The sequence below is a fragment of the Vombatus ursinus genome, unplaced genomic scaffold (genome assembly GCF_900497805.2).
Source record: "Vombatus ursinus unplaced genomic scaffold, bare-nosed wombat genome assembly UNPS02014786.1, whole genome shotgun sequence".
In the NCBI taxonomy this organism is placed as follows: Eukaryota; Metazoa; Chordata; class Mammalia; order Diprotodontia; family Vombatidae; genus Vombatus; species Vombatus ursinus.
Genome location: NW_020954564.1, coordinates 2255970 through 2328058, shown reverse-complemented (window position 1 = coordinate 2328058; position 72089 = coordinate 2255970). Strand labels below are relative to the sequence as shown.

Sequence of the window (72089 nt, the reverse complement as noted above, 5' to 3'; positions counted from 1 at the left end):
ACCTGCCCACCCATTTCCATTTCCCCCTATGTATTGCTCCCTGCACTTTGATCCCTGTCCTCTGGCTAGTGACTCAATCTTCCTTATCTGTCTCCTCCTTGTCTTTGTCTCTCTCCCGTCTTGGTTTTTCCCCTCTCTATCTAACCAGCCACAACTTAGCATCAAAATTTCTATGCCTGTGCTGCAGGGATGAAAGAAATGGAGGCATCACCAAGAACTCTTCGGGAACAACCACTAAAGCACCCTCAAGGAGTAGGTGGAAAAGCAAGCAAGTAAAGGCATTGCCTCCCACTCCCTGTGCTAGCTTGGCTAAGTCCCTAAGCCCCACTAGACCACTGCTTCCCCACCTGTAAAAAGTAAGCGGCTCCACTGGATGGTCTCCCAAGTCCCTTCTAAGTCGATCATTGTATAACTTGGTGAGACAGTTCTTGCCTATCTGTCTTCCCACTCCATCTCCACCTTTCTTGGTCTCAAGCTTCTGTCTTCTTCCTTCCTGCTCCCCACTCTCTCTAGAACACCTCAGCCTTTTTTTAAAGTTACTCTGTCCATGCTGCAACAATTCAGAAGACTCTGACATCTCCATCAACAGATCTCTCCCAGAAATGAAAACACCACAAACGGGTAGGTGGAAAAAACAATCAGTACTATTCATTCTCCATGGCATGTTAGGACAAGTCCCCAAGACTCTTTGGACTTCTATTTCCCTACTTCTTAAATGGCAACACTAATTTTTTGTTGTTGTTCAGTTGTTTCAGTTATATCTGACTCTCTGTGCCCCCATTTGGGGTTTTCTTGGCAGACATACTGGAGTGGTTTGCTATTTCCTTCTCCAGCTCATTTTACAGATCAGGAAATTGAGGCAAACAGGGTTAAGTGACTTGCCCAGGTTCACATAGCTAGTAAACGTCGGAGGCCAGATTTGAACTCAAGAAGATGAGTCTTCCTGACTCTAGGCCTGGCACTTTATTCACTATACCACCTAGCTGCCCTGGAACTGAATTAGGAGGTCTCTAATTAGATGGTTAGATTAATTAATTTGGGTGCTACAATAGAGAGTCAGGAAGACCTGGGTTCAGATCCTACATCTAACACTTATTAGCTATGTAACCCTGAGAAAATCACTCTCTCTTAATCTCAGTTTCCTTATCTGTAAAGTGAGGCTAATAATAGCACCAATCTCACAGTGCTGTAGTAAGGATCTAGTGAGATACCATATGTAAAGTGCTTTGCAAATCTTAAAGTACTATATAAACTATCATCATTAGTTTTATTATCTCTAAGGCCTCTTCCAGTTCTGACATTCTAGGGCTTACTGTGTGACCCAAGGCTAGTCACTGAGCAGCTTTTGTCAGTTTCCCCACTTGTAAAATGAGGGCATTATATTAGATGATCTCTAAATTTTCTCCTCACTTTTACAGTCTATGATTTTATGATTTCCCAACTCATTGTGTGACCTTGAGAAAGTCACTGATTTTTTTCCTGGGCCTAAGTTTCCCCATCTACAAAATTAAAGGCTGGACTAAATGACCTCTGAAGGTCCTTCCAGCTTTCATGATGCTTCTGAAAACAAGCCCTTCAGGTATCATTCCAAGGGTCCTCTTCTCTGTTTCTGGAACTTGTTTTTCTCATGTTCTTAGAGCCTCAGATAAAACCCTGAACCAAAATGCAGCATTAATGATTAGTGAAAGTTCATGTCTACTTAGGCTTTAAGGTTTACAAAACCCTTCCCTTAAAAGAACCCTGTGCAGCTGGACTTATCATTATGCCCATTTTATAGATGAGAAAATTGTGGCTCAGAGAGATGATAATGGTATATGATGGAAGAGGGAAAGCACCACCTTCAGGAATCAGTAGATGGATGTTCTTATCCTGGTTCTGCAACTTATTACCTGTGTGTGACCTTGGGAGGAGAAATGTCAAGGCCTAAGCTTCCTCCTCATAGGATCATGGATCTAGAAAGTTGGTAGAGACCTCAGGAGCTTTCTGATTCAACTGCCCTATGAGTGGATAGTAAACTCAAACTACAGATAAGGAAACATAAGCCGAAATAGAGATTAAGGGATCTTCCCAAGGTCACACTTAAAGTGGGGCTTGAATCCAGTCTCTCTGACTATACAATCAGCACCCTTTCCACTGAACAATGCTGCTGAGATTTCTAAGATCTCTTCTGATTCCCTTACTCTATGAGACTAGAGACTAGGGGAGATTCTCTAAGATTTTTGCTGTCACACAAATATTAAGACATCAATCATAGACCCATTGCTGGAAAGGAGCTGGGAGAACATCTAGTCCAACTCCTCCCCCACCCAACCCTATCTTACAGATGAGGAATCTGAGAGCCAGGACAATTCAGCTGTTAGTAAATGTCTGAGGCCAGATTTGAACTCAGTAAGATGAGTCTTCCTGAGTCTAGGCCTGGAACTCTATCCCACTGCGCCACCTAGTGGCTCCTAATGAAATCATAGGTCTTGTCTAAAAGAAAAATTAACAAACAAATTATAAGGAAGGAAAAGGGAGTGTCCCATTTAAGTGAATTCCTCAGCATGAACAAAAGATATTGAGTGACAGCACCTGACCTGGGCTTGAGAAGCAGAGAGGTCCAATGAGAAAATTGTTGGACTTAGGAGTCAAGAAAACAGGGTTTGGGTTCTAGCCCTGACACTGAGGAGGTGGCATGGTAGAAGTTGAAGGCACCCTGGCTCAGGTGTCAGAGAACTTGCATCTGATGCTATTTGCCCCTGTGATCTTGGGCAAGGTTACAGCTGCAACCAATCTCTACCCACTAAACCACACTGACTCTTGTCTGTTATTTTATTTATGCTTTATAGCCCCATTTACTTTTCTGTAAGATTCAAATTAGACTGTCTCTTCTTACCCCATTCTGAATGGTAAGCAATGCAATATAGTAGAAAAGGGACTTACGTTCAAATTCTAGAAAACTTGTGTAAGCCTGTGGAATCATTAGATTGTAAGCTTGTGTAAGCTTGTGTAAGTCTGTGGAAGCATTAGATTGTAAGCTTGTGTAATTCTGTGGAATCATTAGATTGTAAACTTGTGGAAGTCTGTGGAATCATTAGATTATAAACTTGTGTAAGTCTGTGGAGTCATTAGATTGTCCCCCTTGAGGGTAGGAACTGTCTTTCTTTATATTAATTGTATCCCCAAGCACTTAGCACAGTCCCTGGCACACAGCAGGTACTTAATAAATGTTTATTGGATTATTGGAAGAGCCCTGTGCTTATGGATGAGAGATATATAAAAATTTAAATATGGCAAGGTCCCTGCCCTTATGGAGCTTAAACTAGAATAGAGAGATAAGACATATACATATCCAACAATAATAAACAATATTATACAAGCATTTATTAAATATTTACTATGTGCAAAACAAGAGGCATTTTGGTATAACCAAATAGAGAGCTAGCCTTAGAATCAGTTAAGACTTGAGTTCAAATCCTGTTTCTAACAGATACCAGGGGCAAAACATTTAATGACTCAGGCAGCCCTTAGTTACAGGCTAGTTGGTCCTTTGCATCTGTGATAGCTGTTTCCAATGCTAGTGAAGATAACTGTCTCCCCTCCCCCCCAAAAAATGTGAAAGACTCTGTGCTAAATACTGGGGGGGCAGAGAAGTGCAAAGAAAAAAAATGAAATAGTACCCTCAAGAAGCTTATATTTTCCTGGGAGGCAAAATAGGGTCCAGGAAGACAACTAAAACACATACACTAACAAATATATTATTAATAAAAAACACATACACTAATAAATACATTATTAATAAGTAATAAGCTTCTAGCCAAGCTCTCCAAGAATATTAAGGAAGGAGAGAAAAAAAGAAAGAAAGATTCTATATAACTTCATTTCACTGTCAGTCAAGCAGTCAATAAATATTTGTTAATCATAGGGGCAGCTAGGTGGTGCAGTGGATAGAACTCTGGCCTTAGAGTCAGGAAGACCTGAGTTCAAATCCAGCCTCAGACACATGATACTCACTAGCTTTGTGACCCTGGGCAAGTCACTTAATTCCATTGCTTAACAAAAACAAAACTATATATATATATTTGTTAATCATCTACTATGTGCTAGGCACTATGCTAAACACTAAGGATGCAAAAAGAGGCAAAAGACAGACCCTGCCCTCAAGGAGCTCACAATCCAATGGTGGAGACAACAAACAAACAAATATGTACAAACAAACTCTATACAAGATAAAAATGTGTGCAGTATAGGAGAAGGAGGTTATTCCAGGCTACACTCAGTTGCCTTCACCCCCGTGGCCCTTTCCCAACACAGCAACTGTGACTGAACAGAGCAATGGCCCCAACAGAACCACAGCCTCTCTCTTCCTAACTTCCCTGTGTCTCTTTATATGGAATGCTCTCCTGGGGCAAGGATACCTAACCTGTCAACTTGGATAGGGGAAAAAATTACATCTTTATTTCAATGTAATTGTTTCTCTTGCAATCCAATTTATTTCATATATTTAAAAACATTTTTCTGAGAAGGGATCCAAAAGCTTTGCTAGACTGCCAAAGAGGGCTATCACATACAACCACACACACACATACACAACCATTGAGAACCCCTGGCCTAGAAGGAAAGTGCCAGAGCAGAAAGAACTGGAATTGTTTCATTTTTCTCTTTGTTATCTCTATCTTTCTGCCATGTAGTAATTTAACAGATGCTTATCAATGTTCAGTTGGTCTCGCATAACCTTCCTGCCAGTCACCCAGGATCATAACCTCAGATTCACACTCACTGGTCCATCTCCCTCACCTCCTATATACAATTCTGCCAAGTCTAGTCAATTGTACTTCTACAACAGCTCTTATTTACATCTGTCTCCTCCCACATAGCTATTGTCCTATTTCAGGTCTTTCTCCTAAACTAAAAAAATAGCTTTTTTTTTTTAACTCTCTGAGCCTCAGTTTTCTGCTCTGTAAAATGGAGATAATTACATCTGCAGTATTTACTTTACAATATTATTCATAGGATCAAAGATTTAGAATTGGACCTTAGAGGCGAATTAGTTCACCTTCCTATTTTACAGTTGAGAAAACTGAGGCTTAAGGAGGTTAAATGACTTAGATCATAGATTTAGAACTAAAAGGGATTTTGGAGGCCATGATGAGGGTCACACAGCTGGTGTCTGAGGTCAAATTTGAACTCAGGTCCTCCTGATTCCAGAATCAACTGTGCCACCTAGCTGTCCCTTAAAATAATAGCTTTCTAATTGATCTCCCTGCAACCAATCTCTCCCCTCTTCAATCCATCTTCCGCCCAGCTGCCAAATTGATATTCCTAAAGCATAAATTGGGCCATGTTACTTCTCTGCTCAAGAAACTTTTGTGGCTCCTCATGGCCTCTAGAATAAAATATAGACTCCTTTGTTTGTTATTTAAATTCCTTTACTATCTGACTCCAAACATTTTTTTTTTTTTTGGTGAGGCAATTGGGGTTAAGTGACTTGCCCAGGGTCATATAGCTAGTGAGTATCATGTGTCTGAAGCCAGATTTGAACTCAGGTCCTCCTGACTCCAGGGCCGGTGCTCTATCCACTGCACTACCTAGTTGCCCCCAAACATTTTTTCCAGGTATATTTCAGATCTTTTCTCAATACCACTCATCCAAGATTACAACCAAACTGATCTACTCAGTGTCGATCACATCCAGAACAATCCACATCCCATCTCCACACCTTGCACAAGCTGTTGCCCATGTTTGGAATGCTCTCTGTTCCTGCCTCCACCTCATGGAATCCTTACCTTTAACCAAGGCTTAACTCAAGTGCCACCTCACACACAAAGGCAATCCCCCTGAATGTTATATTCCCCCCGACATCATTACTTTGTACATAGAGCCTAAAACTGTACTAAGACTTTTGGGATGCCAGGTATTTTGTATTTTCTTATCTTTGTGCATATTTTTGCCCCTCACACCTATATACCACCCCCAGGAGATGTGTAAGCTCTTTGAGGGCAAAGACTGTTTTCATATTCTTCTTTACACCCCCAGCACCTAGCACAGCACTAACACATTGTAAATGTTCAACAAATACTTGCTGAATCCAATAGAATTACCAGATGTGCACCTGCTCTGTGGCTTTGCTCCTTCTGGCCCCACAATGAATAAAATAAGTATCTCCAACTTCCTATGACCTCCTTCCCTGTGGCCCTTAAACTGGTAAGTCTGTCGAAAGGCTTCCTGACAAGATACCAGATGGGAATTTGAACCAAATAACCCTGCCTCTCCCAGTGAAGAGTGTGCTCCATTCAGTCACCCACCCTTGAGAAGTCTGCGTAGGACCAAGATGCTTCGGTGGAAAACAAAGAGTTAGTGAACTGCTGCCCTGCCAGCTTGAATTATTTAGTTGCTGGGATGTGGATGAGTGTTACATGATAACGAAAGCCAGGTCTCTCCAGGTAACTTTCAGAGCCTAGACTCAGCTTTGCTTAATCCTCCATTGTGTTCTTATTCACTCTGTGCTTGGAAGCCCAGAGTCTATACCAGAACTGGTATTTCTATCACACTTTAAAGTTTCCAAATTTCTTTACAAATATCATCCCATCTGATCCTCCCAATAGCCCTTGAAGATAAGTGTTGTTACTATTACTCCCATTTTACAGCTGAGAAAACTGAGACAAACAAATTAAGCAACTTGCCCAGAGTCACACAGCATATAAGTGTCTGAAACACGATTTGAACTCTAGTTTTTCTGCCTCCAAATCTAATGCTCTTACCCACCACACCACCTAGCTGTCTGTGTTTATAGAAGTGGTGAATTCTAATGTTATGATGGAAATTCAGAATTCCTATTTTGATCCTGTTTTATGGCTCACAAGAGACCTTCTGGACAATCACTCCATGGGACAGTGAGGTAGTGTTAGTATTATCATTTCCATTTTACCAATGAGAAAAATGAGTCCCAGAGAGTTGCTTACCTGGATCATATCATATCGTTCAAGAATATAAATGCAAGGAGGGGCAGCTAGGTGGCACAGTGGATAAAGCACCGACCCTGAAGTCAGGAGGACCTGAGTTCAAATCTGGCCTCAGACACTTGACACTTACTAGCAGTGTGACCTTGGGCAAGTCACTTAACCCCAATTGCCTCACCCAAAAAAAATATATATAAAAATGCAGGAGTCTCCTGTTAGCCTCCATAACTTCTCTCCGCAGTTTGTGAGCAGCAAGTAGGCTAGGGGATAGGAACTGAACGTGTGATTTCATGGATATAATGAACTCTCTGATGAGGGAATTCCCTTTACCAGCCCACAGCAGAACCTTCTCATCTTAGAGAGCTACCTGAAGCTCAACAAGGCTGAGTGACTAGCCCAGGATCACACAGCTGTTAGAAGTCAGAGGCAAGGCTTAAAGCCAGGTGGACTTGACCCCAAGGTTTACCCCCGCCTCTGGAGCTCTTAGTAGTACAGGGACAAAAAACTTGGTCCATCTCAAAACCCCCTGAGGAATTACATCATTTTATTATAGCATGGGACATGAACTAATGTTTAGGATAAGAATCCTGAGTCAACAAGCTGAGGCAGCTAAGTGATACAATGCATAGAAAGCCGATCCTGGTGTCAGGAAGACCTAAATTCAAATCCAGCCTCAGACATTTACTAACTCTGTGACTTTGGGAAAGCCACATAACCTCAGCCTGCCTCAGTTTTCTCAATTGTAAAATGGGGTAATAATAGCACATCTCACAGGGTTGTTGTGAAAACCAAGTGAGATGTTTGTAAGGTACCTAGCACAACATCTGGCATATAGTAAACACCAAATGCTTATTATTCCCTTCCCCATCGGTCAAAGGTTGCTCAATGTAGTGTATTTAAAAGGCAAAGGATATGGGTAATATATTTCAGAAAGATCACTATCAAAAATTGGTTTGTTTGTGTTTTCTTTTAATACTTAATCATCTAAAGGACTGTGGTTCAGTGCAGGTAGCTGGGAAATGTACTTCTCTTAGAACTACTTGAGATGCTTTCGTGCATATGTGTGTATGTGTGAGTGTGTGCATATGTTATTTATTTATATCTTGTATATATCTTTTTTCCTCTGGACCTGTGATTTCGTTGGTAATTTCCAGTAATTTTGCCATACAAAGTATGGCAGAAACTTGGTGGATCATTCTCCTGACCCCCATCCTAAACACAACTTTAAAAGACATATATGATTTCCTTGTGCTTATGGGGCTTCTGGCCAAAGGGTAGAGATGGGGCTTGGAAGTAGGAAAGAAAAATAGATTAGAGGAAGAGAGAAGGAAAGATATAAGAGGGGAGGAGTCAATAGACAGTAACCATGTCAATCATGTCACCCAGAGGATCTAAAATAGGCAATTCCCCTCAAACCCTCAGTCCAAACTAAAATCTATTTCTCAACTTCCCTGATAGTCCCCCAAATTTTACACTGAGCCTTCCTTTGTGTGCAATGGAAATGATTATTTCTGGACAGTGTTTTACATGCATACCATTGTAAATAATCTAAAACATTTGAGCGACATATATCACTAGTGTCACTATATTAATGATTATTATCACTATTATTTTTTAAGTGCTGCATAAATTAGAAGCAGTGTTATAAGAAAGAGCCAGTCTCAGAGTCAGGAAGACCTGTTCAAGTTCCTCCTCAATATTACATAAATGATTTTCAACTGACTGACTGGTTGACTTACATATCCTGGACATGTGACCTCAGGCAAGTCACCTTAACCTTTTCATGCCTCTAAGCAACTCTGTGACTTGAAGTTCCAGAGATATTGTCAATTTGCATTAGAAAATAGGTTTCCTTACCTGGAATTCTGATACCAATGAAATTACAGGTCCAAGGCGAGGTAAGATACATATAGGGTGTCTCAAAAGTCTTTTTTTGGTTTGTTTGTTGCTAGGCAATGGGATTAAGTGACTTGGCCAGAGTCACACAGTTAGTAAGCTCAAGTATCTGAGGACGGATTTGAACTCTCATCCTCCTGAATCCAGTCCAGTACTCTACCCACTGTGCCACATAGCTGCCTCCTTAAAAGTCTTAACATAGTCTCAAGGCTGCACTAAGACTTTTGGGACACACTTGCATATATATATATATATATATATATATGTGTGTGTATGTGTGTCTGTGTGTGTGTGTGTGTGTCTGTGTGTCTGTGTGTGACTGTGTGTGTGACTGATATTCCCATAGTACTTTTTAAGTTTATAGTACTTTTTAGTGTATAAAGTACTTTGTATACATTTTTCTCACTCAGCCTTCATAGCATTATGGCCTGGTGGAAAGATCGCTGCCCTAGGAATCAGAGGACCAGGGTTCAAATTGTGCCCCTGCCACTTCCTACCAGTATGCCCAGCATAACAGTGGAAATAGAATGGACTTTCAAGTTAGAAGTCTACCTGTGACACTAACTACGTGATGACCTCAAGCAAATCATTTAACTTCTCTGGCCTTCAGTTTCCTCATCATGGCCTCCAAAATCCCTTTCAGCTCTAAATCTATGATCTAAGTCATTTAACTTCCTTGAGCCTCAGTTTTCTCAGCTGTAAAATAGGGAGATGAACTAGTTCATCTCTTAAGGACCAATTCCAAATCTATGATCCTATGAAAAATATTGTAAAGTAAATGCTGCAGATGTTATTATCTCCATTTTACAGAGCAGAAAACTGAGGCTTGGAGAGTTTAAGTAAATCGTCCCTGGTCACATAACTAAGTGATCAAAGCAGGATTTGAACCTTCCTATTTCCCAGTCTGTACTTTGTCAATTTCATTTACATCAATTGTGACTCCTAGGTTATATGTATTAGCATTACCAGGCATTTAATTAATGTTTTTTTTTATAAATACAAGGGAAAACAAACCACAAAGGAAAAGGAGGAAGGAAAACCAACTACCTAGTAATTTTTGTTGTATCTTTTTTGATTCAGATGCAGAAGTTCATGAGGGTAGGGGACTACCCATATGGCAACTCCCTCAAACAATGCAGCCCAGCAACTATTCCGAAATTTAGTCTCAGAGAGCTGCACAGAGAAATCACATGATCTGTCCATGCTCACAGGGCTAATATGCGTCAGACATGGGGCTTGATTTCAGGTGTTCCTGACTCCCAAACCAGCCTTCATTTGCTAGATTATTGCTACTTCTGAATAATCATCAAAGTTTTGTTATATGGGTTTTCAAGATGTTGCCTGATGCTGGACCATATTCAAAAGTACATACTTGGTCAACAAGCATTTATTTAGAATTTATTATGTGCCAAGCACTGGGCAAAGCCCTGGGGATGCAAAGAAAGGCAGAAACAGTCCCAGCCCTTAGGGAGTTTAAATAAAAAGATTAGAGAGAGAGAGAGAGAGAGTGAGAGAGAGAGAGAGAGAGAGAGAGAGAGAGAGAGAGGTAGGTAGGTAGGTAGATAGATATGCATATTTAAAAGATTTTTATTAAAATATATATAAAGATATATGTATACACATAGATATAGACATTATATATATGATATATACAAAGTAAGTAGAAGATAAATTTAATTGGAAAGGATTCCAGCAGAAGGTGGTATTTAAGTTGAATCTTGAAGGAAGCCAGGGGATTCCAAGAGATGGAAGAGAGAAAGGAGTCTCTCAGACATGGGGGACAACCAGTGCAAAAAGCAGAAATGGGAGAGAACAGAAATAGAAGGAAGCAGGTCAGCGTAGCTAGGTCATAGCATGCATGAAAGAGAGTTAAGTATACAATAACTGGAAAGGTAAAAAGGGCCACTTTGTGAAGAGTTTGAAATACTACATGGAGAACTTTACATCCTAGAGGTGAAAGGAGACCACTGGAGTTTACTGAGTAAGGAAGTAACATATGTGGTGAGGCCCATACTTCAGGGAAATCACTTTAGCAACCAAATGGAAGGGGGGTGGAAGTGGGGTGAGACTCCAGATGAGGAGAACAATTATGAAGTGATTTCAATAATCCAGGTGAGAGGTGATAAAGGCCTGAACTTGGGTGGTGACTGTGAGAGGAAAGAAGGAGACACAAACAAGAGATGTTGTGAAAGTAGAAACAATATTTGGCAATGGAGAGGATGTGTGGGGTGAATGAAGTCAAGGATGATGCCATAGTTGTAAACCTGGGTGGCTGAGAGCAGGATGTCAGCACCCTCAACAGTAATAGGGAAATTCAGAAGAGGGGGAGGCTTAGGAGTAAAGAGAAAGAATCTTGTTTTGGACATGGTGGGTATGAGATATTTATGGGTTATCCATTGAACGTGGGTATGTTAACTGGATAGCTAAAGGTGAGGCATGGAAGTTAGGAAGGACATGCATGGAAATCAGGGACAGGAGACCCATTCTAATCCAGAACACTACCACTTATTTGCTGTATGACCTTAGACAAGTCACTACTTCTCTCTGTTCTGTTTCCTCCTATGCAAAAAGGAGTTGGACTAGCTGATCCCAAAGGATTTTTCCAGTGTTGACAATCTATGATTCTATGACTCATTAACATTGTATGACTTTTTTAAAAAAATCACTTCATCTCTCTAGAACTGTTTTCCCATATATAAAATAAAGGCCTTGAAGTAGGTGGTTTCTAAGGTCACTTCCAAACAAAACATTACAGTCCAGGGACCCTCTGGAAACAGTATCTTTCCACCAAGTGGTGACTCTCATAGGGAGAGGGGGAGGAACAAGATTTCAAGTACTATAGCAGGTTGGTTGAGGCAGGCGTAGTATTTTGTGATCTGAGGGATAAAGGCTTAGAACACTCCTTTAAAGCCCTCACACAGAAAATGGCTAATTACTCACTTGGCACAGTTTCCTCATCTGTAAAATGAGGGGAATAAACTAAATGATCTCAATCTCCCCCAAATATACACTCCAATAAAGCCTCAACTCCCATAGGGCCATCCCTGAATACTGATAGCAGAAGCAGGAAATTCAGTTACTCTAAGAGACTGGTTTTCTTTGGTGACTAACTAGAAAGTGCCAAGTTAGGAGGCATTCCTTCCTTTCTGAGTAATCTCAGAGGTGGAGTGTTAGCCAAATCCTCCATTAATGGATTACAAGGTAGAAAGACCTAAATATAATAGCACTACACCTATCTAACTCATTTGATCCTCACAACAATCCTGGCAGATAAATGCTATTATTACATCCATTTTATAGATGAGGAAACCAAGGCTGAGAAATGTTAAGTGACTTGCCCAAGGTCACACAGATAATAAGTGTCCAAGGTGGCATTTAAACTCAGATCTTGACTCTAAGTTTATCTCTCTTACTCACTGTGCCATCAACGGTGAGTGCTTATCACTGGTCACTCAATTTAGAGAGATTTTAGACTATAGGTCTCTAGAGGAACAAAAGGCATACAAACAATAATAAGTCAAGGGGATGGGATGAGGGCTTAGAGAGCACAGGACCAAAAAGAAAGTCAAGACACTAGCAATCAAGAGAGAAGAATATAATACTGAAGCAAGCAAGAACTTCCTATAGTCTTCCTATGCGGGGCAGCTAGGTGGCGCAGTGAATAGAATGCTGGCCCTGAAGTCAGGAGGACCTGAGTTCAAATCTGACCTCAGACCAAACACTTGACACTTACTAGCTGTATGACCGTGGGCAAGTCACTTAACCCCAATTGCCTAAAAAAAAAAAAATTAAAATTAAAAAAATAAATAAAAATAAAAATATAGTCTTCTGTGGTGGCAGAAAGGAAATAATACCAAGCCATAAGTAACCCTGACCTTAAGTCCATGGTGGGGAAAGAAAAGATAAAAATGCTTATATTCTATCTGATTGGAGAAGAGAGTGAGAAAGAGGTAGTTTAAAGGCAGATCCTCCCAATTCCTTGACTATATGCAGTTTCCACTTAAAAGTTGTCAAATGCTAATGTTTAATCTGTTGGCATCTCCAGGTCAGATCCGCATAAATAACAACACAAGAAAACTCTTCATTTAGCAAAAGATTTCCAACCCCAGTAGCTACCCAACTTACTCAAGCAACAGAAAATATACGCATTTGAAATTTCCAAGACAGTGAGCTCCATGAGGAAAGTTATCACATCTTCAAACTTTGCATTTCTCCCCCACTGCCGATTCTCATAGCTGAGCAAGGGAGGAATCTGTTATTAAAAACAGAACAGAAAGTTACTTCAGAACACAGACAGAACATCAGAACTGGAAGGGACCTTAAAACAAACAAAACAAAAAATCTGACCTGGAAAGGAATTTAGAATGTAGAATTTTTTTAAATAAATTTATTATTTATTTTTAACATTCATGTTTTCAAAAATTGAATTTCAAATTTTCTCCTTCCCTCCCACCCCTCCCCCACCCATTGAGAAGGCAAGCAATATGATAGCAATTATATATGTGAAGTCTTATACAAAACACATTCATATTGCCGTTGCAAAAAAAAAAGAAAAAAGGCCAAAAAATAAAGGGAAAAAAATTATAATTCAATCTGCATTCTGAATTCTTCAGATCTCTCTCTGGCAGTGGATAGCATTTTTCATTATGGGTCCTTTGGAATTGTCCTGGATCATTGTCTTGATCAGAGTAGCTAAATCTTTCACAGTAGATCATCATTATAGTATTGCTGTTACTGTGTGCAATGTTCTCCTGGTTCTGCTCACTTCACTTTGCATCAGTTCATGTAAATCTTCCTGGGTTTTTCTGAAACCATCCAGCTCATCATTTCTCATAGCACAATAGTATTCCATCACACAGAACACAGAATATCAAGGCTGGATGAGACTATGTTTAGAACACAGGCTCTGAGAACTGAAAGGGGATTAATCATGGTGTGTCCAACTCCCTCATTTTAAAAGTGAAAAACTGAGACCTAGTGAAGGGAAGTGATTTGCGCTAGGTAAGAGTCAAAGCTAGCACTGGACTTAGGTCCCTTGATTTGTCCAGCACTTTTTCCATGGTCTTTTCACTAATCATGGCACTTATTTCTTTGTTCTTTCAGAGGTAAACACGAAAAAGCCTTTGGAAGATTATTACAAGAAACACATGGGTGTTTACACCGGGTATAAGGGTTCCCAAACCTGCTACATGAGGAGGCCCTGATGGTTCTAGTTAGCACCATTATTTGCAGCTATCTAAGATCGCAGTACCTTTAGGTCAGCTGATGGTGATTTAGAAAATATATCTGCTAAGGGGAAAAAAAATGTGTTGTGTTCTAAAGCAGGATTAATGAAGACCAATTCAGAAACTTCCTTAGGGGAGAAGAAATGGTCTGATCCTTCCCTGTGGTACACAAACCCCAAAAAAAAAATAAAAAACAAAAAACAAAAACTTCAGAAAACCTACATCTGGGGCATCTGAGGAACAGCCACCAATTAAAGCTGTCACACAATATAAACGTATTTGTGTACTCTCATTTCTATAGAAAAATGTTACTCATTCAAACCATTGGGAGAGGCAGCTCTTTAAAAAAAAAAAAGTAAAATAATTCAGGCTTGTTACTGATTGTTTTATTACTCTAAAATCTTTTCAGTAATTCCAAGTAGGCCATTAGAATCCTGCCTAAGTAAAAGTCCTTAAAGCATCTACTTAATGACCAAGCAAGTGTTTTATAATTAGCATAACACATTAGTTGGGTATATTAGAGTTGCCCAAATACTTGAGGAAGTTTGGTGCTTTGAAATTGGTAAATATTGCCACTTCTAATCCAATTTTGAAATGTTTATTTGCTTGATAATAACTACAGAGTGAAAGGAAAACCTTTATAAAAATCTCTACTTTAATGCCTGAAAAGTCCTAATCAGTGGACTTTAATGAAGTTTAATCAAAGCCTGGGGGAGGTGGGTGGGAAGTGAGATAGTGAACTCTTAACAGGTGGTTGGTGTTTCAAGCACTGGGTGCCAGGCTGGATCACAAAGTCACTTTTGACTCCAAGTATGATTCTATGCATTTTATTGCAATCTCTTTTTTTTACATAATGTATGTAGATTGTGTTTCCATTTGGAGTTTATTGTGGCATTTGGTAAATGATGAGAAGCAACAGCAGTATAACAGAAAGCTAGCCTCATTTGGGAATAAGATTCACATCCTGCCTCTAGTCCACACTGGCTTGTCCTGGGCAAGTCACTTCACCTCTGTGCTGGGCAACTCTCTAAAACCATGTTTGCTTCTGGATCGAGCTTGTCTCCCCTTAGAATGCACTCTTTTCTCCCTCCCAACTTTTATCATTCTAGAGAGAATCCTTTCCTGATATTCTGTTGTCAATACCTTGCCACCAACACTGTGTATGTATCTTGTGTATGCCCTGAATTTATTCATCTGTGACCACGTCATATTCCCCACCACTCGTAAAACATAAAGTCTTTGAGGGGAAGGACAATCCAGTGTCCAGCACAGTTGCTGGCACATTCTAAGCAGTCAGTGCTTATTAAATGCTTTTTTGATTGAAGAATCCAGAGTCAAGGAAAAAATGAATTTTGTCCTTGCTAATGGTGAGCATCACTAAATCAAACTTTTTGGGAGGATAGGAGGAGAAGGTTCCTTGGGAAACTAGGCCTCAGGAGTTCGATCTTGTCAGATCTTCTTGGCTTTCAGATAGGAAGGAAAAGAAAGTATTTGCTAGACCTTAGGGCATTACTTATAATCTTCAGCAATGGTTTCGTGTGCTGGGGGTTCCTGAGAACAGGCTTGAAAGCTGGAAAGGTCCTTACAGATCATATTCCACAGATTTAGAACTGGAAGGGACCTTAAAAGGTCATTGAGTCCAACACTCACATTTGAGATGACTTGCCTAAGATTATACAGGTAGGAAGTATTAGAGACAGGATTTGAATCCAGGCTCAAATCTATCTATTACAACAAGTCCTTTATTTTGGGGGTGTGGGGAAGCAATCAGGGTTAAGTAACTTGCCTGCGGTCATGTAGCTAGTAAATGTCTGAGGCTGGGTTTGAACTCAGGTCCTCCTGACTCTAGGGCCAGTGTTCTAATCTAGTGCACCACCCAACTGCTCCCAACTCCCTTTATCTTCTAAAGTCCCAGAAAGGTGAAGTGATAAATTCATGTCTTCTCACTCCAAATCCAGATGGCCAGGTCTAATTGGATATGAGATGAAGATAGAAAGTAAATTCAATTAATTTTACAGAACATCACCAGAAAGGAGATTAAGAAATCATTTAATCTCATTTCCTGTCCTTCATTAATTCTTTTCAAAAGAATTCTTCTAAACTTTAAAGTGGCATACTTACTGTTCCCCACATACAACACTCCATCTTCCACTTCTAGTCTTTGTCCAGGTTATCCACTAATCCTCTCCATCCTCATCTCTGCTGTGTAGAATCCTTAGCTTCCTTCCAAGTAGATTGTGGGTCACCTCCTAGAGGAGTTTCTTGATTTTCCTAGTAGTCAGCACTTCTCCTACTTCTCTAGAAATTACTTTGCATTTATTCATCTATGCACATGCTATTTGTCCTCATTAGAACATAAGCTCTTTAAAGGCAGGGGAGGTTTTATCTCTATCTTGTATCACTTGGACCAGCACAGTACCTGGCATATTGTAGGTACTTAATAAATGCCTGTTGAATTGAATAGGGGTAGGAGTAATATACGAAACTGCCCCCAAGGTGAACCCATACCTATTTTTCAACACCTACCATATAGAAGGGTTCACAGCTTCCCAGTGTTTATCCACCTTTGCTGTTGGAAAGTTCTTCCTTATGTCTAACCTACATGCTCCATGACACAAGGTAAATCCACTAGAATGTGTGGAGAAAAGAAAACTTAAGAAATAAAAAGTCAGATGGTTTCACAGGAGACTTTAATAGAAAAATTCAATTTGAAAAATGATCATTTGGCCACTTAACATGTCTTTTGTCCCCAATAGCAGGCTTGAAATATAAATCTCTGTGGGTAATACCTGGGTCTGACCTTTTCTCTGTACCCTGTATTCACCAGTAACGCAGCCATTACTACCTAAATGAATAATTCTCTCTCTTTTTTGACACAAAACCCAAGGATGAGGTCAGCAGAATGAATTCTCAGTGTAGCCCACTGACTGACAGGGAATGTGTCCCCTCCCCTGTTGCCCTGGAAACATTTCCTCCCTAGTCCTAACTACAGAAAACAAAAAATGACAACAGGAATCCCACAGGTAAGACTCCAATGGTGCTTTACAATGTTCAGAGCACTTTCACATCCATTCCCTCATTTGATTCCCCACAATAGCAGGCAAGACAGGCCATTATATGCCCACTGCACCAAGGGGAAAACTGAATCTCCAAGAGACTAAGTCAGCAGAGCTGGGTCTGGAACACAGTTGAGCAGTTGGTATCAGTCCAACCCTCACTCTCCTGGGGCAGTCTTGCTCCTATATACCCATTCCCCAAAACCAGTAACCTAACCTTCGCAATCTTCTCACTCCAAAGGAAGCCCCCAGAACTCACTCAAGTCAAGCCCAACTGAAACTAGCCCATCTGAGCCAAAAGCAAAATTTCCCCTTCACCTTGAAAGAAGGGTAGAATTTTGATTGGTGTCAAAGTGCACAGTGAAAAGAGGAGGAGGGAAAAGAGAAAGGAGACACTCCAAATGGGGGGAAAGGCACAAACAAAGGTATCAAATTAGAAAAATGCAAGGCATGTGTTGAGGACCAGTTTGGCTAATGCACTGTATTTGTTTAAGGGAGCAGCAATGGGAGATAAGGCTATAGAAACAGATTATGGCCCTCTTACAGAGGGCCTTGAATGCCAGGATGAGCAGCTCACAAGGATCAGAGTTGGAAAGGACTTCAGAGTTCATCCAACTCAATCCTCTCATTTTGTAGAGTAGAAAATAAAAGTGACATACCCAAGGTCCCACAAGAAGCTAAGTGGAAGAACCCAAGTCCTCTGATCCCAGACCCAGAACTCTTTCCACTTTACCATGATCAGGTGCTATTCTATGGGCAATGTCAGCACAAGACCACCTGTAGGATACACAGAGAGGGCCTATGTAATTCAGAGGAAAACCCTTCACTTTAGTGTCTAGGAATAAATAAAGCAAAGACTGAATCTTGAAGCGGGGCCCATTCACAGCCACCGACAGAAACATTTGCAAGCTTGGAGCACAGTGTTCAATTTCACAGTTGGAAGAGCTGTTTCAACAGACTGCGGATGTGCAGGGGATGCTATCTGGGCTGACGACTTCTCCTCCCCAGTGGTGCTGTGCCAAAGGGTCCAAGGGTGCTGACGGCCCCTCCAGTCTGCGGCTTGCAGCAGGGCATTCCTTGGCAGCAGACTCGACACCTCAGCTCCTTATTCCACACCAGCTCTCCAGCCTCTGCAGCCATCACCTCGCCAAGGGGGAACAACACCCAGCCCCTAGGATGTGAGTCTCAATGAACTGGCAGGGGCAGGGCCTCTGCAGTGACTCGGCATGCCTTGATGCACCCGCAGTCTCAGGGAGCTGATTGGTCACCAAGAGCCTGATGTATAAGCCACCAAAGACCACCAGCATCTGCCGGGCCATCACCTGGAATGAATCAGAAAGCATCGTAAGTGTTGATTTGACAGACACCGAGGCAGACATCCAGATGAGGGAGGCAAGAGCAGTGGAACAACATGCCTTCCAACTCCCCAAACCAGGGATAACTTGGAACAGGAAGGCTGGCCCGTGGCAGCAGGCTACAGAGAATGGGTACGCCAAGCAAATTAGCACACTCGTGGTCTTCCTTTTAAGAAAACCAGCCACATGAAAATCTAGACTGGCAGAGAAGGAAAACTGGGTGGGGAGGGAGGAGGGGGAGTGTGCATGATAATTCAGGGTTCTTTGTTTTACAAAAGGTACCCCAGATACTTAAAATGAGATTCAGTTTCTGAAAATTAAACTTTCACTCAACTTTTCATGAATCCATTGGGGTCTAGATCCAAGTACACATGCAGTATAGAAAGGATTTCAGGGGAATGTTCCATTTCTTTAATAGAGAACATTGTTTTTATGAACTTTAACAAGCCCCAAAGAAGAAAAGAAGGGGTTGATTCAAGAATGGCCTTTGACACCAGGCGATCTGGGGTTTTAATATAAGAAGGTTCAAAAATCTCAAATATTCTGATTCCCTAACTCAAAGGAATCCCTCTCCATCCAAAAAGCACTGACAGATTGATAGCCTATTAGTGCAGTGGGGAGTGGGAGGGACACAACTTATACATGTCGCAACAATCTAATAGGAAGAGATAAGACAAGCACTTGAGTAAGTAAAATATAAAAACAACAATGATACATGTAAAAAGAGAGGCACCAAGTGCTATGAGAGTAGAGAGGAAAAGGGTATTATTTCTGACTGTGAGACATCTGAGAAAGCTTCTCGGAAGTGGTACTCAACCTAGGTCTTGGAGTGAGCCACTATGCAAAAATCCAAAATACACGTCTTATCTATGGTGGGTCAATGTGTTACCTTGCAGAATGAAGGTAACCTTGGAATACCAGAAAGAAGAGTCTTGCTCTTCTCACTAGTGAATCCCACATAGAATCTCAGAATTTCACAGTGGGAAGGAACCTTCCAGGCCAGATATTTTAGATACACATACAAAAAGGAATTCCTCTCCTCCTAAGAAAAGATGGAAGATAGAATGTCCTCCCTCTTTTGCAAGAGTTGGGAGTCATGAGTTAGTTTTACTGAACAATTTTTTAAAAATTCTTAGTAATGGGATGGTTTTCTAGGTAGTAAAGGGGAGGAAGGATATATTTGAAACTGAAGGTGATGCGAAAAAACCAGCAATCCCTTCTACAGTATACCTGACAACTGGCCAACCTGTCTTCGCTTAATTCCCTCTAGTGAGAAGCCCACTATCTCCCTCCTGAGGCAGTTCACTCCCTTTGGGGGACTGTGTAAGTGGTGGTGAGTTTTTCCTTACCTTGAACTGAAATTAGAAGCATGATGTAGTGCACAGAGGACTGGATTTAAGACTCAGAGTTCAAATCCTACCTTAGACATTTATTAGTTCAGTATGGCCCTGAGTGAGTCACTGAATCTACTTAAGCCTTAGTTAACTCATCTGTAAAATGAGGGGGTTGGATTTAATGACCCTTAAGGCACCTTCGAATTCTAAATCTATAACTACAAATCTGCTTCAATGGAATGTTTTTTGGAGCACTTATATAGTACCTACTATGTTCCAGCCACTGTGCTAGGTGCTTTTTACAAATATTCTACCCTTTATCCCTTCCAAAAAGCAAAATAAAACTGCACCAAATACTTATGTCATCAAGAATTCAAGTTACCTTATGTCCTCAAGGTCATGACTATCAGAGGTAAACAAAATATCCAACTACCCTCCAAGGTGGAGTCTGACCCCCACGGCCTCTCTGAGAAATGATAATTACCTCTGGTGCAGCCTCTGGAATGAGGTGGTGAAGAACCATCTGGGTGACCACTCCTTTCCTCGACTCTGTCCCACCACTGGGCAGCAGAGGAGATTCCTCAGCCAGCCTCTCATTCTCTTCTCCCTCTTCCTGGGCAGGGCTCACCACGGTCTCCACGACCACTTGGAATTGGTTCAGGCGATGTCTTAGCATTGACTGCAGAGAAAGCCAGAGAACATGCGTAGGCCAGCTCTTAAATTGGAGGGTCTTTAAAGAAGTGCCCATTGATTCTTTGGCCCACATCTGAGTGAGGCCAGAAAGCACAAGAGAAGCTGGCCCAAACCCTGCCTGTCTTTGTCTATGCCACCTCCAGAAAACCTGGAAATAGAAAGATTGGGTACATACTGACCGGCTACCTAAGTGAGGAGCAGCATGGTCCGATGGGCAGGCCACAGGACACCTCCCGTTAATCACAAGACCTGGATGCCCTGGGCCCAACTAATCATGGACTCTTGGACAGGTCATTCAACTCCTCGCACAAAATAGGGTTGAGACAACTTGCCCTGCCTTCCTGACAAGACTGCTATGATCAAAAAAGAAGGAAAAAAATAGACATAAAGACACTTTGAAAAGTTAAAAGCATTAGAGGAATGTAAGATGTTATTAAATGATTTTAAGCTAGTTCCTTTTCCATTTAATTAAGTAAGGGCCTGCTAGGGCAGCTAGGTGGCACAGTAGATAGAGTGCCAGGCCTGGAGTTAGGAAGACTCATCTTCCTGAGTTCAAATCTGGTCTCAGACACTTGCTAGCTGTGTGACCATGGGCAAGTCACTTAACTCTGCTTGCCCCCAGTTTCCTTTTAACCCTGCTTGCCCCCAGTTTCCTTATCTGCAAAAATTGAGCTAGAGAAGGAAATTGCAAACCACTCCAGTATCTTTGCCAAGAAAACCCCAAATGAGGTCGTGAAGAGTATCAGACGCTATTGAAATGCTTGAACAACATATGTATCAGCAAAGGAAATTTAGAGTTGGAAATATAGAATTCCTAACCCAAAAGGGCCGTCAGAGACCATATAATTCAATCCCTTCATTTTGAACATGAGGTGATTAGAGGACTCACCTAAGGTCACACATCAAGTTGGGACAGAGCTGGAACTAAAACCCAGGTGTTCCTGTTTCCCAGTCCATTCTTTTGTGCTAGTCTTACATGAGTCAAACACATCGATAGGCTGGTTACTCTGATGTAATATTAAGGTAGGGGCCTGTGTATCCAATGAGTAGATTCTCAGGCAATTCCCTGGCCCTTCAACGTGAAATGAATACCTCTGAAAAATTAAGGACTTGCCTTGATGATCTCAAAGATCTCTTCCAGCCCTAAATCTGCAATCCTCTATTGAGATCTTCAGATCCTAGATTGAGAATTGCAAGTGACCTCTGATATCATCCAGCCCAACCCCCTCATTTTACAGCTGAGAAAACTGAGGCCCAGAGAGGGGAAAGGATTTGCCCAAAGTCACAAAGCAGAACTAGGATTTGAAACCAGGTCTAGCAACCTTCCCATTATACAACAGGTACTGCCTTGACAGGTAGGGATGCCCTACAACCCCAGCTTGGTGTATTTTCTTCTTCCCCCAACTCAGAGTCATACCAGAGTGGTCAGTCATTCAAACCATTCTATGGGTTGGTTACCTCTTGACTGGTCTTCAGTTCTCGGATATAGTCTGATAAAGACTGGAGACAGCTCTCTAAGTGGAAGTAAACAAACCAAAGCTGGAGAGGACAGAAGAGAAGAGAAGAAAGCATCAACTTGGCTCCTGGCCTCCACACCCCACTCACTATGTTCTCTTTCCCACTGTTCTCCCCTTGCATTGTCTTCATTTTAATATTGAAAACAGACCTTTTACACGAAAACTTTCTGTTTCACTGTGCTCTCTGTGGCAGGAACACACCATTCTGTTCTCTCCCTGTGTATTGCTCTATAATTAACTCTAATTTTTCTGGCAAGTAGAAAACCTGCTGTTCATAAAACTGAAAAACGTCCAATCCTGTTGGCAAAGGGTTTTCATCTGCCATTAAATTAGTAGGCATCCTACCAATTAAAGAAGGACCAGGAACATCAATTGATGCAAAAAAAAAAATTTATTATACTTGTACTTTGAAATAAGAATTTTTATCTTATCTCTATTTTCTTTGCCTTATGGATAAAAAAAAATACACTGCATCAATGGGCATAACTTGGTCCTGGGAGATAGTTTTAAATCTGGATCCTTTAATGTTAAAAGAAAAGACTTGCCCTGAGACAATTTATCTGCCCTTACCATAATGTATTAACAAGTAATACAATGGAAAGGATCTTGGCATAGTGAATGGAGCACTAGACTTGGAGTTGGGAAGTCCTGGGTTCAGATCCCACAGCTGACACTTACCAGCCATGTAACCATGGACTGAATTCAGTAACTCTCTCTGAGCCTTGGTTTCCTCATCTGTAAAATAATGAGGATAGACTTGCCCCATGCAGTCCTTTCGAGTTCTAGATCCTTGATCCTCTGAACTGAATTGAACCACTTCATTTTACAGATGAAGAAACCAAGGCCCCTAGCCAATAAGCGATTTGCCCAAAGTAACAAAAGTATTAAACAGCAGGGCCAGCAATCAAATCCAAAGCCTAGAATTCCAAATCCAGGGATCTTTTCTTGTCTCCAAACCTCATCTTTAGATCTGCGTCAGAGAAAAGAAGCAGTTCCATATCTCTTGCCCAACTATCCAGGGCGTTCATCCATTGCATGAGAAAGCCCTTTCTTGTCTTCTTAGACAGAGACCTGATTGGCTAGGATGAATCATTCAGAGAAGTGATACCTGCAGTACAGTCTGGCAGCCCTCCACCTCACCAGTCACTCCCAGAAGCATGTGGTATGGCATCAGGGTTTCGTTGGCAGCTGCCAGACGGAGATCTGTATTCGTGCTTGCCTGTGAACCCAACATCCAAGTGATATAGTAGGACACTTGTCCCAGGGCAGCCCTCAAACCACACAAGTAAACCCATCTCAACACAAGCTGTTATTATGCAGATTCAGAGAGGTACAGTGGACCAAATGGCAGCCCCCAAATAAAAGAACCCCACAACAATCTAACACAACACACTGAGACCATCAGGTAAATACCTCCCTACCATCTTTTTTCCTTCCTTTGCCCTGTCCTGCCCATTCCCTGACTGTGACCTGCCCCTCAGTCTATCCTTCCCACATTGTGGTCATAATAACCATTCTTATACACTTATTCCCATGATGTCTCTGCTCTTCCCTACTGCCCATATTGAAAGAAGCATATTCAAAATCTCTTTTTTAAGTTTCCCTAGGAATATTAAGAAATAAATTTTCTATCTAAAGCCCTTACCAGACTTCTGGGAAAAGCCCATTGGAAAATTAGGTTATGGGTCAAGAACAAAATTAGGCTTTTCTTAGAGAAATAGAGAAAGGGTGGTACCAAACCTTTTAACAAAGGGTAAACCTGGTCTGGTTCATCCATTATAGCTCCATCCACCAGAAGTGATAAGAGCTAGAACCCTCCCTTCTCCATTGAGAGTGATCCAGAAGGGAACAAAAGGACTTGGATAATCAACAATTTTGGATCCTTAATACAGACTATATATTTAAATTATTTTGTATGTGATCTTTTCTCCCTTTAAGATTCCTATAATGTTACCTGAAATCTTCGGGGGCAAGGAGTCATGTCAGAGGGAATGGGAGACTATAGGCAGCTGAGTGGTACAGAGGATAATGTCCTGTGAAGGCCCTTCCCACTCTGAGATGGTACACCTCATTCTTTGGATTGCCTTACAGTACCAAGCACTCTGGACACTGTGCTTAGAGTAGGATAAAAGAGAGGGACTGGACCTATGTACGTAGGGAATTCTCAGATGAGCAAGCTTTCGACTAATGTAAGTCAGTACCTCCTCTACAATATATGCTCACGAAGAGTTGTCTAGACACTGAGAGGTCAAGTGACTTGACCTGAAACATTCCTGTATTATTGTTCAGTCATGTCCAACTCTTCATGACTCCATGGACCAATTGTCCATGGAGCTTTCTTGGCAAAGATACTGGAATAGTCTGCCATGTCTTTCTCCAGTTTTATGAAGGCAAGAGTTAAGTGACTTCCCAGGGTCACAGAGCTATTGTAAGTACGTGAGGCTGGATTTGAACTCAGGTCTTCTAGATTCCAGGCCCAGCGCTCTATCTACTGTACCACTGATCTGCCCCAAAGCTTAGTTTCCTCGCCTATAAATGAGAGAATTGGGCTGGATGATCTCTGAAGGTCTAAATCTATGATCCCATAATTCCTAGTATGCTGTAAACTTCTTGAGGGCAGGGAACAGGTCATATCTAAACTTGGCATCTCTCTCAGCTCATTAGATATTTAAATAATATTTTTGATGGTTAAATAAACATCCACTGTTGACAAACTGTTCCCCTCAAAGAATAGGTTTAAAAATACCAAATAATAAATAAACAAATAAATAAGTTTAAGAGAGACAAGTTTCAAGTTCAGCCTGGAAGAAAGCTTGGAGATTCAACTCAATACTTACAAAATACCTACTTACTGTGCTAGGCTATGTGGGCAGGAGATAGAAAAGGTGAATTAGCATCTATCTTAGAAAGACCCAGAGTTGTGTTTTCCATGCCCTTCAGGGAAGGAGGGCTATAATTAGTACTCACTTTGCGGCAATGTCTCCCTTACCTTCCTTTGGTGCCAGTCAAAGATGAGAATGAGAATGATGGTAGCTAATACAGTGCCTAGGGTCACAAGAACCACAGCTGCCCAGTGTCTTCCCAAAGAAAACATCTGGCTGGTAGAATACAGATTAGCCCACATTGCTATGTAGAAAACCTGAAGGAACACAAAGGCATCATGTACTCAAAGACAGAAAATAAATAAAGCAGAAAAGTCATCATCAGCATCACTATCACTGGTCTTCAGAGAGTACTTTAAAGCAATGGTTCTCCAAAATTAGCCCTTTCCCATCTAGGCAGGATTGGCCTGAGTTTGGACTCCATTAGCATAGCATTCGAGAACCCAGGGTCACCTACTTGCCATGACAAGGCATAAAGCTAAACCCTACGTCAGGGGCTGTAACACCAATGATCCAAGTCTACAAAATTTTGAAGCTGGGGTACGGGTGGGGGACAGATTAGTTCAATGGAATAAAAGGTACCGTTAGGATAACTAAAAAGGATATCCTGGGGCAGCTAGGTGGCGCAGTGGATAGAGTTTCGGCTTTGGAATCAAGAGGACCTGAGTTCAAATCCAGTCTCAGACACATAACACTTACTAGCTGTGTGACCCTAGGCAAGTCACTTAACCTGGATTACCTCACCAAAAAAAAAAAAAAAAAAAGGATATCCTGCTTTACACTGCAGGGCATAGAAGGTAGAGAAATTTATTGCTGCCCACAAGCTATACAAGATAAATATGTACGTGGAAGATTTAAAAAGCTATATAAATGTAGAGTCTATAATAAAAACAGCATGTAAAGAACACAGAAAGAACACTGAGTTTGGAATCAGAATCATACGGGTAGCTTCCCTACTTTCTCTCTACCACCCTTCCTCCTCCAACTCCAAGGCCATCTTGCCTCAAGGTTCATCTGCCAATTCAAAGGCTGGATTTCCCCTGTGCCAGAAAGCCCCCAGTTGAGGGCAAGCATGCCCACAATAGGAAAGAGTAGGTATCTTCTGAAGAATCTTACCCATTCATAGCCTCCATCACCCACTTCAACAGACTTTGTGGAAGCCCTACTGAATTCAATGACATCTGCTTCAAATATGCCTCCCTTTAGCAAATGGTAATGGTCTCTTCACACAAGAGGAACAAGTCTAGGGGCAGTCAGGGAATAGACTCGAATCCTTACCACAGCAATGGCCAGCTGGAAAGGCCTGGAGTTATAGAACACAAATCTTCTCACTTGGGGATCTAAGATGGCGTTCTCAATTAAACTCTTGTACTTCTCTGTTGGCACCTGCTCAGGAACCCAAAAGAGAAACCATGTTTGACTTCAGCCTGGGAGATAGCCCCCTCACCTCCCTGTCTGGGAAATGCACGAGATGGTGCTTTCATTCACCTGACTTACAACCATAGGGAACAGGGGACACTTGAAAGAATAGGGGTGGACCAGGACACCAGGGCTTATTTAAGATGTCAAGTAGACATAAGATGGCCGATGGAACTACAACACTCCCGAATTTGACTTTAAAAAGGGAAGGGACAGAATAAGAACTTACATAGTCTATTATATGCCCAGCACTGTGTTAATCACTTTTCACAATTATCATCAAACCTAGTTCTAGATTATTAAAAGTTTTAGGCATCCTCATTCAGTGCCTCAGGAACACCAGCACCTGCTCCTACCTTCTCGATCACTGGTCCTGGGAGAGTAAGGCAACAAACCCCACCCCCTCTCCTCACTCTAGCAGCATAGGAAGGTTGAATCTACTCTGTCCTTGGTTCCACTCTAATGCTGCATCCTCTCCTTAGTCATTCAGTCAATAAACAATTTATTAAATGCCTACTAAGTTCTGGGCATCATGCTAAGATTCCTTACCACCAAGGTTCCATGGATTGGATTTGGAAATCTGCGCCTAATGCCATATATGAAGGGCAGACCTTCTCTGCCCTGCTTTACCAAACCATACTAAAAAAAAACAGGACCCAGCCCACCATACCCATACACACTAATCCTTATCTCCTTACCCAGGAATAATCTCATACATCAGGACCTCCTTCAAGAGTGAGGCCTCCTACCACAGGTCCAACCAGCAGCCCTACCCACAATCCAGGAGCATGCTACCTCCTAATTGTGCATCACCTCCTGCCATCTTAAGTGGAGGCAAAGGTCCTGGCACTGAATGTACTCTCTGAAACTCCAATTCTATCACTGACAAAATTCACTTCATCTTAGACCTGTTGTTCTCACACCCCTTGTCATTCCTTGCCCTCACAGGACTCTGGCTGAACCCAGACACACAGCATCCCTAGCCTCCCTCCTCAGTACTTAGATGTATTTTTCTCTTCTCTATCAGCATGGTATGGGAAGCAAGCATGCTGGACTTGGAAACAAGAAAATCTGGGTTCCAATCCCACCTCAGATACTTAGTAGCTGTATGACCAAATGCAAGTCACTTAACCTCTCCCAGTCTCAGTTTACACATTTGTAAAAGAAAATGAGGGGAAAGGATTCCATAACCTCTAAGGCTCTTTCCAACACGTACAGGCCAAAAGAAGAGTCGGCATATTCCTTTCCTCCTTGTCACTTCACTTTTCCTCTGATGACTCCAAATGTCTGCAGTGTCCTAATTCCTTGTTGCAGTCTTCCTCTCCCTCTTTTTTCAAATTGAGCATAACTCTTACATTACAGTCTTCTTTTCTACGCTAACCCCTTCCTTTCTATGTGGAACTTCACTGTACAGGTTGATGTCCCTTTGAATAATTTGGCCTCCAGATTCGTGAACTTCCTCAGTGCCCCATGGACTCAACTTTATTCCAACTAAAACTGTGAACACCGAGATGGTCGTACTCTTGCTCTCACTATCACTCACAACTATTCTGCCTCAATTTAGGAAGACCTGAGTTCAAATCTGGCCTCAGACACTTACTAGTTGTGTGACCCTGGGCAAGTCACTTAACTATTGTCTGCCTCAGTTTCCTCAACTGTAAAATGGGGATAATAACTACCGATTTCCTAGGTGATATGCGGGATCAAATGAGATAATATTTGTAAAACCTTTGGCATAGTGCCTGGCATATATTAGACACTTCATAAATGCTTGTTCCTTCCTTACCTCCCTCCATTCTATCTACCCCCTTTTCTACAATCAAATGGCAACCACATAGGCCCTCATGACTGCTTACCTGGACCTTCCTAAATGAGCTCCTTGTTTCCCTTCTCTCCCCTTTCCAACTCATCCTCCAAGTAACTAATCTTCCTAAAGCAAAGGTCTGACCATGTCAGGCTTCCTGCTCAAAATCCCTCAGTGGATATAGCTACCATTTATATAACATTTCTATGTGTCAGGCACTGTGCTAAGTGCTTTATAATTACTTTCTCATCTGATCCTCACAACAATCCCAGGAAGTAGGTACTATTATTCTCCCCATTTTACAGATGAGGAAACTAAAGCAAACAAGAGATTAAGTGACTTGCCCAGGGTCACACAGCTAGTAAATATCTCTACCAAAGCAGCTGCGATCTTATAAACAAGTGACCTCTCTCCAGGCCTCAGTTTCCTCAATTGTAAAATGAAAGGCTCTCAGAAGACCTCTAAGATCTCATCATCTAGAGTTCTGGGCCTATCCAGATCTAACAGAATGGTCTGACTCACCTGGATCCCCCAGGTCTTCAATTTCTCCTGGGAGACTTCTATGTTAAAGGAGGCTGCTTCACAGGTACTGTCAGTACTTAGGACCATGAGGAGCTGGCCATTGGTAAGTCCTGAGATCAGAAGAGAAAGGAGAATCTGAGTCAGTGAGCATGGCACAGTTCTAAGAGGTAGGTGCTGTTGTTATCCCTGAGGAAACTGAGACATATAGAGGTTAAGTGATATCTCTGAGGTGTCACATAACTGTTGTCTGAGGCTGGATTTGAATTCATGTCTTCCTGACTCTAAGTCCAATCACCATCTACTGTGGCAACTTAGGTGCCCTGAAATGTCTTTCAAATAAAAAGAATAATAAATAAAAATGAAATCATATTCAATAGAGTTGTGTTGCTAACGTTCATTTTAAACCTTTCTGGATAAATATGAGTTTATTATTTGTTGGCAAAATGGTTCAAGAAATCTAGATGAGGGGAAAGGCTAGAGGAAGAGGCAAGGAACCTTACCATGAAGAACAGAGAATACTCTCACTTCCATTTTATTAACTCCTTTCTTGTGTGCTGGAGAAAGGAAGGAGTCAGGTGGGCTGGGAGGTTTCAGGGCGGGGAGAAGAACATATAGGAGGTCCAGATAAGAGGAAGGATATAGGGGAAAGTAGGCCTTGGGCTCAAAAGCGAAACTACTTTTTAGAAGGTTTACACAGTCAATGATTTATAAATGAAGGTTGATCAACAAGTCAGCATGTTTCAAATAATCCATTGTAGGAGACAAGAAGGACCTGAATGACTTACTTATAATTAGAAAACACAAACACATAAACACAATTTACATAACTATGAATCTTTCAACCAGAAATTACTACAGAGGAACTATATGGGAAGCAATATGTTATAGTGGAAAGAATAATTTAGAGTCAAAGGACCTGGGTTCAAATCCTGACTCTACCTGGGTAACCTTAGGCAAATCACTTAACCTTTCTAGGCTTTCCTGTTCTCATCTACAAAATGAAGGGGTTGGACTGGATGACCTCCAATGTCCCTTTCTAGATCAATAATGCTATGATCGTATAAAGTCTTACCTCATCATTCTGCCTTCTTCAGTGGAAGTTCTTACGGAGACTGAAATGGCCAAAAGATGCCAAGAGAAAAAGGGAAGCGAAGGAAGCAGAGCCTCTGTAATCCCCAAAACTAGACTCTTTATCCCTAAATAAAATCTACTGCATAAAGTTCCCTCCACAATCTGGATCCAACCTATCCTTCCAGCTGTATTTCTCCTTCCTCCCAGACATGGCCTAAAGATGCTCAGCCAAAGTGGATTACTCTCCATCCTTGGGCAGGGCACCACCATGCACCCAGGTACACAATCTTGGAACCAAACTCAACTCTCTCTCAACCCCCAAAGGTCATTAGTTGCCAAGGCTTATCAATTTGATCACCGTGTCTCTCACATGCATCCCCTCCTCTCATCTTATATGGCCACCACTCTAGTTTAGGCCTTCATCATGTCTCCCCCTGGGGCAGCTAGGTTGGCACAGTGGATAGAGTACCAGGCCTAGAGTCAGGAAGACTCATCTTCCTGAGTTGAAATCTGGCCTCAGACACTAGCTGGGTGACTCTGGGCAAGTCACTTGACCCGGCTTTCCTCAGTTTCCTCATCTGTAAAATGAGTTGGAGAAGGAAATAGCAAACCAATCTGATGTCTTTGCCAAAAAAACCCCAAATGACCGAACAACCTCTCCCCTGAGCAACCTATTTGGTCTCCATGCTTCCAGTCTCTACCTCATATAATCCATCCTCCACACAGCTACCAGATTGATATCCCTAAAATACAATTCTGATGGTGGCAACCCCTCCTCAAAGGACTTCAATAGCTCCCTTTTGCCCATAGGCTAAAATACATATTCTTTTATTTGGTACTTAAAGACGTTTACAATCTGGATCTAGCCTATCTTCCCAGATACATGAGTCTCATTCATGCATTTTAAATTCCAGCCAAATTGGCTACTTCCTCTTTCCCAGACTCGGTGGTCCATCCCACCTCCATGCCTTTGCATTTCTCAGGCCTGGAATGCACACCTCCGTTATTTTCACCTTCCAGAATCCCTAGCTTCCTGTCAAGTACAGTCCAAGTGCTGCCCCCTACATGAAGCCTTTCCCGATCATTCCCCAGCTGCTAATTTCATGATACCCCCCACCAAAACAAAAGTCCTGGTATTTACTTATATAAGTGTATGGATGTTTACCTCCAATAGAATGATAGCTCCTCGAAGGCAGAAGCTGTTTTGGTTTTGTATTTGTATCCCCAGCAACTAATACAGAGCCTGGTACATTGCAAATGATTAATAAACTCTTGTTGATTCATCTATTGTATTTTCCACTTTCTGTGCTTTTACTCTTTCACTAATGAGCTGGGTAACCTTGGGTGACTCAGCTCTCCTCCTAAGCCTCAGTTTCTTCACTTGTAAAAGGAGGATTAAGTTCTTCAACCCAGGACAGATTGGTCCCAAGCTAAAACTAAAAGCCACCAACATCCCTGGATAGAAATTTTATGGAAAAAAGAAGCAAGACAATACAGTTCACTCAGTAACCTGGATGTAATCCATCCATACACAGGCCCTCAGGCTGCCTACTTGGAGGATGAGCAAATGTTCTTTCCAGTTGCTGCTTTCTGTTTCCCTAAAAGACACGGCAGGGTTTGAAAAAAGACTCTTTTGAAAAAGCAGCTCAGATCAGGGCTCTCAGCCACTTCCCGAGCCTTCCTGAGAAAGGGTTTTCTTACTAAATAAAACGAAAGCCTTCAACATATTAACTCTTTCCATGTAAATATATACTGCTAATCACTCATTACAGCTGGCCTTTTTTGGCCAAGCATCAAAATCAGCCCTCAACTGGCTACCCATTAAAGCAAGTTCAAGAAGCCTTCTACTTAGGAATACTTTTTGAGTTCCACTTCCTGTCAGAGTCCTAGGATATCCCATATTAGTCTCCTTCCAGGAATGAGGGTGACCTTAGACAGACCTACTTGAAAAACCAGAACTTATAAACTTATCACAAGCTACTTCCTACAAGGACTGCTCTCTTCATATCATGAAGTAATTTACCAAATCCCCAACACTGGAGACTTACTTGGGAGCTATGACCATAATCCAGAATTCAGCTTGGATCTCTCTGCTGCCTCAATTTACCCAGATGAGAGGCTGCCGTATATAAGCAACAGTAACATGTATCAAAGAGAAACGGAACTCTAAAAAGCTTTATTGATTACTGTGTGTTCCTGGGGACCTTATGAACGATCAAGAAATAATAACAGCTTCTGGATGACATCAAAGTGCTACCAGAAGAGATGGAGTCTTACCTCTTCCCTCCAGGCAGGAAGTATCCTCCTGTACGAGAGTTCTCTCATCAGAGAAGGAAGTGAGGTAGGGTCCAAGAGCCCCCGCTGGATCCTGGGGAAGGTCATATGCCATGGTGAAGGGAAAGCTCAGGACAATTCTCTTCAAACTTCATACCATTTTCAGAAGAAGCTGCCTCCCTTTCTTTGCCTGTCCAGAGAACAGCCAACTCATCTCATGCTACCTTTGGTCAAGGCCAGAGACAAAAGCACAGAACAAAATAAAAATTCAGCATGTGGCAAGACCAGGGACACTGTTTATCTCTTCAAAATTGAAGTTAACCTGTGACCTGGGAACAAATCATTTACAATAACTTTTTTTGGTTGTTGCCATTGAGTTTAATCGTTTTGATAAGTCCGAGAGAAATACTATTTTAATGTGGAATTGAAGGGAATTTAGGGGACAGAGAACCCAAAACTCTGCGACGACACTGCAAGGTTATTGCTGACTACTACTCTTCAGTGATAACTGACTGCTTCCCTTCAAATAGCAAGCACTGTCTATATAGATATATATGTACATATATATAATATATATGTATGTATGCATGCATGCATATATGTATATGTGTATGTGTATATATACACATATATATACATACACACATATATGTACATATATAAACCTTATATATTTTAACATTCATCTTTTTAAATTTTGAGTTCCCAATTCTCTCCCTTACACCAGCCCTTCTCCCACCCATTGAGAAGGCAAGCAATATGATATCAATTATACATGTGAAGTCATGCAAAACATATTTCCATATTGGCCATGCTGCAACAACAACAACAAAAAAAAGCAGCACCGAGAAAAATAAAATAAGTGAAAAAAGTATGCTTCAGTCTGCACTCAGAATTCATCAGTTCTCTCTGGATATAGACAACATTTTTCTTCATGAGTCCTTTGGAGCTATCTTGGATAATTGTACTGATGAGAGTCGCTAAGTCTTTCATAGTTGATCATCATTACAATATTGCTGTTACTCTATGCCATGTTCTCCTGGTTCTGCTCACTTTACTTCAAATCAGTTCATATATGGCTTGCCAGGTTTTTCTAAAACTATCCTGCTCCTCATTTCTTGTAACAATAGTATGACATCACAATCACATACCACAACTTGTTAAGCCATTCCCCAATATTTTTTTATCTCTTTGAGATACAGACCTAGTAATGGTATTGCTTGACACTATTTTATAGTCCTTTGGGCATAGTCCAAGTCGTTCTAAAGAATGGAGAATGGCCGGACCAGTTCAGAACTCTACCAACTGAAGCACTTTCTTATTTTCCTTTGAACTTGCCTCTCTCTCAGGAACAATACATTCTGAGAAGCAGGTTCCCTGATCCTGCACCACAATTATGTGGTCCCATGCTCCACCAATTATTGGTAAGAAGGGGAGGAAAAGGGGGAGAAGGGAACAATCCCTAATATATGCCAGCCACTGTGCTAAGCACTTTACAAATACAATTTCCTTTGAGCCTCACAACAACCCTGGGAGGTATTATTACCTGCTATTATTACCCCCATTTTAGAGTTGAGAAAACTGAAGCAGACAGGTTTGTTCAGGGTCACACAGCTAGTAAGTGTCTGAGGCTAAATTTGAACTCAGGTCTTCCTGACTCCAGGCCCAGTGCTCTATCCACTGTGCCACCTAGCTGCTTAACAGAGGGAAAGACAGCTGAGTCCCTGTGGGTCCTTGATTCCCTCTATTCCATAAACCCATTCACTTTGAGTGCCTCAGGTAGTCAGTCCTCTTAATAAGTAAATGGTACTATGCAAAGGGCACTGAATTAGGAGACAGAAGACCTATGTTCATACCATCCTCACTTTGCCACTTATTATGTGACTCTGGGCAATTGACTACATTTTTCTGGGTCTCATTTTCCTCCCTGTAAAATGAGGGGGCCGAACCAGATGACCTCTAAGATCCCTTCCAGCTTTCAATCTATGATCTCATAACTCCCAATGTATTATGACTCTATCCTGGGACAGGAAGGGTTCATTATACCACAGGTACTTATTACACAGATTCAAAAAGACTGCAAGGCAATTGGTAAAGCACATCATCCATTGTACTTCCATGTACTGATCCCTCTAAAAGCAAATAAACAAACAAAATTAACCCTAATCCCATCCTTCCCCGTCCCCCACCCCCCCAAAAAAATATCATAGAATCTTAGAACTTTAGAGCTTGAAGAAACCTTAGAAATCATCTTCTCCAACCTCCTCCTCTTCAAGTAACTGATTAATTGCCAAATTGGATTGCCCTTTCTCAGTGCTCCTTCTTTGTGACCTCTCTACAGAACTGGACCTTTTCCCCCTAAATAGTGTCTCTTCTCTGGGTTTTCATGACCCTGCTCTCTTTTAGCCTGTTAATTTGTCTGACTGCTCCTCAGTCTCCTTTGCTAACTCATTTGTATTGTGCCTTCTGCATTAATAACATGTTTAGCAACCAATTCTCCGGGGGGAAAATGTACACATGATACCCTTTTAACTTTAATCTGTATGATTAACATTTTCTTCATGACTCTCTTAGGTCTAGATGAGTAACAAAACAATAAATCAAGCCCTAATTTGTAGTGGTTGTCAATTTTGCTCACAATGAGCAAATGGGCTTAGAGCCAGTTATAAGTTGGCTCCAGCAAACCTCTGACCCCAAAGCTTTGGCCTGGGCCCTCTTTACTTTCTTCTCTTCACTCTCACATGCTGACCTGCTCAGCTCTCACGAATTTAATTATAATCTCTTCAAAGATGACTCCCAGATCTAAATATCATGTCCCAGTTTCTGTTCTGCCACTACCTGGGGTTACAGGACCTCATCACCTCATACCTGGACTACTGCAATAGCCTGCAGGTAAGCCTGCCTATCTCAAGTCTCTCTCTGTTCCAAACCATTCTCCATTCAGTCACTAAAGTGGTCTTCCTAAAGCACAAGTCCTACCATGTCACCTCCCTACTCAATAAATTCCAATGGCTCTCTATTGTCTCCAAGAACAAATTCAAAATGCTCTGTTTAGCATTCACCCCTGCTATCCTTTCAGTCTTCTTACACTTCACTCTCCAACATGTACTCCCATCTAGTAAAACTGGCTTCCTCTCTGTTCCATGAACAAGACACTCAATCTTTGGGCTCCGCGTATTCCCTCTGGCTGTCCTCCATGACTGGAACCCTCTCCCTCCTCCATTCTTACTACTGGCCTAATACTGACCTCCCTAGCTTCCTGTAAGTCCCAACTAAAACTCCACCTTCTATAGGAAGCCTTCCCCAACCTCTCTTAATTCTTTTCCTCTTTTAATTATTTCCTCTTTATCTTGTGGATATCTTATTTTGAGTATGAATGTGTATATATATATATTCATATGTGTATATGTGTGTGTATATATATTATACACATATTTGTCTGCATATTGTCTCCCTCATTATATTGTAAGTTCTTTGACAACTGGGACTGTCTTTTGCTTCTTTTTGAATCCCCAGTACTTAGCACAGTGCCTGGCATATAGTAGTTACTTAATAAATGTTTACTGATTGATTTATTGATTCTGCATCTACAAAATTTTATCTTTCCCCAAAAACTCACCCCTTTTCCAAACTTCACTGTTTCTGTGGTAGGAACCACCATGCTTCTCTTATCCCAGGTACAAAATCTCCATGTTATCCTGAACTCACTTTCCTTCATCCCACATAGCCAATCAGTGGCCAAATCTTACATCTCTGGCATCTGTCCCCTTCTTACCTATTACCTCCTTTGTTCAGATTCTCGTCTCTCCTCACCTAGATTAGGACAGGGCCTCCTAACTGGTCTCTCTGCCTCAAATCCCTGCAATCCATGCTTCACACAGTTGCCAAAGTGATCTTTCTAAAGCACAGGTCTAATCATGCTACTCCCCTACTCCACAAACCCCAATGACTCCTTATTATCTCCAGGATAAAATGTAAATTCTTCGGGTTGGTTTTTAAAGCCCTTCAAAGCTCCAAACTACCTTTCTAGCCCTATTATACATTACCCTACTTCTCCACATTCTATGGTCCAACCAAACTGGCTTTCCTTCTGTTCCTCACACAAGGCACTCCAACTCCATCTCTGTGACTTTGCACTGGCTATCCTTTATGCTTACCCTCCTTACCTCGACCTCACAGAATCCCTTAATTTCCCCCAAGGCTGAGTTCAAACTTCTACATGAAACTTTTCCTGATCTCAATTGCTAATGCCCCCCAAATGACCTAATAAATATATTTTGTAATTTATTCTGCATATGCTTACACATGTATATGTGTGTATACATGTACTTATATTGATATGTACATACACATGTCATCTCCCTTGATAAAGTGCAAGGTCCCTGGGAGCAAAAACTGTTTCATTATTTGTATTTGTATCTCTCACCCTAAGGTACACAGTGGGCATTTAATGAGTACTAGCCAATTAACAAAACTGATGCCTAGAGAAGGGAAATGACTGGTACAAGGTCACTAGGACTCAAAAACATATCTCCTGACTCAGTACACTACACAGTACTGCTTCATACAGTAAATTCATACAAGGGAAATTAGTAATAGTAGTAGTAGTAGTAGTAGTAGTAGTAGTAATAGTAATAGCAACTAACATTTATGTAATACCTATTCTGTGCCAAGCACTGTGCTAAACACTTAACAATTATTTCATTTTATTCTCAACAACCCTGGGAGGTAGGTGCTATTATGAAGCCCATTTTACAGCTGAGGAAACAGACAAAACGAAGTTAAGTGACTTGCCCAGGGTCACACAGCAATTAAGTGCCTGAGGCCAGATTTGAATGCAGATTTTCCTAACTCTAGGCCCAGCAATCTATCTACCATCTAGCTGCCCCTAAATTACATGTATAAATCTGGCTAGCCTTTAATTAGTATCCTTTGACATCATAACACACCACTTTACTTGTACATCCTCAACAAATGATTAACAGGTAAAAGGATCCTTAGGGATCATCTAGTCCCAACTTACTTAGGAGACCCTGAAAGGTTAGGCATTTTGCCCACAGTCCCACAGTAAATGTTGAAGCAAGCTCCTTTCACTTTAAATCGACCACCGCACCATGCCTTCTCTCAATTCGCCATATTCTAGATTCACTGTGTTCTAGGTCACTGAGGTAGTAACAGTGCTGGGATTGAAACCCAGGACCTTTACCCCTGGGTTCAAAGGAAAATGTCAATAATGACATTTTCCCTTGGACCTCTCAGTCCCATTTTGTACCCCCCTAATGCATGTTGAATGTGGTATAATGGAAAGAGGAAAGGCCTGGGTCTGACTCCCAGAACCCACATTTAAAAACTGTGTGGCACTGAATAAGTGACTATTCCTCCCTGAGCCTTAGTTTCTTCCTATGTAAAATAGAGATAATCATGCTTACAGCTTTCTACCTTACAGGGTTGTTAGAAGCTAATACTTCAACAACTTTGAAGCACTACAGAAATGAATTATCATCATCATACAATGCTGGACATTACAGTTATCTCTGTGCTTGTATTCTATCCTGCTACTGGACTAGAGACTCCAGAAAGGCAGAGGCCATCTTAGCCAAACTTTGAATCTCTCACCCTCACCCCTGCTCACCTCACACACGGCTCTGCAGAGAATTATGTGATTAATAAACCTCTGCTAAATGAATGAGCAGCTAGGTGGTATGATAGATAGAGCACCGGCCCTGGAGTTATGAGTTCAAATTCAGCCTCAGATACTTCCTAGCTGTGTGACCCTAGGCAAGTCACTTAACCCTGTTTGCCTCAGTTCCTTCATCTGTAAAATGAGCTGGAGAAGGAAAGAGCAAACCACTCCAATATCTTCGCCAAGAAAATCCCAAATGGGGTCACAAAGAATAGGACATGACTGCAACAACAAAATAAGAGCTGCCCTACTGGAAAGGATCAGTGTGAGTGAAAAGTCAAGATGGGCTAAGCCTCCCTCTTCACCCCACTCATCTTACCAGCTGCCCCAGCAGGAGTGTTAAAAACCAAAGGTCTAGATGACAGAGATAAAATGTAAAAGGGGAATGGAACCAGCAATGTCCAACTACAGAACTTCTGTCTGAAACATGGAAGGAGGGAAGGAAGCACAGAAACCATCTAAATTACCCCCTTACTTAAGCACAAAAATTAGAGCCAGAGAACCTATCTCTTCTGGGTTGGAATCCCAGCTCAGCTACTTAATACCTGCTTTATCACTGGCAAAACATGTCACCTCTCTGGGCCTCAGTTTCCTCATCGGTAAAAATGAGAGAGTTGTATTGAATGATTTCAAAGACCCCTTTCAGCTTTAAATCCTAATTTCTCAGATGAGGACCATAAGGCCCAGAAAAGGGTGTGACTTCACTACATGCTTCCTGTGCAGGCTTTGCACAATTAGAAGTGCTGGGAGGTCTCAGCACTGGACAAGGCATCAGGGAGGGTCCCAGCGACCCTACCTGGAAGAGCCTGGAAAGAACAACAAAGATGATGACAACAAAAATCATAATAGTGATCCAGAAAGATTTCCTTAACTATTTCTTAAATAATAGATTCTGCCCAGTGGCTAGGCCTTTATAAGCCCGGACCTGTTAAAATGAGTCTTGACTTTACCTTCCAATTTAACTTGCCTTTTCCTCTGCTTATCTTCTTCTGGATCATTTCTTACCCTTCTTCACTCAAAAGGAGAAAAAAAAAATGTTCAGGATCTGGGTTATTGAAGACTATGGAGATTATTCTTTCAAGGGGCTCTACCACTGCCCCCAGGGACCCCACCAAGAACTGTGTGCAACATTCATGCTCAGTCTCCTTCCACAGAGATGGCAGCTGAATTCCCCTTAGTTACCCACTACAGCAGCAGGAAGTTGTAAAAAAGACTCAAACCTTGTCCTGCAAAGGCAGATCACAAAAAAAATACATTTTATATTCTAGGAGGATAGGGAGGACTTAGAGACCATCTAGTCCCAACCCTTTCATTTTAAAGGGAAGGAAACTGAGGTCCCCAGGAGGGAGTGCCTTGCTCAAGGTCAGATTGGTGTGTGTGTGTGTGTGTGTGTGTGTGTGTGTGTACCTGTGCCCATTATACCACATCGAAACCCAACTAAAACAGGAGATTATGAATGGGGAACCTTGTGCAAAGAATTTAGTCGGAGGAATTGGGTTTGAATCTTAACTACTGCTTGTTGTGACACTGGGGAAATTGCTCCCACTTTCTGAGACTCAGCTTCTTCATTCACTGTCCCGAGGAAGGGCTAAGCAGAACACCATAGCTCGGGTCCTGTGATGTTCTGCTTAATCCCAAAGCTCAACCTTTAGTTAGCTGACCCTGGGATAAGAAAGAAGGGCTGGTTGGGTGACTGAAGTCTCTGCGCGGCTGGATCGCGGCCCCTAGGAGGGAGGGGGTCATCACGCGACTGCTTTCAGTTATCCCGAGACAGGCCAGAACAAGCTCATGCTCCCCGAACTTCCTCCAATCTGCTGCCTTCTCTCCTCCCAAACAGATGTGCACTGGAGACCCCAGCCTTCAGCAACCCCCTGTGGAACGGCAGAGCCTCCAGCCTGGTCAAGAGCATCCAGACTCCCCCATTTCCTCCTCCTGGCACCAGGGAACAGGTCCCTAGCACCCTGCCCCCGGAAGGGGGAAGTGCTCTAAGTACTGCGGGGGCGCAGGGAGGCTCTGCTCAGCTCCGGGCCTCAGTGCCCGGAGCTGTCCCAGCGCGCCTGGCGCCCGGGCGCACACTCACCCTAGAATCCGCCGCTGCAGTAACCCTCGGCGGCGCCGGGCAGAGGGTTTCCTTGGGGGCGGGAGGAGGAAGAGGTGGGCAGGCCGCCGCAGAGAGGCCGAGGGCCAGTGCTGCGAGACGTATAAACCCGTGCGCGCCCGCCCGACCTCGCCAGCACGGCAGGAAAAGCTGACTTCCTCTCGGCCCAGCGCTGGTCTCTGGTTACTGTTACCTTGCGAGTCACCGGGCATGTGACTCCACTGCGTGCTCCCCGAAGTATTGCCAGCACCATCTCTTGCTCTTTCAATTCCTTAGGCCGGATTCACGGCCGGGTCATTTCATTGCAACATAGACACACACTTGTGCAACCTCATGTGGATTCACCCCGCGGGTCCCGCCCCCGACGAGGCCACTATGCAAAACAGGAAAATGGGAGACAAGAAATCATGGGACTTCAAACTGGAAGGGCCCTTCGAGGTCATGGAATCAAACCCCGTTTGCCCTTTTATTTCACAGAGGTGGCAACTGAGGCACCAAGAGGGCTAGTGTTCACTGTGCTAAGCGCTGGGGATGCAAAAACAAATAAAAACAATAGCTAGCATTTATAAGACGCTTTAAGGTTTGCAAAGACTTTACAAACATTATCCCATTTTATCTTCACAACAACCCTGGGAGGTAAGTGCTATTAATATTTCCATTTTACAGATGAGGAAATTGAGGTTAGATAATTTGCCCCCCTCCCCAGTAATGGCAAGAGCCCTCCACAGTGAGTCCGTAGACCTGTGTTTTCACCCGACTCTTCCTCACTACATCATCTTGCACACCATCATTTCCTCCTCCACTATGGAGGGGCTTGTTTCTTCATTATTACTAAGTCTCTCCAGTTCAACATTTCTGCATTCTTAGCCCTCTTTCAGTTAAAGAAAAAACCCCAACAATAATAATGATAATAATAATTTGGAGATTAGAGGAATAGTTCCTAGGAACTGAATTTCAGGCATCAATTCCATTCAATGCAACAGTCCAGACAATCAACAAAATAATGAATCAAGTGTTGATTTGTAAAGCTTGCTGATTTCCAAAGGATTAAAGAAAATTTTACAAATGGCTCTCCGAAGCTAGTTGTGGCTGGCTCCAGCAGCCCCTGCCTCTATTCCCAAATGGCTTCCACGCATTCGGCATACATTAAGTACAACTTTAATTTTCATCTCCAGAGGAACAGCAATCTTCTAAAAGATTAAGCAATTGTTAGGAAACTGGAGGTCGATAGTGATTCAAGAGGCCTCACATATAGAGAAAAAACATTCAGCCAGGCTGGACAATACTGAAGCAACAGGCTAGTAAAGTGAGATTAACCTGCTTTTATCAAAAAAGAATGGGGGGAGGAAGGAGGAGCTAGAGCTTTAACATCTATGCAGCTATTTAAATAAAATACCTATTTGACATAATTATCCCTTCCAATCCCATGTATCTAAACAAATCCTACCCACCTCAAGTGCTGTCTTCTTCATAAAGGTTTCCCTGGCAGCCTTCATTGATCTCCCTGTCCTCCAAACTTTTGCAAGGCATACTCTGTACCAGGACTTAGTTTATGACAATAGACCACTGTTCTCCTCAGTCAGAGCGCAAGATCCTTGAGGGCCAGGGCAGACTATGAAACAGTCACTCAATACGAACTTTTTAGGTAATTATGTTACTTCCCATTGAGTGAAGGAGGGTGGGGGAGGGTGTGGAGAAGCAGGGAAGTGATGGCATGTGATGTCTGTGTGATCTAGGAGACTAAATCTGCTGATTGATTAGTTCCCTCATCTGTAAGATGAAAGGGTTGGCCTTGGTAAAGATCCCTTCCAGCTGAGAAATTTTATCATTCTAGCTTGGTCCAAAACCCAGTCAGTTGATAGGGCTTCTCCTACTTCACAGGCTTCTGTAAAGTGACTTTTGTGCAAAGATCCAAAGTCTGGTTTCAAAGTGTAAGCAGCCACTATTACCGGAAAACTAGTTAATAACTTCAGCAGATAGGCCCAATGAACACAAGCTTGGACAGACTTCAAGAGATAGTGGAGGATAGAAGGGCCTGGTGTGCCATGGTCCATGGGGTCATGATTGAGCAAAAACAGTAAAAGATAGGCCCCAAGCCTACATGAACTTTATTCTCAAATTGTCAGGGCCCTGAGGACAGTAGCTGATACATTCTGAGAAGTGATTATAAGGAATGGATTCTCTTACCTTCACTAGAGTGAAAAAATCTTATTAAGATTCCAGGCCTATCAGTTTCACACATTTAAAAAAAAAAAAGCTGAATAGTTGATCCTAATACTGTAGTCAAATGATTTTTAACTAAGTATTTATATTATTCTATATTTTTACTTTAAAAACCCCAGAAAACAATAACAAACAATGAGGCGCCCTTCCAAAGAATGCCCTAAAATCAGCTCATACTGCCCTTCCTTAGGTTAACTTGTCCCCAGCAAGCATTCCCTCACCCCCCAAAACAAAAACAAAACATAGAGGGCCCTGGAGCTCTGGTTCTGACTTCTAACAACTCAGAACTGGAGCCCTGGTTGTTGACAGTTTTTTTAAGCTAAAGTAGCTGCTGCCAGCATAAACATGCCAGTGTCTTACAGGTTTCCCATCCACACAACCACCAACCAAATCATTCAACAAGGCTTTGTCAAATTCTTCTAACCAGCTGCCTTCCAAGATTTTAAAGCCACTGAAGATAAGTGAGGTCAGCTCACGGGAAAAGAAAAAAAAAGTACCCTTGAATATGCCAGTTTCCATTAAACAGAAAGGTTTAAAATATAGCATACAAAACTTAGGAAACGGTGCTTCTATCAGCCAAAATGGATGTTTTCAGTATAAGTATATTTAATACAATAATGACTAATACAAGGTCTTGTATGACTTAGGACTAATACAAAGGTCTTAGTGTAGTTTTCAGCTTTTAATAAATTAAGAAGTGTAAATGCTAAAAACTTATAAAAATCATTTGAATGGTTAATTATTTACAATTTTTAAAATGTTGGTATTACAAAATGTTGGTGTTACTTATTAAAATTAAACATAACTGCCCTCTTGTGCTAACCAGTGTTTCTAGTCGATTTGCAAATTTTGTCAAAGTTTTCATTAGCTGCTGCTCAGTGACAAAAGGGTTTGAATGTAATTCTAGCCTTAAGATCATCCAAAGATAGATTATGAGGCTTTGATGCATGTGTAATAGTTTTGACAAGACATCACAAGAAAAAGTTCAGTGGAGATAGACCAGGTGATCAAGGTGATCAATCAATATTCATGAAACTATCACATACTCAATGCATAATGGTAAGTTGCCCCATCTTGTTAAAGTTAAAATTAAATATTTATTACTCAAAATTCAGAAAACCAAATAAGTGTAAAAGAAATTTAAATAATTAAACTTTGAAATGATTTCTTTTGTAAGTTTGTAGCATTTGTACTTCTAAAGGCGCTAAAACTTAAAACTGCACTAAGACTTTGGGGACTGCTGTATAATGGGATCTTGAAAACTAATGCTTGTTTTATTTCTTTAGAAATTGTACTTTTTAAGGCTAGAGATTTTTCCTTCTAATGGATTGAATTCACATAATTTCTGTCATTTTGAAAAACTTAAAAAGGCTTTAGTTCAACCCAGGTTTCATTTTCTGGTTTTTGTCTAGCACTTGGGGCATATGGGGTGGGTCAAGGGAAGATTATTCAAGGAACATGGGAAGAAGCTGAGACTTTGGCATGTAACGATAGTGCAGTCCTTACTTTCCTCCTTCAAAGAGACTCTATGAGGGGCAGCGAGGTGGCGCAGTGGCGAGAGCACCAGTCCTGGAGTCAGGAGGACTTGAGTTCAAATCCAGCCTCAGACTTGTGATACTCACTAGCTGTGTGACCCAGAGTTACTTAACCCAATTGCCTCAAACCACCCCCCCCCAAAAAAAAGAGATCCTATGAAGAACTGTAGGATATCATTGGTTGGATTTGTGTGGAGCCCTGTCCCATACCTGGAATGGACTGCTTCCATGTCTCCAACTGCTGAAAACCTTCTTTTCCTTTTACCTGGGCCCAGCTCAGGTATTGTCAGTCTTCCCCAATTTCCCAACTAGTATTTGTTCCTTCCCTTTCCAACTACTCTGTTGAACTTCAAGGCACTTACCACATTCTATCCTGAATATCATTTGCATGTATTTCATCTGCCGTCTATAAGCTACTTTGAGAGCACGGGCTATTTTTGTATTTTCCAAGTGCCCATTTGCCTTAAGTGACATACACTTGAAAAAAATCTTTTAATTTCACTGGAGTTACCAGGCTTGAGAAGCAAGGGTTTCCAAATTTATAGAAGCAACTGTTTTGAGTTTTTTTTCTCAGCAACAAAAATTACATCCTAAGATCATAGATTTAGAACAAGTAGGGTCCTCGAAGACCATTAACTCCAAGAAAAATGACATGCCCACAGTCCCATAAATACTAAGAGAACCAGCAGTTGACCTAAGATTCAGTAACTCCAAATCCCAAGCTCCTTCCACTGCACCAAGCTGTATAGGTCTTTAATGAGATAACACCTGTAAAGTGCTTTGCAAACCTTATAGCATGGTAGAAATTCTAGCTACAAATACTATCTTCATTGTCTGGTGAGGCTATGGGAGGTTAAGTGCCTTGCGCAAAATTATACAGCAAGGAATGTAATGTCAAATCCAGGTTCTCCAACTTCAAGTTAGAATAAATAGCATCTGAAATAGTATTCCTATGGTATGTTGAATTTGGATTTGGCATGCAAAAAAGTAGTGGGTATATTCCAAACGACTCAGGATGAAACATATTACTCACTTCCTGACAAGAGGTGGTCTTGAGACAAAATTACAGACATAAAATTTTTGGACATGCTTTTGATTAGGCTTAAGTTAACAGTTTCCCCCCCCCAATTATTTTTGGGGGGTGGGGGGAAGGAAAGAAGAAAATAATTGTTGAATAATTTTAAAATGTTTTTAAAAATATACATATACATGTGTATATATACTATATGTGTATGTGTATATATATGTATATGCGTATGTTAGGTATCTTGCAATTGCCTACCTTTCCGCCAGGATGCCCCACTAGTACCTCAATTTTAAAACTTAAAACTGAGCTTATCTTTTCCCAAAAACTTTCCCCTGCCAATTGTCAATAGCACCCCCTTCACCCAGTCTCCTATATTTATAAGCTGGGAGTTAAATTGCCTCTCCCTCACCTCTCACGTCCAATCAATTACCTGTTAATTCCACCAAAAACATCCACATTTTCTATTCCCAAAGCTGCAACCCTAGTACTGTACTTGTGCCCACTTCTACTCTATCTTCATTCCCAATGTCTTTCATGCTTCCTTTGATCCTAGATCTCTGCTCAAGTACTACTTTTAATTCTTCATTCTTCCTGGCATGGAAGTGACCATGGGTTCTTCAACTCTGGCAAGTTCTATCAATCTGGAAAGGCTGATTTAGGCCTAATGGCAATGACAGTGCTACTCACTGAATAGCCTGCTTAAGGCTAGATAGTCATCATCTGGTGCTTATCCACCAAATAGTCTTTAAATTTTTGACCACAACTCCCTAAATAAATGAAGATGAAACATACCACTTACCTCCTGACAAAGAAATGTACTTAATAATGTAGAGACATACACTTTTAGAAATGATTAATGTGGATTTTTTTTTTGCCAGAGTATGTAGATACATATTGGGGAATTTTGTTTTAATTTGCACAATTGGGAGAGGCCAAATCAATTAAAAAAAAACTTCCTTGAAAAAATTTTAACAATGGTGACATAAAAATGGCAAAAAAATTTGAGGTACAAAATCTCATCACTTGGTTCACAACGCCTGCTGCAACAAGCAGCTCAGTACTTTTAACTTTCCAATTCATTTTGACCCATTGAACAGCCCCTCCCAGAGCAGTCACTCTCCCAGCCTTTACCCAAATATTTTTCCTCCCACAAATTCAACGAAAACTCTTTTTACTTAGCATGGCATTTGCTTTGTAGTACTCTTCCTAGCTCCACATTCCTTGACAGTCAGCCTGCCCTCAGACTGATCTTTAAAGGTCCCTTCAGCTCTGGAATCATGTCTGAAAGTTCCCACTAGGTTGATTTTACTTCCCATGCAGCCATTCTGGGATTTAAGCTCCTCTGGTTTTCCCTTTCTCTACCAAGCCAAACCAACTGCTTCTTCCCAAGCTACTCAAGAATACCAGGACATCTGAAATGAGAAAGCCCTTAAGGGTCATCCAGCTCAACCCTCTTTTTTTAATGAAGAAACTATCAGACAGATGAAATGACTTGCCCAAGTACATATAACTAGCTCCCTAACTATCCTTGGCATCTTGCCTGAACTGAAGAGAACAAAGCTTCTACTTGTGAACTGAGGACACATCAATTCTTGTCAATGGAATACAATATATAGTTTAAGAAATACCTTGAGCTACATATTGCCCTTACCTGACACAGAAACATATCTATATCTATATCTATCTATATATATATATATAAAAACTTTTCCCTATTATTCAAGCATATACCTTGATAACCTCCTCCCCCTCCAAAAAAACAAAAACTAGGCACAGGTTCAAAAAGCATTTATTAATCATTTACTTCTACTATTTCTGCACAGATGTCAGGCACCATACAAAAAGAATGGTTAGTCAAAAGTATAGTAACCACTATTAAAATTAGATTGTTGCAAAGCATTAACTCCCCTCCCCCATCACCATTTCCGAGCCATGATTCCCTCAACTGGGAATACTAACAATTGCATTGCCTACACAACAAGATTTCAAAACAAGTGCCACATAAATGTGAATGCTATTAACAGTCAGCTCATCCATGTCAATGTACATCACTGATGTACATATATAAAATGCAGATTAATCTAACCAGAAGGGTGTTATGACCTCCACCCAATATAAAAGCAGGATTGGGATGGGTGTGGAGAAGTAAAGCATAAACCCCAGTATAGTCCTTGTACCCAGCCAAAGTTGAGTAAAAAGTTTATAATAGATAAGCTTTCCTGTCCTGGGTAGAACAAGGCAGTTTCCCTGCTGTACAGCTGGATTGGAACTTATGATATTGGGAAATATAGCTAACCATGACATTCAGAAGAGGATTTAGACCCTGAAGATGATTAACCTGTTCCCTGAATATTTCCACTTAGGATCAAAGGTTTTCTCTATTATATTTGAAGCATTTAAGACATGACAAGTGAGATACAGGTGAAATCAGGGTGGCGAAGGTTTGGAAGAGGCAGGAGTAAATGAGTGTTCATTCTGATTTTTTTTGTGTCAATATTTATTTGAAACAATCTTGTGGAAAGGTAAGTTAACTGTAGTCTGCTAAAGAACAAAGGAAAAAGAGGTACAGAATTACGGCAGTCAGCAGATCCTAAAGAGATTGAATATGATGCCTTTCCTTTACATTTCTTTTTCTGGGGTATCTTAAGAAAAATCAGTCTTTAAGTAAGATGGGGAGAAGTAAAAGTTATTAAATGGCAACAGGTAGAAATCTGAAAAGGGCCAATGCAAATTCCACAGGTCAAACAATTCTCACAGGCCTAATACTGGGAGGGGGACGGGACTATTGGCAAACAGACTTAAGACAAATGCAGACCTGCATTTGTATGAGTTTCTTCACCGGGAATTCCCTATATTAGTAAGAACAAGAGGTCCAGCCCCCATCCTTATCCTATTGGCCAAACTACAGTACAACTACTTTCAAATGATTCAGGGGCCTACCTATACAACACTCATTAAAGACAGCGTGACCCTTTCTAGCGAATCACAAAGTTGGAAGGGGTTATCCAGTTGAATTCTCTCCAGGGGAACTAGAAAATAAATGTTAAAGGCAGATCTACAGTTATCAAGTCATAAATTCGGAGGTCCCAAGTTTAAAGTTGCACCAGTGACACTTCTAAAACCCCTGAGATTTGTGAAGTTGCTACTAATGTAATAGAAGATGCTTCTAATGTAACAGCCTTCCCCTAGCAGGAGGAGGATGGGTCAACACTGAAATGAGGTTTTCCTTAAGAAAGCCCAATGAATTCCAGTGCATTCTCCCTCTATGAAAAAGCTTAGCAACAGCAAAAGAGCAGACTAAGGATTACTTGAGGATTGGCTGGCATCTTCTCCTTTAGTACCTATAACCTTAGTGCCTGCCTCACTGTACCCAAGGCAATGCTAAGCATAGTGGAAGCTCAATAAATATTGGATTGACTTTAGCTATCTGTACATAATACATTTCCATGCCTGTAAATGGCATGAAGCTGTTAGGCTTTAAACATCAAGGACACTAGAAACCACTCTGCAAAGTAAGCGAGACATCAAAAGTCGGTAATGTAGGGGACCCCTGAGAAAAGGCCAATAGATTAACATGTGCTACTTAAGTGTTCGGAGAAATTACTCTTCTTCCTCCCCTTACAGTGCCCACAATGCACATTTTCTAAAGGCTCTGGGGACTATTAACTTCCAAAGCAACATGTTTAGAGCAACTGGCTTTTTTGGACTATTTATTTAAAAAGCATGAGCCAAAGGGAAAGATACAAGCTAAGGAACGCTTATGTTAAATAGTCTTTTCTTTCAAGTGACTATCCCTGTACTAGAAGTAACAAGGTATTCATAAGCACCTGAGTTCTGTCAGCTGGTTCTGTTCCACCAAGAGTAACTCAAAGAATCCCAAATGGCTATATCAGCAACATTATTATGCGAAAACCCATCTAGACAGGGCTATTTTAAGGATGCCCATTACTTCCCAATGCTTCACTGATGTTTACAATAATAAAGCCCTAGAGAATGCTACATAGAACTATATACAATTGTTAACTCCTTTCTTTAAGGAATTTTCTTCAGCACTAAAACCATTTAGGAAGCAGTGTAGCATTCTCCAGCTTACCAACTAAAAGGCACAAAAAAAGCTGTACTCACTAAATGAGTTAGTATGAAATAAGAGATAAGAATATTCACTCTTAGGATGAGCTTTCAGTCTGTATGAAGCTAGATTCTCTAGGCTCCAAAAAGATTGAAGTACCATACCAAATACTATACAGAAATAATTTAAAATATTTATACAAGAATGTAATTGCAGCATGGCTAAAGCTTCACATTCTACAGTAAGGGCAATTGAACTGCCAACCTAGCTATCGAATATGAGCTTATTTCTTTTATCCTATCCATTTATACGGTAGTTTTCATGTATTTCTGGATGGATGTCACACACAAAAGCCAACAGGTTTTCCAGGACTTCCTCCCTGTTCTTCTCGAAGTGATTCTGGAGGACAGTCATCTTCTCCAAAGTTTCCTTCTCTATTTCAGAGCTGCAACTGCCATGGCTACCAAGAGCCTAGTGGGGAGGGACAGAGAACAAATGTCAAGATTATAGGAAAAGTATCTAAAAAGTATGTTGCTTAGTCTAAAGAGAAACCCAATTTCACCAATAATATAAATAATTCAGCAATAAGCATTTTTAACAAACGCTTTCCTTCTACAAACAGTAATGCTTCCAGCTTAATACCTTAGTATCAGATACCAGGGGAGCTTGGGATGTCTAAAATACGAATGCACCAAAAAATACACATAGCAATGATAAACCTGTATGGTAAGAGGTTTCAGTTTCTACAGTTAAGCCTTCTTATTCTACATGAAAATATTCAAGAAATAATAAAAAGATGTGACTATCTTTCCAGTTACACACCTCAATCCAGCCAATGACAAAAAGATCCCTCTCACTTTGTGACAATTTCAAAACATCATCCTAATAAGTAAGGTCCCAGATATAAATCATAATCCTAGCAACATCAATTACGCATCAACTTTATATGAACTTAATGACCAACTTCTGGGGGACAAGAATGATTCCTATATAGGACAACCATGCTTCCGACAGCTTGATATACTCAATGTTAAATGAAAGAATAAAAATGTCCATGAACATAGTATGGGGATGCTAATTAGGCTGATAGTTTACAACACTGTTAAGGGTACATATTTTCCACACAAGAAAAAATCCTAAGTTCAACCATACCAATAACGCCAGCAATACCAAAATATATATTAGTCACAAGGCCAAGTGGTGTGGGAGTTGGAGGACTGATGGATCACAGACTTATCACGTGTCCTACAGAAAAGGTATCAGCAATAAAGCCTTCATGTAACTAAGGAAAACATTCCAGAATCCAATATTATAGTATCTTGAATCTGAAGTGAAAAAAAGTCATGCTTTCAAATTTTAGTGCCAACACTTTTAAAAGGAGGGAATTCTTTTAAGTTTGTGAGTAGTATAAAGCATTTTTCATTCATACACTTCATAAATCTTCATCTTTAACCTGTTCAGTTCCAGTGATGTTATCACCTCCCGAACTAAGCTTGCATATGGTTATGGCTTAAAACAATGGATTCTGAAGCTGACTAAGCTCAGCTAACTTTCACTGGTGTGTCCACCAGGCAGAGGCAAGCATCCTTCCAAACGGAAGGACATTAGTATGGTCTCCACATCAGATGGCTAAGGGAGCAAGATCAACAACAAATGAGAACCAACCGCAGCTTCTTTGGCTTTAAACTCTTTCTCCCTCTGCAGTCGGTACTGCTCAATCTCAGCCTGAGCTTCTTCTTTTGCTTGCTTCAGCCTCCGGTTCTTTCCTGTTTTCAAAGGGAAGAGTTGCATCAGAAAGACATTATAAGATAGAAAGGAGATTTTGAAATATTTTGTTGATTTTTATCAGGAAGCAAAAAGTGCAAGGATAAGACCCTGGGGTATGAAAGGACCAAAGGGAAGAATCAGAGATTCAGTGCTGCAAGAAACCTCGGAAGTCTTCAAGTCCAGCTCTACCCAGGAAAAACAATGCTAGTATCTGAGGCAGTACCTGAACTGAGATCTTCCTGACTCCAATTCTAATCTCTTATCTACTCTAACATGCTGCCTCTCAGGGAGATGAAAAACATACAATTAGAGCCTGGCCTGGCTGATCTTTCAAGGGGACAGACATTAGGTTACATTCCTAGGAAAGGTTATGTACCTAACCCTTTCAGAAAGGTCACCAGCACTTCTTCTCCAACTCTATCATCCAACCATTCTATCACCAAGAATGATTACATCAGACTTAATTTCATAAGTTGGGTACTTGCCTTCCAAAGGTCTTTTCCAAACCACACCGAAGATGAGGCAATCAACATGATTATCTGCACTAATTCTATTCAATTTTTCAATAGGTGGAGAACTACATTAAATCATTACCAACTGCTAGTATGGCATAAACTAAGAAGATATCAATATTGTCTACAGGAACACATCCCCAAATTAATCTCCAGATACATCTAGAAAAATCAAATGATTACAAAGAAAAACAATTTTCCTTAGGCCTAACTTTCTATTATGAGAAGCCTATGTGGAACAGCACTTATTTTCAAGCCTGAAATAAACCCTAAGGTAATACTGGAGCTAGAAGTAAAAAGAAGAGAGAAAGTCTTGGCCTGTAACCATTTTCCAGAAGCAATAAAAGAGCCCAAGAGGTAAAATACTGTTTTTTTCTTAACCTGTGTTTTTATATTGTTTTATTCAATGACACTAAGTTGTCAGCTGGGAACCAGGAAATCAAGCTCAAGGTGGGAACCAGGGCTTGAACTCGGCAAAGCATCATTGATCTCCTGTCTCTGAAGACCACAGTTGTCCTTTCCCTTGGGAGTCCTTGAGTCTCTTCTAACCTTTACCAACCTGTCTCTCCTTTATTTCTGGGGTCCCTATATGTTTCAGACACTAACACAGTTACTGTTTCTCTCTCATCTTTCTGTGTTTCTTTGCCCATTGTTTTTCTTTGGCACAATTCTTTTGTCTCCAAGTTTTCACTTCTTTGTTTCCTGGTTTGCTTTTTAACTTGTGGTGGGCCCTCCTCAACTGCCTTAGCTTTTCAGTCCCTAGCTCCTTCCAGTTTATCTATGAAATTCTCAAGTCTTCTCCCTTTGCCTATCTCTAGGTATCACAAAACAACAACAAAAACCTCAGCCCCTCCTCCTCAGTTGATTTCCCCACTTCAGTTACTGGCACGATCATTCTCTTCTTAGTCATTCTGGCTTAAAACCTTAAGTCATTATAGCCTTTCTCCCTTAACAGGCCACACCCATCTGGTCACTCAAGTTCTGTCTATTCCACTTCATCAATGCCTCTTCTCACTATCCCTTCCTCTCCATTCCCAACAGAGTTCAGGCCCTCATTATCCATCATATAGGTCATCATAAACATCTTTTTTAAATGGCTTTCTCATCCTCAATCCATCCCAATACTGCTGCCAGAGTAATATGCCTAAAGTACAGATTTAAGCACCCCAACTCCAACTCAAACTTCTGAATGGATTCCACTCTCAAAGTTACCAAATACAAATCCCTTTAGCCCAGTAACAATGCCTCCCACAATCTAGCCCCAATCTACATTTCCATTTGAGCCCAATGGACTATATATACACTGGTCTCTGAAACAGGCCTGAGCCAATTCCTTAATGTCCCCATTTCCTAATCATGAAAATCCTCCACAGGCCAGCTTAAATACTATCTCTTACCTCTTGCTCTGGAATAGCAATCTTTAATTTATCCCTCTGTACCTTTCCAATGGGCAGCTAGGTGTCAAAACAAAAAGACTTTTTTCCTGAGTTTAAATCTAGCTTCAGACACTTACTAGTTGTGTGATCCTGGGCAAATCACTTAAGCCTATTTGCCTGAGTTTCCTCATCTGTCAAATGAACTGGCGAAGGAAATGGCAAATCACTTCAGTATCTTTGCCAAGAAAAACCCAAGTGGGGCCATGAAGTTGGACATGACTGAGCAATAACAACACCTTTCTGATGCTCTGATGCACTAATGAACTCACGCTCCACTTTTATTAGTTATTTGAATTTCTTACCTCTTCCATTAAAAATCCATAAGATCTTTGGGAAAAGTTGCCATTCTTTTTCAGTATATCAGAAAGCCTCTGTGGACCCTCAGCGTGTTTACTGAATGGGTAAAGTTCAGGGGCTAAGATGAAAAGAAATCTCAGCACTCCACAATGACCAAACACCAGCAAAGGGACAACAATTAGCAGGTATTTAGTTTTCAACCCATAGCTAAACGATCCAGTAATTCTAGGATTGAGTGTGGAGAGTGATTTTAGGCCTAAAGCTGGGGTGGAGAACCTGCAGTCAGTCTCAAGGCCACATGTGGCCCTCTAGGTCCTCAAGTTCCGCCCTTTGACTGAATCCAAACTTCACAGAACAAATCCCCTTAATAAAAGGATTTGTTCTGTAAAACTTGGACTCAGTCAAAAGGCCACACCCAAAGCCTAGAAGGCCACAGGTGGCCTCAAGGCTGCAGGTTTCCCATCCCTGGTCTAAAGAATGAGTTAGGGAGCAAATCTGCCCTCTAACAACTATTCCTCCTTTATATTATTCCACCATTGCACACTCCCAAGCAATTCTGAACTACAAGTAGTTAGGGACCAGAAACCAGAATTCTACCATTCAACAATGGGTAGAACAGTGGTAATTGTTTCTGCTTAAAGTCAAGCACAAAGACTCCATGATTTAATTCAGACTTCTGGATTCTTCCTCTCCCAAAATTATTCAAAGAAAATTAAAGATAATTACATAGAGTTTTAAAGTTTGGAAAGCACTTTTCCTACTTTTGAGTCTTTCAAAAACTCTGGGTACCACTGACATTATAATCCTTATACTTTACTGAAGGGGAAGCATAGGCTCAGAATGGTTAAATAATTTGAACATGATCACACAGATAAATAAGTGTTCCTGGAAGGATTTGAACCCAGGTCTTCCTGAAAGTCCTCAAAATCCAACACTATTTGACACCATGCCTTTAAAAAGAGCCCATTTGCTTGTAAGCATGCTGAAATCTCTGGTCTATGCACCTTTCCATTAGCTGTCCCCCAACTCCTAGAATGCACTCAGTCCCCGATTTAAATCAGAAAGCTCTAGCATCACCTTCTACAGAAAGCCTTTTCTGGTCCTCCCAGATGTTAATGCTCAAAATCCTCAAAACTATCTTGTATTTACTCTGCATGTATTCTGTATATAGTTATACATATATGTCTCCTCCCATTAGAATGTAAGCTCCATTAGGGCAGAGATTTTTTCACTTTTATCTTTGCATGCTCAGAACTCATCGTACAATAAGTGTTTCATAAGTGACTGGCTTACTATGTTCAAGACCCTCTGAAATACAAAGATTAAAATCTTTACCCTAAAAGACCTTACAAGCTAAAAGGGGAGTAGTATATACACACTTAAGTAGAATAGAAGGTAGAATGGTAATAAAGCCAAAGCAGAAATCCAAAATGTCACAGAAAAAAAAGTGAGCCGAGGTAGACAAGGCTTCAGGAAGGGTCAAAGACTACATTCCAGGGACCCCCCGGGAGGGGTGAGGGAGGAGTGGGCAGGACCGACAGTGGGGAAAAGTAAGTGGTTTCTCGGGTTAAGAAAGCAAGAACGTCCAGTGCCTGAAGGAGGAAAGTTTGAAATGAACCTGGAGAGGTGGAGAGAAGTTGAATTTACTTCCGCGAAGGCACCCAGCTTCCCAGTATAGAGGTCCCTCCCTAAGCCAGTTTCTCGGCTCTTCTCCCCCTCCACGGATCAGCCTTCACCTCGGACCCGCCCTACCCCGTTCCCAGGCCAGCCAAAGGGCGATAATGACGGGCAAGGGAGTGGGGGGAGGTTATCACTCCACAAGACCTGGGGGCGAAAAGGGGCCTTCGCTGCAGCTCTGACCCCAAGCTCCCCCATATCCCTCCAGCCTCGAGCCCCCCGATCCAAGTCGCCCCAAGACCTCCCCACACACCGACCCTGAGCCACAACGAACTCCGATCGGGAATTAACTTAATTCCTACCCAATCCTCCCCGTCACCCCTCAGGCCCCACAATCCCCCGCGCCCCAGGTGCCGCCGGCGCCGCCGCTCACGTTTGCGGGCCTCAGAAACCTTCTCGGCGGCGCGCTTCTCCGCCTGCAGCAGCTGCTGGATACCCTGAGACTGGCTGGCCATGGCGACTCCAACAACGCTAGGCCTCGACAGGTCCCAAACCTTCTTCCTTCACTCCTTCTTCACCAAAAGTCAGCTGACCTGCCCCGCCCCACGGTCAGGCCACGTGAGTGCCAGCGATGACGCGCCGTGCGTCCAGCGATCACGCCCCGCCCATTCTCAGCTAGGGTCAAATGATTGGCTGTTGGGTCGGGGAAGAAAAAAGATCCCTCCTCTCTCCCCCCCTCCCGGCCTTGGGCTCTTCTGGACATGCGCAAGAACTTCTCTTCCTCTCTGACATACCCCGCCCCCATCTCCCTTGACAACCTTGGAGAGGTTCCCTGGTGGAATCACAACCCGCAGGAGCTGGGAGGGGACTCTGGAGTCCTAAACCAACCCAGCCCTTAAAAAAAAAAAATTTATTCATGCCTTTTGTCTCTACATCAGTCATTTTTTCCTATCTTTGAAATTATTATTATCTTTTGATTTTGCATTACTGATCTTCGTTTGTGAATCATTTTTTCCTTCCTTACTACCCTAGCCAGTGAACCACCCCTTGTAACAATTTTTTTTAAAGAGAGGGGAAAAAAGCAATTCACAAGCAATAGAATCTGACAGTATATATAATCCTTTGTAAGAAAGAATTTAAAAGGGGGGAGGGGCAGTTAACAATGTATCTAATGTTCCTCATATAATCCTTCACCTCTGCAAAGAAGGGAAGGGTTCATGGCAGTACTGGTGGGGGGACTTAGAACAAAGAAAAATAATTAAGGAAAAATATCCAGTAGATATAGAAGTGATCACATCTGATAACGTACTACACAACAGTCTACCCTCTGCCTTGAAGAGGGTAATATTCTCTATCCTTCATTATCCAGTCACCTTTTAGAAATGAGGAAGGGAATAGGTTCATGGATTTAGAGCTGGAAGGCCTTAAGTTCCCAAGCTCCAGTGCTCTCCCCAATGCTCCCAAATTACTTGGTACTTCTTTATCGGTGTTCATGTTATGTGTTAACACGTGGCATATGTTGCATCCCAGTTCCCATGTTCTTTGCCTTGCAACACTATTGAGGCACATAGAGAAGTAACTTGCCCAAGGTCCTCAAGCATTATCAGAAGAACCGGGACTAAAACTCAGATTTCCTAACTCTGAGTCCAGTGTTCTTTTCACTTCACTCAGAGTGCTAAAGCATTTCCCTAAATACCCTGGTTCCCTTAGTGCATGTATCATGAGTCAATTTCCAAAGATTTCATTTACTCAAATACAATCCTGACGATGTCATTCCCCTCTTCAAAAACTTTGAGAATCCCCCATTGCTTTCAAGATGAAACATGAATTCTTTAGCTTGGCATTTAAGATCCTCGACTGTCAATCAGTCAACAAGACTTTATTAGGTACATACTGTGGTCCAGGCACTGTGCTAGGTGCTGGGGACACAAAAGTACAAGTGAAAGAGTCCTTGCCCTCAAGTCCTTCACATTCTATCAGAGCAAACAACATCTACATTTAGATAGATAGATACAGATATATATAGAGAGAGAGATAGGTATAGATATAGATATACACACATGTATATGTATATATATGTATTTGTATATGTACATATTACACATACATGTAAATGTAGCATGTTCTATAGACATGCTTCTAGGCAGAAAGGTAGCACAGTAGATGGAGCCCTGGGCCTGGAGTCAGGGAGACCTGAATTCAAATATGACCTCAGACACTTACTAGCAGTGTGACTTTGGGCAAATCACTTAACTTTTACTTGCCTTGATTTCCTCAACTGTAAAATGGGATAATAATAGCACCTACTTCCCAGGATTAGTTGTGAGAATCAAATAAGGTGATATTTGAAAAAACAAAACAAAACAATGCTTAGTACATATTTATTGTTGTTGAGTTGTTTTTGTTGGTATCCAACTCTATGTGACCCCTTTTGAGGTTTTCTTGGCAAAGGTATTAGAGTGGTTTGCCACTTCCTTCTCCAGCTCATTTTGCATATGAGGAAACTGAGGCAGAGTTAAGTGACTTGCCCGGGGTCACACAGGTAGCAAGTAGTTGGGGCTACACAAATACTTATTCCCCTAGGAGCAACTGTCAGCTCACATTCTCAGGTTGAGTCTCCTTGGGGGAGCACTGTCCATGGTCCAGGCACTGTGCTAAGCACTGAGCATACAAATTTTATAATCCATGCCTTGTCCTCCTGAACAGGTATTCCCACTAGCTGTCCATCATGCCTAGAATTCTCTCATTTCTCCTCTCTACCTCTCAAAATCCCTCTCTTCTACAAGGCTCAGCACAAGTGCTACTTGCAGCATGTCTTTCAAAGCCTTCCCTGGGACTCCCAAATTTAGGGCTCTTATTCTGCCCCTTAATTGTCCTTGTACCAAATTTATCTAAACTATATCCGTCCAGTGGACTATAAACTCCCTGAGGGCAGAGACTGTTTGTTTTGTAACTCTGTATCCTCCTTTGTGCCTGAGGCAGCTGTTTGTGCAGTGAAGAGAGCTCTGGGCTTGGAGTCAGAAAGAATCAATTTAAAATCCATCCTCACTAGCCTTACTAGTGTGTGACCCTGGGCAAGTCACTTAACCTCTGTTTGCCTCAGTTTCCTCAACTGTAAAAGGGGGATAAAAATAGAATCTACATCCCAGGGTTGTTTTAAAAAATCAAACAAGATAGTATTTGCAAAAAAAAAGCACAGTGCCTGGCATATATTTGGCACTATATAAATGCTTATTCCCTCCCCTTCATCCTTCTCCAGCATGTAGCACAGAGTATTTTGCCTATAGTAGACACTTAAATATCTGTTGATTTAAACAGAATTGAACTTCCTAGGGACACAGCTTTTATATAAAGTGAGGTACCCAGCACATTTCAGAGTCCTCTGCAGCTTTCTAACTAGTTATCATTTCCTTATTGTCTCTGTGGACTCTTAATTACTAACATCCTTTGGCTTATAATGAAAGTATTTGTAGACTGGGATTATATCCCTGAGTAAGTTATACTGTTAATGCTTATCAGCCACAGTCTCCTATTATGCCTTGTCCTCCCCTGAACCCAGTCACGTGTAGTTGTGATGCCATTTGTCTATTTCCAGTCTTTTTCAGGGATACAGCAGATTTCCACATATTGTGGTTTCTTCCTCAATATTTCCAGGGGTTGAAAATTATATGAACAAATACACTCATAGATGCAAGTTACAGAGAATTATGAAGTATTTTGCAGATATAAAACTAGAATGTCATTTGATCAAATTCCCTTATTTTGTAGAAGAAGAAACTGAAGATAGTGACTTTCCAAGGTCACACAAGTAATCAAGTAGCACAGAAAGGATTCAAACCCTCCCCCATATATTTATATACACACTCATTTCATTTAGAAAAGGTCAAGATATAAGAGAAGTACAATTTTTTTATTGAATTTCTTAGAGTGTGTGTCTTATTCCCGCTAACAAATGGTAAGCCCCTTGAAGTATTTGTAGGTTTAGATGCACCCTCTCTGAAGCCAGAGACCATGTCATTCACCTTCAAATGTCCTCTTCCTTTCCCTCAAATCTAGCCACAATTTATAGTTAGAAGTGACAACAATTTCTAAACATGTTCCATAATTCAAGATCCTTAGAGCTGCTGAACCTTTGTTTAGATGACTCCACTACCCGCCCCCCCAGCAGTCACTCACAAGGCCAGAAATTTAAAAAGTAGAGATCAGCAGGATCACATCCTGAATTTAACTTCAGAAACATCCTATTCTTGTATAGCTGAGATCTACTTAACTTTCTCTGAGACAGGATTATAGCATTCAGAAGGGAATTGAGCTCCCATCTAATCTAATCCCATTATTTTACAGAGGAATAAACTGAGACCCAGAGAAGTTACAGGACTTGAATTGAGATTTGAACCCAGGCCCTCTGACCCTAAACCCAGTGCTGACTCTAAGCTTGAGTTAAATATTCTCACTTGGTCACTCACTGACTGAAGATGGGGATGGTAGTTGGGGCAGGGCAGGGTGTGATCTGGATAGAGTCAAGGGAAAACCCAAGATAACATGTAGCCATCTGGAGGCCTGATCTTTACCTAGCACTGAAGGATCCTTTGAGATACTGTTGCTATGACCACCAAATCCCCAAAGTTGGATACACTGGCATTTATCCTCCTTTCCTGGTGATCTTCCTCAAGTGCTCATGCTTAAGAACAACACTGACCTTTTTATCACGGTGCTGTCTCACTGTGAGCTTATGAATTTCCCCCCCAGAGAAGTACCTGTATTATTGTCACTCTTTCCTGCTGTTCATTATGACTCGGAAAGATTTAAAACTCCTGGAGGAATTGCATTTTAGACTCTGAACATTCCTAATCCACTTAATCCCCCTTGAAGTGGCAAAAAGCAAACAGGGAAAAAAGTAGAATGAGCTTAGTTCTGTTTTCTCTGAGTCAGAAGTCGCCATTATCCTAATTCTCTCGGGAACTAAGTGGAGCTACACTAAAGTGAACAAGACCTGGACTGGACATGGGTAGTGGCAGGCCAATTTTAAGCTTGGAGGATGGCTGCCTGTTGTGATTTGAAGGAGCAGCAGGGAAGATCTCCTACATAAAGAATCATTCCCGCTGCTGCTTAGTTAGCTGTTAGACATCCATTTAAGGCATTTCCAGCTCCCAGAATCCCTTTATAAAAATTACACCTTAATGGTGGATCACACCTTAAACCCCTAAATGCTAACATTCCTTGTCAGTTACCAGTTAGTACCTTAACAGAGACTAAAGGTTATAAAAACACAAATGAGAGAGAAAGATAGAAAACAAGAAAGAGGGAAAGAGGCTGCCTAGAGAGGGAGAAGGGTCATAAAGATGAGGTGGGAAAGGTCAAAAACATACTTGCTCACCAAATAAGTCATTAAATAAGACTCAGCAAATGTATGTGGAACTGAATATAATTGAAAATAAAGGGCACTAAAGGAGATTCAGATCTGACCAAGAGTTCACTCTATAAAATACCAGAGAAGTGATCCTTTGCGTAAAAACCACAATTCTAATTGTTAGGTGGCTTTTCTTTACAGCCAAGTGAATTGCTGTGTGACCTTGGGCAAGTCACCTAATCTCTCTGAGCTCCAACTCTCCAAGTTGCAGAGCTGGTGATGATCTGCATTGAGAGAGGGAGTTTTCCAGTGAAAATCATAGGTTGGTTGGGAGGGAAAATTCTTGCTAATGATTCACCTTCCTTCTTTGCATGAGAAGGTGGTCTGCTGATGCTATTGCTCATTTCCACATGATGGGCTACAGACCATATATCCCAAAAGGAGAAGAAGGCGAGAGAGGGGAAGAAGAGAGAAGCAGGGGTGGGGTGGGGTGTTTCTATCTTACAAAATCCTCTAACCTCTGGTAGATACTGTGCACAGTTGATCTTCATCTCCAGTTAAAGTGTTTGTAATCCTACTGATTTACTGGAATGAAAGCAAAAAATCCATATTGACCGAGCAGCCCCATGTAATTCAAAAGGGGATCTAGAAAGGAGACTCCTTGTATATGTTTCATTTGCATTTAACATATAAGCTAGAGAGGTCTTATTTAATTTATTGCTTAGCAACTCAGAATTTAAATTTATGACATTGGAACTTAAACTTTCACTTTCATAATTGGGGGTTCCATCTTACCCTTCCATTCTGATCTGTGATCTGTCATCTCTCTCTGTCTCTCTGTCTATCTGTCTGTCTCTGTCTGTCTGTCTCTGTCTCTGTCTCTCTCTGTCTCTGTCTGATTCTTCTATCACAATATGACTAATGTGGAAATATATTTAATATAATTGTAAATGTATAGCCTGTATCAGATTGCATGCTGTCTGGGGAAGGGGCGTAGAAGGAGGGGGAGAAAATTTAGACTCAAAATCTTACAGAAGTGAATGTTGAAAACTAAAGAGAAATAAATAAAATTTTTAAAAAAGACAGTCTCTGCCTTCAAGAAGCTCACAATCTAATGAGGGAGACAATATGAAACAACTGTGTTGAAACAAATTGTATACATGATAAATTGGAGAATTAAGGGGGAGCAGGAGAGGCTTCCTGTAGGTGAGATTTTAGCTGGAAATTGAAGGATCCTGGGAAGCCAAGAGGCAGAGACAAGCGGAAAGAACATTCCAGGCATGGAGGACAACTGTGAAAATGCCCAGTAGGAAAATGGAGTGTCTTGTGTGAGGAACAGCAAGACCAGTGTCACTGGATTTGAGAGTAAGTGTCTGGAGAGGGTGGAGGGAGGTATAAGAAGACTAGAAAGAGATGGGGGAGAGGGCAGAGAATAAAAAGAGCTTCAAATGCCAAACTGGATTTCATATTTGATCCAAGAAGTGATAGGGAGCCCCTGGAGTTTATTGAGTGAGGAGCTGATGTAGTCAAACCTGTGTTTTAGGGAATGACTTGGATAGCTGAGTGGAGGAGGACAGATTAGAGTAGAGAGAAACTTGAGGCAGGGAGACCAACAAGCAGACTATTGGAATAGCCAACAAACATTTATAAACTGTCTACTATATGAAAGAAATTATTCAAGACGCTGAAAATGTCTTGGAAATGGGCCCTTTCTTACATGAGCTTAAAGCCTAATGAGAAGACAACATGCACATATGCATATATTCAATATTCAATATATGCATATTCACATATGCATGTATTCAAAACACATACAAAACAAATAAATAGAAGTGGTGAGGAAGTTACTATCAGCTGCAGGCCCAGAAAGGTATTGTGAAGTATGGGAGATCTGAGCTGTGTCTTGAAGGAAACCAGGGGTTACCTGAGGTGGAGATGGGAACAGGCATGGGATACACAAAGAGATGGAATGTTGTGTGAGGAACAGCTTGGGGGCTGGTTTGGCTGGACCAGAGAGTGCATGAAGGGGGATAATGTACAGTAAATCAGAAAAGGCTGTGAAAAGCTTTAAATGTCAAAGGAGTTTATTTTTGAGGAAGCCACTGGAATTTGTCTATGTACATCTACCATGTGTGTGTGTTTGGGTGGAGAGAGGGTGAAATGGTCAGGCCTGAACTTTAGGAAAATCACTTCAGTGGCTGTGTGGAGTACGGAGGGGGAGAAGGAGATGTGAGTCTTGCACCCTTCATATTCTTTTCCTCCACTTCCCCCACACCACCTTGCTGCCCTGTGCAGGCTAGCCTCCGTACTAGAGCACAGTACAGGCTCTAGACCCAGCTCTGCTACTTACTAGCTGTATGACCTCGGACAGGTCATCTCCCTACTTTGAGCCTCTGTTTGGTCATCTGTAAAATGGCAAGGTGAAAGTGAGGGAAGAGGTTAGTCTAGATTTTTAATGGTCCTTCTAGATTTGACATTCCATCACTTTATGATCCCAAATCATGAGAGATTGGGGAGAGAGCAGAAGAGAAGGAGAGAATGATAGCTGTTTTCAAGTATACATGTACATCTGTTGAGGAGGAAAGAGATTATATTCATGCCATTTGAGCCCAGAGAGTAGGCCTAGGTAAAAGGTGCAATGAGACAATGTTAGTCTTTATAGATTTCTATCTAGAAGGAAATTTGAGAATCATCTAGTGCAATCTCCTCATTTTGTGGATGAAGAAACTCTTGTTGGGAGAGGGAACCTGCTGAGGGTTCCACAGGTTTATATTCAGGCCATAGACTCCATCAATCAGTAAACATTTGTTAAGGGCTTATCACTTAGACAAACACTGGGACAGATGCAAAGAATCTGCCACTAATTTGAATAGTATCTCAGCAGGAATCTGGGAAGGGTCACTTGGGTGGTTATCATAAACATGGGTAGGGAACTCTACCTGAAGACAGGTATTGCTTCTCATTTTTGTCTAAAATGCTAGCACATTGTAGTTACTTGCAGGAACCAGTACCTTTTCTCTATGGCCAAACTGTGAAGGTGAAGAGGTTTATGTCTTGTGTGGGGACAGCTCCCTCCTAGCCCCTTTCCTCACACAGAGACAAAATTGGCTTCTCTGAAATTTCCCCCCATTTCTCCTACTTCTCAATGCTCCTAATTGTATTACATTCTGTCCTAACATATTATGTACTAGGGCCTGCACCCAATGGAGCATGCACGAGGCTTTCCTGCCTGCTTCTGGCCTGATTATGGGATGCTGAAGGACTCCTCTACCTGAGATGACTGAGCAATCCCCTTGTTGGTTCCTTAGCCATGCAGGAGAGGCAAGGGAAGGGCTGCATCATTTTTAGAATGGAGAGGCAGCTTCTACATATCTCTTTGCTTTCTACTCTTCTATGTAACATGCAACTCCATGCCATAAGGGACAATGCCCTTTCCTTCGCCCTGGTAGCATGGTATCTGCCAGCTCAAGTAGAGATTTGGCTAGGGTTGCTGAGGCTGGGCCTTGGGGGCTCCTGACTGCCTTTTTCTGCTTGGTGTTTTCTTCCTTAAATGTATCCTGTTTTTATTTACAGATCCTGTATATTTATACATCTTCTCTTTGTGGGGGACTGTAGATATAAAGCAAAATTCTTTTGTTATTGGTGACCCTAGAAGGAACACCCAGAATCCAAAACAAGGTTAAAAAGAAAAAAATAACCAAACCAAACCCAGATACCCAGGAACTGATGCTCACTGCTCTGAGTTCACTCAACACCCTTACCTTACCTCCCATGCCACCAGCAGCAAGGCTGCACTAGCCGACTCAAGGACACTGTACCGCAGCACCCCAGTTGCCACTCCCTCCTTTCAGTGCCTCAGAGACCCCAGCTTAAAGCTGCAGAAGTGTGTTTAGGGTTCAACAGCCAGTTTGGCCACAGACTTTCAGAAGCAAAAGCATGCCAGGTGCCACAACTCAGAAGCACTATTACTGCAAAGCTCTAAACTGTTGGTTCTGGGGAAAACAGATTCTAAAATGCTAGGTCCAGGCCAGAGAACTGAGGAACAGGGGGAGTGAGGCAGGTCACCAGGACAGCTCTCATGAGTGTGAGGGGCTGTTCAGCACTCCACCAAGCCAGATGGAAAAAATACAGCACCCATCTGGGGCCAGTTCTGACCAATGTAAATTGCCCAGTGTGGGCTGGGGCTGAGATGCTTTGAGATCCAACCCCCAAGGAAACCACAATCACAGGGAAGGGAATTAGGAAATAAGTGATAAGAAAAATGGGGCGAGGGTGGGGGAGACTGAAAATACCAAAGATTTCAGAAAGAAGAAATCTCAAAGACCTTGAACATAAACAGATAAATCAACAGGAAAAAAAAATAGTAACAACATATGGCTTCCAGCTCTAGTAAACAAGTTCAGGCATTTATGAATAAATACTGCAAAATAAAGGAAAATTATCCAACATTTGAGGAGATAGAGGACCCTGTGGAATTTAAGGAGAACATAGAACCAAAACACACTATTCCTAAGTGGTTTAAAAGAGAAATGAGAATTCTGAGAGCAGAATGTTGACCTGCACAGCAAAAAATAATTAGCAGAATAGAAAATTTTGAATCTGCATAGTAAGCCTCACCAAAGAAACAAAAAAAAAAAACAATATAGACAGTTCTTGCTTTACATAAATTAGCATTATGCAAATTTGACTTGAAATAAAGAATTCTGAAAGAAATTTACATTAAAAAAAAACCCACCTACATTTACTGTGAAATTACTAAATTCCCTCTGCTCCCGCTCCTCAGCTCTGTACTCTCTGGTTTCACACCCCACCCAACACACCAAAAACAAACAACAAAAACCCCAAAACAACAACAAACCCTCCCAAGTGAAAGCAGAAGGGATGTCTGTTGTCTGGGGGCTTGGCTTGAGACTTCTGCACGAAGAGAGGAGACTTTTGCCCCAGCCCACTCCTACCCCCAGTGTCTTTCCCCACTCCCACATTTGCTTGTCTTTTCTCTTCTGTGTCCTGTCTGACCCCCAGGTGTCTGCATCCTCCCCCCAACCCCTTCCTCTGGTTCTGGCTAGGCTCCCATGTGGCTGGCCCCGCCACTAACGCTCCTCCTCTTGCTCTTGCTTTCTGTCCCTGGCCTCCACAAGTCCTTGAACTGTTTTCTCTTCCTAATTTTCCTATTACTATCCAGAATACCACCATCGTCTCAGTTACGCAGGCTGCAAACCTAGTTATCATCCTCCTGGCCTCTCAGTACCCTTCCTGTTTCCCTCCCTAAGTCCACTGGCAAATTCACATTACACAAAAATGACTTTACATAGAGGTCTGCAGAATTGTCCACTTATGTAAAGCTAGAACTGTGTAGATTGGGAATGCAAATATTCAGAAGTGAAGGATGATCTAGAAGAAGAGAAGCAAAAAACATTAACATTAAAGAAAAAAAAGATTATTTCAACAGTCCTGGAGAGAAGTGATAAGGGTCTGAGTAAGGGAACTGGCTGTGTGAGTGGAAAGAAACAAACAAGATGTGTTGTGAAATTAAAAAATGACAAGATTTGGCAAGTGAATGGGTATATAGAGGGAGTGAAAGTTAGTAGGAGAAGATACCAGGGTTGTGAATCTGGGTGACTGGAAAGCTGGCAGTGCCCTTGACAGAAAAAGAAGTTCAGAATAAAGGTAGGTTTAGGGGCAAAAATGATATAATGAGATGAAGCATGCAGATCATAAGTCATCCATGCCTATGAATTCTGTGAGCCTCATTCTGTTCCATTGGAAATAAAAAAAGGAGAGTAAGACTTTTTGGTATTTAATGTTCTTCACAACCCAGCATCCCTTCCTTCCTTTCCAGGCTTTATTTTCCTCCATGCCATGATCCAGCCTACTTGTTCTTCCTTCTATACAGAACTCCATCTCCCATCTCCAAGCCTTTTCTTTGGTTGTCCCCCATGCCTGGAAAGCTCTTTCCTGACCTTTCACTCTTAGAATCCCTAGCTTCCTTCTAGACATTTCAAAAGACACCTTCTGCAGGAGGCCTTTCCTGGCCTTTCCCCAGCTACTAGGGCCTTCCCTTCTAAGGTTAACCTTTGGTCCACTCTTTATATTATATATACCTATTTATTACATGGTATCTCTTTCATCAGAATATAACCTCATTTTGGGTAAGAATTGGTTTTGCCTTAAAATAGTATCTAGCACATAGTTAGCACTTAATAGATACTTGTTGATTTATTGATTTAATTCATCTCCCAGAGGATTGAGCCCACCCTTCACCCACTTTAGGGGAAAGGGCTAAATGTTCTGGGGTTCTGCTCAGGGTGGAAATGTAGTTTTCCAAAGCCACCTTTGCCGATGCTGCAATGGGTGCCCAGGTAGTGACTGCCTCAAGGAATCCATGAAGCATAGAAGGCAGTGGCTAGGGAGAAAATGGGGCTTACAGCTATCTGAGGGAGAGGCTGAGTAGGGTAGAATTGGAGAATAATGGTAGGTGTGTTTATATTGGAGACAAGCCCTACAACTGGCTTTTGCAGGGAGGAAAGGATGTGACCCACATTCTCTTCCTATGGTTGATTGGTTGTACACCACTTGGGGTCAAGCCTTAGTCCTCAGGAAGCCCCCACCGATGTTTGGGAGACCATAACTTTAAAAGACAACTCTACTGCCATATTTGTTGTTCAGCCTCCTCTGATCAGTAATGACCTTTCCCCTCAGACTTCACATTGTGCTTTTGCTTTTAATGCTTACCATATAATATTATGTATTATAGTTACATATTTGCATCTTATCTCCTTACTAGACTAAGCTCTATTATGGAAGTCTTATCTAAATATCACATCTTCCCCTTTGTTTTTCCAGTTCTTGGCTCACTGTAAGTACTTCATCAATGTTTTTGTTTTCATTTTTTTTGTTGTTATTGTTTGGTTTTGGTGGGGGGAGGTTGGTAATTTTTTTATTTTACACTTAAATACAAAATGAGAAAAGAAAAAAAAAACATTGCCATATACACAGCAGACCATAGAAGAGGATTCATTATAAAACAATAAATTCCCATTTCAAGAAAACCTATATAATAAATACTACACATTGATTTCAAAGCTGCCCAGCTTTTCTTTGCTTCCTTGTTGGTTTTCTTTTGTTCTCGGCTGTGTACTTTTTACTTTATTTTTCCCCTTCCTCCCTGAAAAGAAGGCTAAATTTAAGCATGGCCACACACACACACACACACACACACACACACACACACGCACACACACACATACACACATAGACATAAACATAGACATATATAGACATATACACTCATAGACTTATATACAAGACTGTACTATGCTTATTTCTTCTTATGATCTGTTTCTCTGAAGGTAGACAGCATCTTCCTTCTCAAGTCCAAGTCTTTCCATGTTTTTCTAAATCAACCAGCTCATGATTTCCCATACCAAAACAATATTCCTTTCTGGATTCAAAAGCATCATCAGTGTTTTTGAATGAATGAAATAATGATGTCACCTTAGGCAAGTCACCTACATCTCTGGGTCTTTGCTTTGTCATCTGTAGAATGAGAGATTGTACTAGATGACTTCTAAGGTGCCTCCTAGCTCTACATCTATTAACTCAGCATGTCCAAAAGAGAACACATTATTTCCCCCCACAAACCCCAACTTTTTTCTCTTCCTAATTTTCCTATTACTCGCCAGAATACCACCATCCTCCCAGTTACCCAGGCTGCAAACCTAGGTATCATCCTCAACTCCTCCCTCTCTCACTCTCCTTCCCACTATCCAATCAGTTTTCAAGGCCTATGGTCTCCATCTCTAGAATAGGCCCCCTTCTCTCCTGACACTGCAACCACTCTGGTGCTGGCCTTCATCATTTCACACCTACACTATTTCAATGCCCTAGTAGTTGGAGTTCTTGCCTAAAAATCTCTTCCCACTTCAATGTAACCTCCATTCAGTTGTCAAATTGATCTTCCTAAAGCACAGATCTGACTGGGTCACCCCTACCCTCATTTAATCAAACTCCAGTGACTTCCTGTGACCTCCAGGACCAGATAGAAAATCCTCTGTTTGGCTTTTAAAGCCCCTCATAACCTGGTCCTTTCCTATCTTTCTCTCCCTGCCGTGTACTCTGATTCAGTGACACTGGACATTCCATCTAGGTATTTTTACTGTGGTCTTCTACCTCTCAAATTCCATCTCTCTTTGTCTCAGCCTCCTGGCTTTGATGGGGATGGGATCTGGACCCCAAAAAAGAAAATCCTTGGACTTTTCCTTTGCCTGAGACTTTAATCCACTCAACTGGCCTTTCATTGTGGCTACATGAAATCTCCCAATTCAGTTTAGTTACCTCCCCGTTGCCTCTGGCCACTTCCCACCCTTAATCCTATCTCCCTTGGTCTTGTAGTCCAGGTCCCTGGTGTACTGTTTATCCCAGTTTACTCACCCCTCCCATCCAGATCCTCCTTAGGCCCCCTCCTCCAGTCACCCCAAACTACTTGGCTACTCCTGGATCCCTCCCGAAGTCTTTCTGTATATAAGATTCATCTTGTCTCCATTAAGGTACTCAGATTCTTTAAGAGTCTAGCCAAAGGCTCGGATTCTCAAGATCTGGCCGGTTTCGTTAGTGATACAAATGTTTAGATTCCTTCAGAGTCTGGTCAATATGGCAGATGTTCTAATAAACCTTGTCTTTGGCTGAAAGAAGGCTTGGGTCGAATTCATTAGGGCAGGACCTGTGTTGTGATTTTGGGGTCCCAGCACCCCTAAACCTCTAAACCCAACCCTTCAGGTTTAAACTAAAATCCCACCTTCTGCAAGAAGCCATTTCCAGTCCTCTTTAATGTTACTGACTTCCCTCTGAGACTATCCCCAATTTCTGCTGTATATATCTTGTTTGTGTATAGTTGTTTGCATGTTGTCTCCCCTGTTAGACTGTAAGCTTAATTAAGCACATGGACTGTTTTTTCCCTTTCTATGTATTTCCTATGCTTAACACAAGACACCTTCACTGGCACATAGGTCAGCACTTAGTAAATGCTAGTTGATCAGTTCCACTCTAAGGGCTGATTACTGATCTAAAGGACTAAGGTTCTTTCTAGGTCCAATATGACCTACGTTTTCTTTCAGCTCTAAGATTCTACAAATGCCCTAGTCTAGCAACCTAGGGAGAAGAGACATAGGGGCTAAGGGCTTCAAAAGAAAGCTTTAAAGAGAACCACTAAATCAGAAATTCAGTGTACTGAGTTAATAGAGGAAGGAGTAGTTCAGCTTCCCTAATGAAATTCATGTATTTGCATTTCAAAGCCTTACCTTGAAATAACCCAGGCAATGGCCAGAGATCAAGGAAGTGGGTGGTCCAGAATTTTCTCTACTGTATTAGCAGACATTGTAGGAATATTGACAAAGCAATTCTCTTGGAAAACTCTGAAACCATAGAGTCAAATGTGATTGCTCAGTTTTAAAGGGTTTCTATTCTGATCACACAAGGGTGTAAAAGAGAATAAATTAATATGGAGGTAAACCTAGCCTAGGCTTACTAGTTTGTCAGTATCTAATGACCAGCTTTAATACATACAATCCTCCCACTCCAATATTACCCTTTGGGCTGCTGCTACTGCTGCCCTCTCAGAAAGTCAAGGTGGTGTGATATAAAGAGCATTGACTGTGGACCTAGGTTTGAATCCCAGCTTTTTCACTTTGGATCTGTGTGACCTTGAGATCTGTATGAAATCAGGCTACTGGGTTTTTCCCTAACCTGGCTTTGCCTGTTGCATGTCTTACGCCCACTGCCTTTTACAAGTTTGAAAGCTCATTCCCAGACTTCATCATCAGACCTTCTTCTTTAGCTGCTCTATAGCTATAGAAACAATTCACAATAACTTTATTATTACCTGAAATAATCTATCCAAGGGCTGCAGAGATGTCTGAAGAATGGAGGATGAGTAGTCCCTGCCCACTTGGTCTTATGCAAGCAATAACTACCTTCCTTTTCTTTCTACAATAATAACTAATGAAATATATTTGTGTGTGCTATACATATATGCACACAGACATCTATATACACATGTGCACATGTGTGTATATATACATGCATACATAGGGTATCCCAAAGATTAAGCTTTAATAGCTTCCTTAGACTTTGGAGGCACTCAGAGGTTTACAAATCCATACAGAAACCCACTGACCACCCTGGGAAGTAGGTACTAGAAGTATGGGGTTTTTGGTTTGTTTTTTTTTCTATTTGCCAAGGTCACAAAGTCAGAAGCAAGGTTCAAAACCAGGCCTCTCTCTCTCTCTCTCTCTTTTTTTTTTTTTTGGCTAGGCAAGGGGGTTGAGTGACTTGCCCAGGGTCACACAGCTAGTCAGTGTTATGTGTCTGAGACCAAATTTGAACTCAGGTCCTCCTGAATCCAGAGCCGGTGCTCTATCTACTGTGCCCCCCAGGCCTCTCTTTACTCCAAGTACAATGATTCGTCACATTTTGTGGTACGGTAGAAGGAGCAATGAATTTGGAGTCTGAGGCCCCAGGTTCACATCTCACCTTTGTCACTTACTCCCTGTGTGACCAATGACAAACACATCACTTTCTCTCTCTGAGCCTGTTTCTTCATCTGTATGTAACAGAGAGAGGCCAATGCTCTGTTGGGACTCCTAGAGGCTTGCGTGCTATACCAGTGCCTGTTTTCTATACCCAAACATTTAGCATTGAACTAGGTTCTTTACTAAAGAAATCTGAGCTCTAATTAGGGGATTAAGATCCCTGTTCTCACACTCACTGGCTTGATAACAAACCTTTACCCATCATCCCAGGGCCAGTGCTAATTACAGTCAAAAGTTTTGGCTCACATCTTTTTCTCCCCACAGAGTAAAGTAAAAGAGATAGTGGACGTACAAGATGAACCACAAAAAGCAATACTAATACTTGAAGAATCACAGTGTGCATTAAGAGAATGATTTAAATAGGATTTAGTAACCACTAATAACTATGATTACAGTCTATTGGGAGGCCAAAGATGGTTTAAAGTAGTGCTAATGATGATTATAACTAACATTTTTGCTTACTATGTGCCAGCACTGTGCTAAGTGCTTTACAATTATGATCTCATGTGATTTTCACAAAAAACCCTAGAAGTAGATGCTATTATTATCCCCATTCTATCTATCAGGAAACTGAGGCAAAGAGAGGTTAAGTGACTTGCCCAGAGTCACACAGCTAGTAAGTATCTAAAACTAGATTTGAACTCAGCTCTCCCTGACTTTTGCATTCTAGCTACTGCACCACCCAAAGGTTGCTAATTAAGCATTTCATATTTCACCTCAGTACTGGACACTCTCTTTTCAATGGACTCTCTATTTAATACACAGGAGGTCATGCAGATTTTCTAGGGCTGCCTCCTTCCCTGGAGGACTGTCCTCCTTTATCGCTTTGTTTTCTCCTCCTAAAGCAGACATTTCTGCTCTTAGCTGCTATTCATCTAGTGAATGTTATTGCCATTTCAATTCAATTCAATAAGCATTTATTAAGCTCCTACTATGTGCCAGGCACTGTGCTAAGCACTGAGGATACAAATAAGAAAAAGATAGTCTCTTAAAGAGCTTACAATCGAATGGGGGAAAACAACATAGAAAAGGAAGTTTCTAGAGCAGGAGTGTCTTGTATCATGGAATTGAAACCAAGAAGAGCTAAAGATGGAGAGTGGAGTGAGCTAGAAGTCCCACTTTGGCCCTCTATAAAGGAAAGCTTTGGGAGGAGTTTAGTACTCTATCCTACACCACCAGCCACAGACCTATAGACCTTTAGAAACTAACAAGGTTGATACCAGTCATAGATGCATTTACCCAAGATCAGGAAAGAATGAACATAAAAAAGAGAGATGCTCAGGGCCTGCATAGAGACCAGGCGGCAGACAGGGCTCACCTCCCCAACCAGACTCTCTGGACCAGCTCAAAAGAGTCTACAGTCGAAAATAAAGCTAGCAAGGTAAAGGGTTGGGCTGCCCCTTTTGTTTATCCACTGAATTCTGGATACGAAACCAATTAAGTAACTCCCTTTGTAAGCAACTCTAAGCTATGAAGAGCTAGAAATAGGCTCACTCCAAGCCTCCATGCCTTCTGTCTGCAGGAATGGTGACTAAGCATGCTCCAGGGTAGGGAAGGGCATCCACTACATGTCATAATAATAATAATTGCTAACATTTATATAAGGCTTACTATTGCCAGGCACAGTGCTTAGTGCTTTATAATTATTATCTCTCTCTTTTTTTTTAAGGCAATTGGGGTTAAGTGACTTGCCCAGGGTCACACAGCTAGTAAGTATCAAGTGTTTGGTCTGAGGCCGGATTTGAACTCAGGTCCGCCTGACTTCAGGGCTGGTGCTCTATCCACTGCTCCACCTAGCTGCCCCTATAATTTTTATCTCATTCCATCCTCACAACTACCCGGGGAGGCAGATGCTATTATCATCTCCATTTTACAGTTAAGAAAACTGAGGCAAAGAGAGGTT

The 72089-nt window shown here is 41.5% G+C and overlaps 2 protein-coding genes across 8 annotated transcripts; both read right to left on the bottom strand.

Annotated features, from left to right (window-relative positions):
* Positions 1-16732: 16732 nt before the first annotated feature.
* On the bottom strand, positions 16733-41378 carry LOC114047127 (transmembrane protein 268-like). 7 transcript variants are annotated; one of them, XM_027867876.1, is made up of 10 exons: positions 41219-41378; positions 39961-40140; positions 31990-32080; positions 28642-28751; positions 26175-26282; positions 25004-25153; positions 23123-23233; positions 21956-22036; positions 20289-20483; positions 16733-18437 (listed from the first exon to the last, which is right to left on the bottom strand). In XM_027867876.1, the coding sequence occupies exons 2-10, from the start codon at positions 40018-40020 to the stop codon at positions 18255-18257; spliced, it is 1089 nt and encodes a 362-aa protein (XP_027723677.1). In that variant the 5' UTR covers positions 40021-40140; positions 41219-41378; the 3' UTR covers positions 16733-18254. The 7 variants fall into 7 exon arrangements, with proteins under 7 accessions (XP_027723677.1, XP_027723680.1, XP_027723682.1 ...); XM_027867879.1 differs by having other exon boundaries at positions 31990-32210; positions 41219-41377; XM_027867881.1 differs by having other exon boundaries at positions 31990-32176; positions 41219-41377.
* Positions 41379-46324: 4946 nt separating this feature from the next.
* LOC114047088 (V-type proton ATPase subunit G 1) lies at positions 46325-54853 on the bottom strand. Its single transcript, XM_027867800.1, has 3 exons — positions 54684-54853; positions 50287-50387; positions 46325-49092 (listed from the first exon to the last, which is right to left on the bottom strand). Exons 1-3 carry the CDS (start codon positions 54763-54765, stop codon positions 48919-48921), a joined length of 357 nt encoding a protein of 118 aa, XP_027723601.1. The 5' UTR covers positions 54766-54853; the 3' UTR covers positions 46325-48918.
* Between the last annotated feature and the right edge of the window lie 17236 nt (positions 54854-72089).

Excerpts from the sequence above, each read along its gene's own strand:
- LOC114047127 (XM_027867876.1), bottom strand. The coding sequence starts at position 40,020 with ATGGTGCTGGCAATACTTCGGGGAGCACGCAGTGGAGTCACATGCCCG. Across the intron at positions 23,234-25,003 it reads TTGACTGGCACCAAAGGAAG|GCAAGCACGAATACAGATCT; the intron begins GTAAGGGAGACA and ends TTGGGTTCACAG. Across the intron at positions 18,438-20,288 it reads TTCCAGAGGCTGCACCAGAG|GTGATGGCCCGGCAGATGCT; the intron begins GTAATTATCATT and ends GATTCATTCCAG.
- LOC114047088 (XM_027867800.1), bottom strand. The coding sequence starts at position 54,765 with ATGGCCAGCCAGTCTCAGGGTATCCAGCAGCTGCTGCAGGCGGAGAAG. Across the intron at positions 50,388-54,683 it reads GGTTTCTGAGGCCCGCAAAC|GAAAGAACCGGAGGCTGAAG; the intron begins GTGAGCGGCGGC and ends CTTTGAAAACAG. Across the intron at positions 49,093-50,286 it reads TTAAAGCCAAAGAAGCTGCG|GCTCTTGGTAGCCATGGCAG; the intron begins GTTGGTTCTCAT and ends CCTCCCCACTAG.